General features: G+C 40.5%; 15 non-coding genes across 15 annotated transcripts; all 15 read left to right on the forward strand.

Moving 5' to 3' along the window:
- Window positions 1–38,135: 38,135 nt before the first annotated feature.
- On the forward strand, window positions 38,136–38,207 carry trnaa-cgc (transfer RNA alanine (anticodon CGC)). The gene has a single exon. It is a non-coding gene; the product is annotated as a tRNA-Ala (tRNA).
- Window positions 38,208–42,743: 4,536 nt separating this feature from the next.
- Window positions 42,744–42,815, forward strand: trnaa-cgc (transfer RNA alanine (anticodon CGC)). The gene has a single exon. It is a non-coding gene; the product is annotated as a tRNA-Ala (tRNA).
- A 1,001-nt stretch (window positions 42,816–43,816) lies between these two features.
- trnaa-cgc (transfer RNA alanine (anticodon CGC)) lies at window positions 43,817–43,888 on the forward strand. The gene has a single exon. It is a non-coding gene; the product is annotated as a tRNA-Ala (tRNA).
- Window positions 43,889–44,484: 596 nt separating this feature from the next.
- trnaa-cgc (transfer RNA alanine (anticodon CGC)) lies at window positions 44,485–44,556 on the forward strand. The gene has a single exon. It is a non-coding gene; the product is annotated as a tRNA-Ala (tRNA).
- A 954-nt stretch (window positions 44,557–45,510) lies between these two features.
- On the forward strand, window positions 45,511–45,582 carry trnaa-cgc (transfer RNA alanine (anticodon CGC)). Its single transcript has one exon. It is a non-coding gene; the product is annotated as a tRNA-Ala (tRNA).
- A 3,415-nt stretch (window positions 45,583–48,997) lies between these two features.
- On the forward strand, window positions 48,998–49,069 carry trnaa-cgc (transfer RNA alanine (anticodon CGC)). Its single transcript has one exon. It is a non-coding gene; the product is annotated as a tRNA-Ala (tRNA).
- Window positions 49,070–49,665: 596 nt separating this feature from the next.
- trnaa-cgc (transfer RNA alanine (anticodon CGC)) lies at window positions 49,666–49,737 on the forward strand. The gene has a single exon. It is a non-coding gene; the product is annotated as a tRNA-Ala (tRNA).
- A 954-nt stretch (window positions 49,738–50,691) lies between these two features.
- Window positions 50,692–50,763, forward strand: trnaa-cgc (transfer RNA alanine (anticodon CGC)). The gene has a single exon. It is a non-coding gene; the product is annotated as a tRNA-Ala (tRNA).
- A 4,843-nt stretch (window positions 50,764–55,606) lies between these two features.
- trnaa-cgc (transfer RNA alanine (anticodon CGC)) lies at window positions 55,607–55,678 on the forward strand. The gene has a single exon. It is a non-coding gene; the product is annotated as a tRNA-Ala (tRNA).
- A 1,443-nt stretch (window positions 55,679–57,121) lies between these two features.
- Window positions 57,122–57,193, forward strand: trnaa-cgc (transfer RNA alanine (anticodon CGC)). Its single transcript has one exon. It is a non-coding gene; the product is annotated as a tRNA-Ala (tRNA).
- Window positions 57,194–57,789: 596 nt separating this feature from the next.
- trnaa-cgc (transfer RNA alanine (anticodon CGC)) lies at window positions 57,790–57,861 on the forward strand. Its single transcript has one exon. It is a non-coding gene; the product is annotated as a tRNA-Ala (tRNA).
- Window positions 57,862–58,815: 954 nt separating this feature from the next.
- Window positions 58,816–58,887, forward strand: trnaa-cgc (transfer RNA alanine (anticodon CGC)). Its single transcript has one exon. It is a non-coding gene; the product is annotated as a tRNA-Ala (tRNA).
- A 1,309-nt stretch (window positions 58,888–60,196) lies between these two features.
- On the forward strand, window positions 60,197–60,268 carry trnaa-cgc (transfer RNA alanine (anticodon CGC)). Its single transcript has one exon. It is a non-coding gene; the product is annotated as a tRNA-Ala (tRNA).
- Window positions 60,269–65,211: 4,943 nt separating this feature from the next.
- Window positions 65,212–65,283, forward strand: trnaa-cgc (transfer RNA alanine (anticodon CGC)). The gene has a single exon. It is a non-coding gene; the product is annotated as a tRNA-Ala (tRNA).
- Window positions 65,284–67,158: 1,875 nt separating this feature from the next.
- Window positions 67,159–67,230, forward strand: trnaa-cgc (transfer RNA alanine (anticodon CGC)). Its single transcript has one exon. It is a non-coding gene; the product is annotated as a tRNA-Ala (tRNA).
- Window positions 67,231–71,245: the final 4,015 nt, after the last annotated feature.

Consider the following 71,245-nt stretch of genomic DNA (forward strand, 5'->3'; position numbering starts at 1 on the left):
CTTTCCCTTGAGTATTTTGCTGCAATTTGCAGAAACAAGCATATTTGCTCATTCGGCCTGAAAATGCTTTTAAGCGCATAAAAACTTACACTCTTGATTTCTGGCTAAATAAAAGCTGTTGCAATGATATTTCCATGCTGAACTGAATTTTTCTGGGTCCAATAAGTAGGCAAACCCACTTTCCCTTCAGTATTTTGCTGCAATTGGCAGAAATCAGCTCATTTGGCCTGAAAATGCTTTTAAACGCATAAAAACTTACACTCTTGATTTCTGGCTAAATAAAAGCTGTTGCAATGATATTTCCATGCTGAACTGAGTTGTTCTAGGTCAGATATGAAGGCAAACCCACTTTCCCTTCAGTATTTTGCTGCAATTGGCAGAAACAAGCATATTTGCTCATTTGGCCTGAAAATGCTTTTAAGTGCATAAAAACTTACACTCTTGATTTGTGGCTAAATAAAAGCTGTTGCAATGATATTTCCATGCTGAACTGAGTTGTTCTGGGTCAAATATGAAGGCAAACCCACTTTCCCTTCAGTATTTTGCTGCAATTGGCAGAAATCAGCTCATTTGGCCTTAAAATGCTTTTAAGCGCATAAAAACTTACACTCTTGATTTCTGGCTAAATAAAAGCTGTTGCAATGATATTTCCATGCTGAACTGAGTTGTTCTGGGTCAAATATGAAGGCAAACCCACTTTCCCTTCAGTATTTTGCTGCAATTGGCAGAAACAAGCATATTTGCTCATTCGGCGTGAAAATGCTTTTAAGCACATAGAAACTTACACTCTTGATTTGTGGCTAAATAAAAGCTGTTGCAATGATATTTCCATGCTGAACTGAGTTGTTCTGGGTCAAATATGAAGGCAAACCCACTTTCCCTTCAGTATTTTGCTGCAATTGGCAGAAATCAGCTCATTTGGCCTGAAAATGCTTTTAAGCGCATAAAAACTTACACTCTTGATTTCTGGCTAAATAAAAGCTGTTGCAATGATATTTCCATGCTGAACTGAGTTGTTCTGGGTCAAATATGAAGGCAAACCCACTTTCCCTTCAGTATTTTGCTGCAATTGGCAGAAACAAGCATATTTGCTCATTTGGCCTGAAAATGCTTTTAAGCGCATAAAAACTTACACTCTTGATTTCTGGCTAAATAAAAGCTGTTGCAATGACATTTCGATGTTGAACTGAGTTGGTCTGGGTCAAATATGAAGGCAAACCCACTTTCCCTTCAGTATTTTGCTGCAATTGGCAGAAATCAGCATATTTGCTCATTCGGCCTGAAAATGCTTTTAAGCGCATAAAAACTTACATTCTTGATTTCTGGCTAAATAAAAGCTGTTGCAATGATATTTCCATGCTGAACTGAGTTGTTCTGGGTCAAATATGAAGGCAAACCCACTTTCCCTTCAGTATTTTGCTGCAATTGGCAGAAACAAGCATATTTGCTCATTTGGCCTGAAAATGCTTTTAAGCGCATAAAAACTTACACTCTTGATTTCTGGCTAAATAAAAGCTGTTGCAATGATATTTCCATGCTGAACTGACTTGTTCTAGGTCAGATATGAAGGCAAACCCACTTTCCCTTCAGTATTTTGCTGCAATTGGCAGAAACAAGCATATTTGCTCATTTGGCCTGAAAATGCTTTTAAGTGCATAAAAACTTACACTCTTGATTTCTGGCTAAATAAAAGCTGTTGCAATGATATTTCCATGCTGAACTGAGTTGTTCTGGGTCAAATATGAAGGCAAACCCACTTTCCCTTCACTATTTTGCTGCAATTGGCAGAAACAAGCATATTTGCTCATTCGGCGTGAAAATGCTTTTAAGCACATAGAAACTTACACTCTTGATTTGTGGCTAAATAAAAGCTGTTGCAATGATATTTCCATGCTGAACTGAGTTGTTCTGGGTCAAATATGAAGGCAAACCCACTTTCCCTTCAGTATTTTGCTGCAATTGGCAGAAATCAGCTCATTCGGTCTGAAAATGCTTTTAAGCGCATAAAAACTTACACTCTTGATTTCTGGCTAAATAAAAGCTGTTGCAATGATATTTCCATGCTGAACTGAGTTGTTCTGGGTCAACTATGAAGGCAAACCCACTTTCCCTTCAGTATTTTGCTGCAATTGGCAGAAACAAGCATATTTCCTCATTCGGCCTGAAAATGCTTTTAAGCGCATAAAAACGTACACTCTTGATTTCTGGCTAAATAAAAGCTGTTGCAATGATATTTCCATGCTGAACTGAGTTGTTCTAGGTCAAATATGAAGGCAAACCCACTTTCCCTTCAGTATTTCGCTGCAATTGGCAGAAACAAGCATATTTGCTCATTTGATCTGAAAATGCTTTTAAGCGCATAAAAACTTACACTCTTGATTTCTGGCTAAATAAAAGCTGTTGCAATGATATTTCCATGCTGAACTGAGTTGTTCTGGGTCAAATATGAAGGCAAACTCACTTTCCCTTCAGTATTTTGCTGCAATTGGCAGAAACAAGCATATTTGCTCATTCGGCCTGAAAATGCTTTTAAGCGCATAAAAACTTACACTCTTGATTTCTGGGTAAATAAAAGCTGTTGCAATGATATTTCCATGCTGAACTGAGTTGTTCTGGGTCAAATATGAAGGCAAACCCACTTTCCCTTCAGTATTTTGCTGCAATTGGCAGAAACAAGCATTTTTGCTCATTCGGCCTGAAAATGCTTTTAAGCGCATAAAAACTTGCACTCTTGATTTCTGGCTAAATAAAAGCTGTTGCAATGATATTGCCATGCTGAACTGAGTTGTTCTGGGTCAAATAAGAAGGCAAACCCACTTTCCCTTGAGTATTTTGCTGCAATTTGCAGAAACAAGCATATTTGCTCATTCGGCCTGAAAATGCTTTTAAGCGCATAAAAACTTACACTCTTGATTTCTGGCTAAATAAAAGCTGTTGCAATGATATTTCCATGCTGAACTGAATTTTTCTGGGTCCAATAAGTAGGCAAACCCACTTTCCCTTCAGTATTTTGCTGCAATTGGCAGAAATCAGCTCATTTGGCCTGAAAATGCTTTTAAACGCATAAAAACTTACACTCTTGATTTCTGGCTAAATAAAAGCTGTTGCAATGATATTTCCATGCTGAACTGAGTTGTTCTAGGTCAGATATGAAGGCAAACCCACTTTCCCTTCAGTATTTTGCTGCAATTGGCAGAAACAAGCATATTTGCTCATTTGGCCTGAAAATGCTTTTAAGTGCATAAAAACTTACACTCTTGATTTCTGGCTAAATAAAAGCTGTTGCAATGATATTTCCATGCTGAACTGAGTTGTTCTGGGTCAAATATGAAGGCAAACCCACTTTCCCTTCACTATTTTGCTGCAATTGGCAGAAACAAGCATATTTGCTCATTCGGCGTGAAAATGCTTTTAAGCACATAGAAACTTACACTCTTGATTTGTGGCTAAATAAAAGCTGTTGCAATGATATTTCCATGCTGAACTGAGTTGTTCTGGGTCAAATATGAAGGCAAACCCACTTTCCCTTCAGTATTTTGCTGCAATTGGCAGAAATCAGCTCATTTGGCCTTAAAATGCTTTTAAGCGCATAAAAACTTACACTCTTGATTTCTGGCTAAATAAAAGCTGTTGCAATGATATTTCCATGCTGAACTGAGTTGTTCTGGGTCAAATATGAAGGCAAACCCACTTTCCCTTCAGTATTTTGCTGCAATTGGCAGAAACAAGCATATTTCCTCATTCGGCCTGAAAATGCTTTTAAGCGCATAAAAACGTACACTCTTGATTTCTGGCTAAATAAAAGCTGTTGCAATGATATTTCCATGCTGAACTGAGTTGTTCTAGGTCAAATATGAAGGCAAACCCACTTTCCCTTCAGTATTTTGCTGCAATTGGCAGAAACAAGCATATTTGCTCATTTGATCTGAAAATGCTTTTAAGCGCATAAAAACTTACACTCTTGATTTCTGGCTAAATAAAAGCTGTTGCAATGATATTTCCATGCTGAACTGAGTTGTTCTGGGTCAAATATGAAGGCAAACTCACTTTCCCTTCAGTATTTTGCTGCAATTGGCAGAAACAAGCATATTTGCTCATTCGGCATGAAAATGCTTTTAAGCACATAGAAACTTACACTCTTGATTTGTGGCTAAATAAAAGCTGTTGCAATGATATTTCCATGCTGAACTGAGTTGTTCTGGGTCAAATATGAAGGCAAACCCACTTTCCCTTCAGTATTTTGCTGCAATTGGCAGAAATCAGCTCATTCGGCCTGAAAATGCTTTTAAGCGCATAAAAACTTACACTCTTGATTTCTGGCTAAATAAAAGCTGTTGCAATGATATTTCCATGCTGAACTGAGTTGTTCTGGGTCAACTATGAAGGCAAACCCACTTTCCCTTCAGTATTTTGCTGCAATTGGCAGAAACAAGCATATTTCCTCATTCGGCCTGAAAATGCTTTTAAGCGCATAAAAACGTACACTCTTGATTTCTGGCTAAATAAAAGCTGTTGCAATGATATTTCCATGCTGAACTGAGTTGTTCTAGGTCAGATATGAAGGCAAACCCACTTTCCCTTCAGTATTTTGCTGCAATTGGCAGAAACAAGCATATTTGCTCATTTGGCCTGAAAATGCTTTTAAGTGCATAAAAACTTACACTCTTGATTTCTGGCTAAATAAAAGCTGTTGCAATGATATTTCCATGCTGAACTGAGTTGTTCTGGGTCAAATATGAAGGCAAACCCACTTTCCCTTCACTATTTTGCTGCAATTGGCAGAAACAAGCATATTTGCTCATTCGGCGTGAAAATGCTTTTAAGCACATAGAAACTTACACTCTTGATTTGTGGCTAAATAAAAGCTGTTGCAATGATATTTCCATGCTGAACTGAGTTGTTCTGGGTCAAATATGAAGGCAAACCCACTTTCCCTTCAGTATTTTGCTGCAATTGGCAGAAATCAGCTCATTTGGCCTTAAAATGCTTTTAAGCGCATAAAAACTTACACTCTTGATTTCTGGCTAAATAAAAGCTGTTGCAATGATATTTCCATGCTGAACTGAGTTGTTCTGGGTCAAATATGAAGGCAAACCCACTTTCCCTTCAGTATTTTGCTGCAATTGGCAGAAACAAGCATATTTCCTCATTCGGCCTGAAAATGCTTTTAAGCGCATAAAAACGTACACTCTTGATTTCTGGCTAAATAAAAGCTGTTGCAATGATATTTCCATGCTGAACTGAGTTGTTCTAGGTCAAATATGAAGGCAAACCCACTTTCCCTTCAGTATTTTGCTGCAATTGGCAGAAACAAGCATATTTGCTCATTTGATCTGAAAATGCTTTTAAGCGCATAAAAACTTACACTCTTGATTTCTGGCTAAATAAAAGCTGTTGCAATGATATTTCCATGCTGAACTGAGTTGTTCTGGGTCAAATATGAAGGCAAACTCACTTTCCCTTCAGTATTTTGCTGCAATTGGCAGAAACAAGCATATTTGCTCATTCGGCATGAAAATGCTTTTAAGCACATAGAAACTTACACTCTTGATTTGTGGCTAAATAAAAGCTGTTGCAATGATATTTCCATGCTGAACTGAGTTGTTCTGGGTCAAATATGAAGGCAAACCCACTTTCCCTTCAGTATTTTGCTGCAATTGGCAGAAATCAGCTCATTCGGCCTGAAAATGCTTTTAAGCGCATAAAAACTTACACTCTTGATTTCTGGCTAAATAAAAGCTGTTGCAATGATATTTCCATGCTGAACTGAGTTGTTCTGGGTCAACTATGAAGGCAAACCCACTTTCCCTTCAGTATTTTGCTGCAATTGGCAGAAACAAGCATATTTCCTCATTCGGCCTGAAAATGCTTTTAAGCGCATAAAAACGTACACTCTTGATTTCTGGCTAAATAAAAGCTGTTGCAATGATATTTCCATGCTGAACTGAGTTGTTCTAGGTCAAATATGAAGGCAAACCCACTTTCCCTTCAGTATTTCGCTGCAATTGGCAGAAACAAGCATATTTGCTCATTTGATCTGAAAATGCTTTTAAGCGCATAAAAACTTACACTCTTGATTTCTGGCTAAATAAAAGCTGTTGCAATGATATTTCCATGCTGAACTGAGTTGTTCTGGGTCAAATAAGAAGGCAAACTCACTTTCCCTTCAGTATTTTGCTGCAATTGGCAGAAACAAGCATATTTGCTCATTCGGCCTGAAAATGCTTTTAAGCGCATAAAAACTTACACTCTTGATTTCTGGGTAAATAAAAGCTGTTGCAATGATATTTCCATGCTGAACTGAGTTGTTCTGAGTCAAATATGAAGGCAAACCCACTTTCCCTTCAGTATTTTGCTGCAATTGGCAGAAACAAGCATTTTTGCTCATTCGGCCTGAAAATGCTTTTAAGCGCATAAAAACTTGCACTCTTGATTTCTGGCTAAATAAAAGCTGTTGCAATGATATTGCCATGCTGAACTGAGTTGTTCTGGGTCAAATAAGAAGGCAAACCCACTTTCCCTTGAGTATTTTGCTGCAATTTGCAGAAACAAGCATATTTGCTCATTCGGCCTGAAAATGCTTTTAAGCGCATAAAAACTTACACTCTTGATTTCTGGCTAAATAAAAGCTGTTGCAATGATATTTCCATGCTGAACTGAGTTGTTCTGGGTCAACTATGAAGGCAAACCCACTTTCCCTTCAGTATTTTGCTGCAATTGGCAGAAACAAGCATATTTGCTCATTCAGCCTGAAAATGCTTTTAAGCACATAAAAACTTACACTCTTGATTTCTGGCTAAATAAAAGCTGTTGCAATGATATTTCCATGCTGAACTGAGTTGTTCTGGGTCAAATATGAAGGCAAACCCACTTTTCCTTCAGTATTTTGCTGCAATTGGCAGAAATCAGCTCATTTGGCCTGAAAATGCTTTTAAGCGCATAAAGACTTACACTCTTGATTTCTGGCTAAATAAAAGCTGTTGCAATGATATTTCCATGCTAAACTGAGTTGTTCTGGGTCAAATATGAAGGCAAACCCACTTTCCCTTCAGTATTTTGATGCAATTGGCAGAAATCAGCTCATTTGGTCTGAAAATGCTTTTAAGCGCATAAAAACTTACACTCTTGATTTCTGGCTAAATAAAAGCTGTTGCAATGATATTTCCATGCTGAACTGAGTTGTTCTGGGTCAAATATGAAGGCAAACCCACTTTCCCTTCAGTATTTTGCTGCAATTGGCAGAAACAAGCATATTTGCTCATTCGGCCTGAAAATGCTTTTAAGCGCATAAAAACTTACACTCTTGATTTCTGGGTAAATAAAAGCTGTTGCAATGATATTTCCATGCTGAACTGAGTTGCTCTGGGTCAAATATGAAGGCAAACCCACTTTCTCTTCTGTATTTTGCTGCAATTGGTAGAAACAAGCATATTTGCTCATTTGGCCTGAAAATGCTTTTAAGCGCATAAAAACTTACACTCTTGATTTCTGGCTAAATAAAAGCTGTTGCAATGATATTTCCATGCTGAACTGAGTTGTTCTGGCTCAAATATGAAGGCAAACCCACTTCCCTTCAGTATTTTGCTGCAATTGGCAGAAACAAGCATATTTGCTCATTCGGCCTGAAAATGCTTTTAAGCGCATAAAAACTTACACTCTTGATTTCTGGCTAAATAAAAGCTGTTGCAATGATATTTCCATGCTGAACTGAGTTGTTCTGGGTCAAATATGAAGGCAAACCCACTTTCCCTTCAGTATTTTGCTGCAATTGGCAGAAACAAGCATATTTCCTCATTCGGCCTGAAAATGCTTTTAAGCGCATAAAAACTTACACTCTTGATTTCTGGCTAAATAAAAGCTGTTGCAATGATATTTCCATGCTGAACTGAGTTGTTCTCGGTCAAATATGAAGACAAACCCACTTTCCCTTCAGTATTTTGCTGCAATTGGCAGAAATCAGCATATTTGCTCATTTGGCCTGAAAATGCTTTTAAGCACATAAAAACTTACACTCTTGATTTCTGGCTAAATAAAAGCTGTTGCAATGATATTTCCATGCTGAACTGAATTTTTCTGGGTCCAATAAGAAGGCAAACCCACTTTCCCTTCAGTATTTTGCTGCAATTGGCAGAAACAAGCATATTTGCTCATTCGGCCTGAAAATGCTTTTAAGCGCATAAAAACTTACACTCTTGATTTCTGGCTAAATAAAAGCTGTTGCAATGATATTTCCATGCTGAACTGAGTTGTTCTGGCTCAAATATGAAGGCAAACCCACTTCCCTTCAGTATTTTGCTGCAATTGGCAGAAACAAGCATATTTGCTCATTCGGCCTGAAAATGCTTTTAAGCGCATAAAAACTTACACTCTTGATTTCTGGCTAAATAAAAGCTGTTGCAATGATATTTCCATGCTGAACTGAGTTGTTCTGGGTCAAATATGAAGGCAAACTCACTTTCCCTTCAGTATTTTGCTGCAATTGGCAGAAACAAGCATATTTGCTCATTCGGCGTGAAAATGCTTTTAAGCACATAGAAACTTACACTCTTGATTTGTGGCTAAATAAAAGCTGTTGCAATGATATTTCCATGCTGAACTGAGTTGTTCTGGGTCAAATATGAAGGCAAACCCACTTTCCCTTCAGTATTTTGCTGCAATTGGCAGAAATCAGCTCATTCGGCCTGAAAATGCTTTTAAGCGCATAAAAACTTACACTCTTGATTTCTGGCTAAATAAAAGCTGTTGCAATGATATTTCCATGCTGAACTGAGTTGTTCTGGGTCAACTATGAAGGCAAACCCACTTTCCCTTCAGTATTTTGCTGCAATTGGCAGAAACAAGCATATTTCCTCATTTGATCTGAAAATGCTTTTAAGCGCATAAAAACTTACACTCTTGATTTCTGGCTAAATAAAAGCTGTTGCAATGATATTTCCATGCTGAACTGAGTTGTTCTGGGTCAAATATGAAGGCAAACTCACTTTCCCTTCAGTATTTTTCTGCAATTGGCAGAAACAAGCATATTTGCTCATTCGGCCTGAAAATGCTTTTAAGCGCATAAAAACTTACACTCTTGATTTCTGGGTAAATAAAAGCTGTTGCAATGATATTTCCATGCTGAACTGAGTTGTTCTGAGTCAAATATGAAGGCAAACCCACTTTCCCTTCTGTATTTTGCTGCAATTGGCAGAAACAAGCATTTTTGCTCATTCGGCCTGAAAATGCTTTTAAGCGCATAAAAACTTGCACTCTTGATTTCTGGCTAAATAAAAGCTGTTGCAATGATATTGCCATGCTGAACTGAGTTGTTCTGGGTCCAATAAGAAGGCAAACCCACTTTCCCTTCAGTATTTTGCTGCAATTGGCAGAAACAAGCATATTTGCTCATTCGGCCTGAAAATGCTTTTAAGCGCATACAAACTTACACTCTTGATTTCTGGCTAAATAAAAGCTGTTGCAATGATATTTCCATGCTGAACTGAGTTGTTCTGGGTCAAATATGAAGGCAAACCCACTTTCCCTTCAGTATTTTGCTGCAATTGGCAGAAATCAGCTCATTTGGCCTGAAAATGCTTTTAAGCGCATAAAAACTTACACTCTTGATTTCTGGCTAAATAAAAGCTGTTGCAAAGATATTTCCATGCTGAACTGAGTTGTTCTGGGTCAACTATGAAGGCAAACCCACTTTCCCTTCAGTATTTTGCTGCAATTGGCAGAAACAAGCATATTTGCTCATTCAGCCTGAAAATGCTTTTAAGCACATAAAAACTTACACTCTTGATTTCTGGCTAAATAAAAGCTGTTGCAATGATATTTCCATGCTGAACTGAGTTGTTCTGGGTCAAATATGAAGGCAAACCCACTTTTCTTTCAGTATTTTGCTGCAATTGGCAGAAATCAGCTCATTTGGCCTGAAAATGCTTTTAAGCGCTTAAAAACTTACACTCTTGATTTCTGGCTAAATAAAAGCTGTTGCAATGATATTTCCATGCTGAACTGAGTTGTTCTGGGTCAAATATGAAGGCAAACCCACTTTCCCTTCAGTATTTTGATGCAATTGGCAGAAATCAGCTCATTTGGCCTGAAAATGCTTTTAAGCGCATAAAAACTTACACTCTTGATTTCTGGCTAAATAAAAGCTGTTGCAATGATATTTCCATGCTGAACTGAGTTGTTCTGGGTCAAATATGAAGGCAAACCCACTTTCCCTTCAGTATTTTGTTGCAATTGGCAGAAATCAGCTCATTTGGCCTGAAAATGCTTTTATGTGCATAAAAACTTACACTCTCGATTCCTGGCTAAATAAAAGCTGTTGCAATGATACTTCCATGCTGAACTGAGTTGTTCTGGGTCAAATATGAAGGCAAACCCACTTTCCCTTCAGTATTTTGCTGCAATTGGCAGAAACAAGCATATTTGCTCATTCGGCCTGAAAATGCTTTTAAGCGCATAAAAACTTACACTCTTGATTTCTGGCTAAATAAAAGCTGTTGCAATGATATTTCCATGCTGAACTGAGTTGTTCTGGGTCAAATATGAAGGCAAACCCACTTTCCCTTCAGTATTTTGCTGCAATTGGCAGAAACAAGCATATTTGCTCATTCGGCCTGAAAATGCTTTTAAGCGCATAAAAACTTACACTCTTGATTTCTGGCTAAATAAAAGCTGTTGCAATGATATTTCCATGCTGAACTGAGTTGTTCTGGGTCAAATATGAAGGCAAACCCACTTTCTCTTCTGTATTTTGCTGCAATTGGTAGAAACAAGCATATTTGCTCATTTGGCCTGAAAATGCTTTTAAGCGCATAAAAACTTACACTCTTGATTTCTGGCTAAATAAAAGCTGTTGCAATGATATTTCCATGCTGAACTGAGTTGTTCTGGCTCAAATATGAAGGCAAACCCACTTCCCTTCAGTATTTTGCTGCAATTGGCAGAAACAAGCATATTTGCTCATTCGGCCTGAAAATGCTTTTAAGCGCATAAAAACTTACACTCTTGATTTCTGGCTAAATAAAAGCTGTTGCAATGATATTTCCATGCTGAACTGAGTTGTTCTGGCTCAAATATGAAGGCAAACCCACTTCCCTTCAGTATTTTGCTGCAATTGGCAGAAACAAGCATATTTGCTCATTCGGCCTGAAAATGCTTTTAAGCGCATAAAAACTTACACTCTTGATTTCTGGCTAAATAAAAGCTGTTGCAATGATATTTCCATGCTGAACTGAGTTGTTCTGGGTCAAATATGAAGGCAAACCCACTTTCCCTTCAGTATTTTTCTGCAATTGGCAGAAACAAGCATATTTGCTCATTCGGCGTGAAAATGCTTTTAAGCACATAGAAACTTACACTCTTGATTTGTGGCTAAATAAAAGCTTTTGCAATGATATTTCCATGCTGAACTGAGTTGTTCTGGGTCAAATATGAAGGCAAACCCACTTTCCCTTCAGTATTTTGCTGCAATTGGCATAAATCAGCTCATTCGGCCTGAAAATGCTTTCAAGCGCATAAAAACTTACACTCTTGATTTCTGGCTAAATAAAAGCTGTTGCAATGATATTTCCATGCTGAACTGAGTTGTTCTGGGTCAACTATGAAGGCAAACCCACTTTCCCTTCAGTATTTTGCTGCAATTGGCAGAAACAAGCATATTTCCTCATTCGGCCTGAAAATGCTTTTAAGCGCATAAAAACGTACACTCTTGATTTCTGGCTAAATAAAAGCTGTTGCAATGATATTTCCATGCTGAACTGAGTTGTTCTAGGTCAAATATGAAGGCAAACCCACTTTCCCTTCAGTATTTCGCTGCAATTGGCAGAAACAAGCATATTTGCTCATTTGATCTGAAAATGCTTTTAAGCGCATAAAAACTTACACTCTTGATTTCTGGGTAAATAAAAGCTGTTGCAATGATATTTCCATGCTGAACTGAGTTGTTCTGAGTCAAATATGAAGGCAAATCCACTTTCCCTTCAGTATTTTGCTGCAATTGGCAGAAACAAGCATTTTTGCTCATTCGGCCTGAAAATGCTTTTAAGCGCATAAAAACTTGCACTCTTGATTTCTGGCTAAATAAAAGCTGTTGCAATGATATTTCCATGCTGAACTGAGTTGTTCTGGGTCAAATAAGAAGGCAAACCCACTTTCCCTTGAGTATTTTGCTGCAATTTGCAGAAACAAGCATATTTGCTCATTCGGCCTGAAAATGCTTTTAAGCGCATAAAAACTTACACTCTTGATTTCTGGCTAAATAAAAGCTGTTGCAATGATATTTCCATGCTGAACTGAATTTTTCTGGGTCCAATAAGAAGGCAAACCCACTTTCCCTTCAGTATTTTGCTGCAATTGGCAGAAACAAGCATATTTGCTCATTCGGCCTGAAAATGCTTTTAAGCGCATAAAAACTTACACTCTTGATTTCTGGCTAAATAAAAGCTGTTGCAATGATATTTCCATGCTGAACTGAGTTGTTCTGGGTCAACTATGAAGGCAAACCCACTTTCCCTTCAGTATTTTGCTGCAATTGGCAGAAACAAGCATATTTGCTCATTCAGCCTGAAAATGCTTTTAAGCACATAAAAACTTACACTCTTGATTTCTGGCTAAATAAAAGCTGCTGCAATGATATTTCCATGCTGAACTGAGTTGTTCTGGGTCAAATATGAAGGCAAACCCACTTTTCCTTCAGTATTTTGCTGCAATTGGCAGAAATCAGCTCATTTGGCCTGAAAATGCTTTTAAGCGCATAAAAACTTACACTCTTGATTTCTGGCTAAATAAAAGCTGTTGCAATGATATTTCCATGCTGAACTGAGTTGTTCTGGGTCAAATATGAAGGCAAACCCACTTTCCCTTCAGTATTTTGATGCAATTGGCAGAAATCAGCTCATTTGGCCTGAAAATGCTTTTAAGCGCATAAAAACTTACACTCTTGATTTCTGGCTAAATAAAAGCTGTTGCAATGATATTTCCATGCTGAACTGAGTTGTTCTGGGTCAAATATGAAGGCAAACCCACTTTCCCTTCAGTATTTTGCTGCAATTGGCAGAAATCAGCTCATTTGGCCTGAAAATGCTTTTATGTGCATAAAAACTTACACTCTTGATTCCTGGCTAAATAAAAGTTGTTGCAATGATACTTCCATGCTGAACTGAGTTGTTCTGGGTCAAATATGAAGGCAAACCCACTTTCCCTTCAGTATTTTGCTGCAATTGGCAGAAACAAGCATATTTGCTCATTTGGCCTGAAAATGCTTTTAAGCGCATAAAAACTTACACTCTTGATTTCTGGCTAAATAAAAGCTGTTGCAATGATATTTCCATGCTGAACTGAGTTGTTCTGGCTCAAATATGAAGACAAACCCACTTTCCCTTCAGTATTTTGCTGCAATTGGCAGAAACAAGCATATTTGCTCATTCGGCCTGAAAATGCTTTTAAGCGCATAAAAACTTACACTCTTGATTTCTGGCTAAATAAAAGCTGTTGCAATGATATTTCCATGCTGAACTGAGTTGTTCTGGGTCAAATATGAAGGCAAACCCACTTTCTCTTCTGTATTTTGCTGCAATTGGCAGAAACAAGCATATTTGCTCATTCGGCCTGAAAATGCTTTTAAGCGCATAAAAACTTACACTCTTGATTTGTGGCTAAATAAAAGCTGTTGCAATGATATTTCCATGCTGAACTGAGTTGTTCTGGGTCAAATATGAAGGCAAACCCACTTTCCCTTCAGTATTTTGCTGCAATTGGCAGAAACAAGCATTTTTGCTCATTCAGCCTGAAAATGCTTTTAAGCGCATAAAAACTTACATTCTTGATTTCTGGCTAAATAAAAGCTGTTGCAATGATATTTCCATGCTGAACTGAGTTGTTCTGGGTCAAATATGAAGGCAAACCCACTTTCCTTTCAGTATTTTGCTGCAATTGGCAGAAACAAGCATATTTGCTCATTTGGCCTGAAAATGCTTTTAAGCGCATAAAAACTTACATTCTTGATTTCTGGCTAAATAAAAGCTGTTGCAATGATATTTCCATGCTGAAATGAGTTGTTCTGGGTCAAATATGAAGGCAAACCCACTTTCCCTTCAGTATTTTGCTGCAATTGGCAGAAACAAGCATATTTGCTCATTCGGCCTGAAAATGCTTTTAAGCGCATAAAAACTTACACTCTTGATTTCTGGCTAAATAAAAGCTGTTGCAATGATATTTCCATGCTGAACTGAGTTGTTCTTGGTCAAATATGAAGGCAAACCCACTTTCCCTTCAGTATTTTGCTGCAATTGGCAGAAACAAGCATTTTTGCTCATTTGGCCTGAAAATGCTTTTAAGCGCATAAAAACTTACACTCTTGATTTCTGGCTAAATAAAAGCTGTTGCAATGATATTTCCATGCTGAACTGAGTTGTTCTGGGTCAAATATGAAGGCAAACCCACTTTCCCTTCAGTATTTTGCTGCAATTGGCAGAAATCAGCTCATTCGGCCTGAAAATGCTTTTAAGCGCATAAAAACTTACACTCTTGATTTCTGGCTAAATAAAAGCTGTTGTAATGATATTTCCATGCTGAACTGAGTTGTTCTGGGTCAAATATGAAGGCAAACCCTTTTTCCCTTCAGTATTTTGCTGCAATTGGCAGAAACAAGCATATTTGCTCATTTGGCCTGAAAATGCTTTTAAGCGCATAAAAACTTACACTCTTGATTTCTGGCTAAATAAAAGCTGTTGCAATGATATTTCCATGCTGAACTGAGTTGTTCTGGGTCAAATATGAAAGCAAACCCACGTTCCCTTCAGTATTTTGCTGCAATTGGCAGAAACAAGCATATTTGCTCATTTGGCCTGAAAATACTTTTAAGCGCATAAAAACTTACACTCTTGATTTCTGGCTAAATAAAAGCTGTTGCAATGATATTTCCATGCTGAACTGAGTTCTTCTGGGTCAAATATGAAGGCAAACCCACTTTCCCTTCAGTATTTTGCTGCAATTGGCAGAAACAAGCATATTTGCTCATTTGGCCTGAAAATGCTTTTAAGCGCATAAAAACTTACACTCTTGATTTCTGGCTAAATAAAAGCTGTTGCAATGATATTTCCATGCTGAACTGAGTTGTTCTAGGTCAAATATGAAGGCAAACCCACTTTCCCTTCAGTATTTTGCTGCAATTGGCAGAAACAATCATATTTGCTCATTCGGCCTGAAAATGCTTTTAAGCGCATAAAAACTTACACTCTTGATTTCTGGCTAAATAAAAGCTGTTGCAATGATATTTCCATGCTGAACTGAGTTGTTCTGGGTCAAATATGAAGGCAAACCCACTTTCCCTTCAGTATTTTGCTGCAATTGGCAGAAATCAGCTCGTTTGGCCTGAAAATGCTTTTAAGCGCATAAAAACTTACACTCTTGATTTCTGGCTAAATAAAAGCTGTTGTAATGATATTTCCATGCTGAACTGAGTTGTTCTGGGTCAAATATGAAACCAAACCCACTTTCCCTTCAGTATTTTGCTGCAATTGGCAGAAACAAGCATATTTGCTCATTTGGCCTGAAAATGCTTTTAAGCGCATAAAAACTTACACTCTTGATTTCTGGCTAAATAAAAGCTGTTGCAATGATATTTCCATGCTGAACTGAGTTGTTCTAGGTCAAATATGAAGGCAAACCCACTTTCCCTTCAGTATTTTGCTGCAATTAGCATAAACAAGCATATTTGCTCATTTGGCCTGAAAATGCTTTTAAGCGCATAAAAACTTACACTCTTGATTTCTGGCTAAATAAAAGCTGTTGCAATGATATTTCCATGCTGAACTGAGTTGTTCTGGGTCAAATATGAAGGCAAACCCACTTTCCCTTCAGTATTTTGATGCAATTGGCAGAAATAAGCTCATTTGGCCTGAAAATGCTTTTAAGCGCATAAAAACTTACACTCTTGATTTCTGGCTAAATAAAAGCTGTTGCAATGATATTTCCATGCTGAACTGAGTTGTTCTGGGTCAAATATGAAGGCAAACCCACTTTCCCTTCAGTATTTTGCTGCAATTGGCAGAAATCAGCTCATTCGGCCTGAAAATGCTTTTAAGCGCATAAAAACTTACACTCTTGATTTCTGGCTACATAAAAGCTGTTGCAATGATATTTCCATGCTGAACTGAGTTGTTCTGGGTCAAATATGAAGGCAAACCCACTTTCCCTTCAGTATTTTGCTGCAATTGGCAGAAACAAGCATATTTGCTCATTTGGCCTGAAAATGCTTTTAAGCGCATAACAACTTACACTCTTGATTTCTGGCTAAATAAAAGCTGTTGCAATGATATTTCCATGCTGAACTGAGTTGTTCTGGGTCAAATATGAAGGCAAACTCACTTTCCCTTCAGTATTTTGCTGCAATTGGCAGAAACAAGCATATTTGCTCATTCGGCCTGAAAATGCTTTTAAGCGCATAAAAACTTACACTCTTGATTTCTGGCTAAATAAAAGCTGTTGCAATGATATTTCCATGCTGAACTGAGTTGTTCTGGGTCAAATATGAAGGCAAACCCACTTTCCCTTCAGTATTTTGCTGCAATTGGCAGAAACAAGCATATTTGCTCATTCGGCCTGAAAATTCTTTTAAGCGCATAAAAACTTTTACTCTTGATTTCTAGCTAAATAAAACTGTTGCAATGATATTTCCATGCTGAACTGAGTTGTTCTGGGTCAAATATGAAGGCAAACCCACTTTCCCTTCAGTATTTTGCTGCAATTGGCAGAAACAAGCATATTTGCTCATTTGGCCTGAAAATGCTTTTAAGCGCATAAAAACTTACACTCTTGATTTCTGGCTAAATAAAAGCTGTTGCAATGATATTTCCATGCTGAACTGAGTTGTTCTGGGTCAAATATGAAGGCAAACCCTTTTTCCCTTCAGTATTTTGCTGCAATTGGCAGAAACAAGCATATTTGCTCATTTGGCCTGAAAATGCTTTTAAGCGCATAAAAACTTACACTCTTGATTTCTGGCTAAATAAAAGCTGTTGCAATGATATTTCCATGCTGAACTGAGTTGTTCTGGGTCAAATATGAAGGCAAACCCACTTTCCCTTCAGTATTTTGCTGCAATTGGCAGAAACAAGCATATTTGCTCATTTGGCCTGAAAATGCTTTTAAGCGCATAAAAACTTACACTTTTGATTTCTGGCTAAATAAAAGCTGTTGCAATGATATTTCCATGCTGAACTGAGTTGTTCTGGGTCAAATATGAAAGCAAACCCACTTTCCCTTCAGTATTTTGCTGCAATTGGCAGAAACAAGCATATTTGCTCATTTGGCCTGAAAATGCTTTTAAGCGCATAAAAACTTACACTCTTGATTTCTGGCTAAATAAAAGCTGTTGCAATGATATTTCCATGCTGAACAGAGTTCTTCTGGGTCAAATATGAAGGCAAACCCACTTTCCCTTCAGTATTTTGCTGCAATTGGCAGAAACAAGCATATTTGCTCATTTGGCCTGAAAATGCTTTTAAGCGCATAAAAACTTACACTCTTGATTTCTGGCTAAATAAAAGCTGTTGCAATGATATTTCCATGCTGAACTGAGTTGTTCTAGGTCAAATATGAAGGCAAACCCACTTTCCCTTCAGTATTTTGCTGCAATTAGCAGAAACAAGCATATTTGCTCATTTGGCCTGAAAATGCTTTTAAGCGCATAAAAACTTACACTCTTGATTTCTGGCTAAATAAAAGCTGTTGCAATGATATTTCCATGCTGAACTGAGTTGTTCTGTGTCAAATATGAAGGCAAACCCACTTTCCCTTCAGTATTTTGATGCAATTGGCAGAAATCAGCTCATTTGGCCTGAAAATGCTTTTAAGCGCATAAAAACTTACACTCTTGATTTCTGGCTAAATAAAAGCTGTTGCAATGATATTTCCATGCTGAACTGAGTTGTTCTGGGTCAAATATGAAGGCAAACCCACTTTCCCTTCAGTATTTTGCTGCAATTGGCAGAAACAAGCATATTTGCTCATTTGGCCTGAAAATGCTTTTAAGCGCATAAAAACATACACTCTTGATTTCTGGCTAAATAAAAGCTGTTGCAATGATATTTCCATGCTGAACTGAGTTGTTCTAGGTCAAATATGAAGGCAAACCCACTTTCCCTTCAGTATTTCGCTGCAATTGGCAGAAATCAGCTCATTCGGCCTGAAAATGCTTTTAAGCGCATAAAAACTTACACTCTTGATTTCTGGCTAAATAAAAGCTGTTGCAATGATATTTCCATGCTGAACTGAGTTGTTCTGGGTCAACTATGAAGGCAAACCCACTTTCCCTTCAGTATTTCGCTGCAATTGGCAGAAACAAGCATATTTGCTCATTTGATCTGATAATGCTTGTAAGCGCATAAAAACTTACACTCTTGATTTCTGGCTAAATAAAAGCTGTTGCAATGATATTTCCATGCTGAACTGAGTTGTTCTGGGTCAAATATGAAGGCAAACTCACTTTCCCTTCAGTATTTTGCTGCAATTGGCAGAAACAAGCATTTTTGCTCATTCGGCCTGAAAATGCTTTTAAGCGCATAAAAACTTACACTCTTGATTTCTGGGTAAATAAAAGCTGTTGCAATGATATTTCCATGCTGAACTGAGTTGTTCTGGGTCAAATATGAAGGCAAACCCACTTTCCCTTCAGTATTTTGCTGCAATTGGCAGAAACAAGCATTTTTGCTCATTCGGCCTGAAAATGCTTTTAAGCGCATAAAAACTTGCACTCTTGATTTCTGGCTAAATAAAAGCTGTTGCAATGATATTGCCATGCTGAACTGAGTTGTTCTGGGTCAAATAAGAAGGCAAACCCACTTTCCCTTGAGTATTTTGCTGCAATTGGCAGAAACAAGCATATTTGCTCATTCGGCCTGAAAATGCTTTTAAGCGCATAAAAACCTACACTCTTGATTTCTGGCTAAATAAAAGCTGTTGCAATGATATTTCCATGCTGAACTGAATTTTTCTGGGTCAAATAAGAAGGCAAACCCACTTTCCCTTCAGTATTTTGCTGCAATTGGCAGAAACAAGCATATTTGCTCATTCGGCCTGAAAATGCTTTTAAGCGCATAAAAACTTACACTCTTGATTTCTGGCTAAATAAAAGCTGTTGCAATGATATTTCCATGCTGAACTGAGTTGTTCTGGGTCAAAAATGAAGGCAAACCCACTTTCCCTTCAGTATTTTGCTGCAATTGGCAGAAATCAGCTCATTTGGCCTGAAAATGCTTTTAAGCGCATAAAAACTTACACTCTTGATTTCTGGCTAAATGAAATCTGTTGCAATGATATTTCCATGCTGAACTGAGTTGTTCTGGGTCAAATATGAAGACAAACCCACTTTTCCTTCAGTATTTTGCTGCAATTGGCAGAAATCAGCTCATTTGGCCTGAAAATGCTTTTAAGCGCATAAAAACTTACACTCTTGATTTCTGGCTAAATAAAAGCTGTTGCAATGATATTTCCATGCTGAACTGAGTTGTTCTAGGTCAAATATGAAGGCAAACCCACTTTCCCTTCAGTATTTTGCTGCAATTGGCAGAAACAAGCATATTTGCTCATTCGGCGTGAAAATGCTTTTAAGCACGTAGAAACTTACACTCTTGATTTGTGGCTAAAAAAAAGCTGTTGCAATGATATTTCCATGCTGAACTGAGTTGTTCTGGGTCAAATATGAAGGCAAACCCACTTTCCCTTCAGTATTTTGCTGCAATTGGCAGAAACAAGCATATTTGCTCATTCAGCCTGAAAATGCTTTTAAGCACATAAAAACTTACACTCTTGATTTCTGGCTAAATGAAATCTGTTGCAATGATATTTCCATGCTGAACTGAGTTGTTCTGGGTCAAATATGAAGGCAAACCCACTTTTCCTTCAGTATTTTGCTGGAATTGGCAGAAATCAGCTCATTTGGCCTGAAAATGCTTTTAAGCGCATAAAAACTTACACTCTTGATTTCTGGCTAAATAAAAGCTGTTGCAATGATATTTCCATGCTGAACTGAGTTGTTCTGGGTCAAATATGAAGGCAAACCCACTTTCCCTTCAGTATTTTGCTGCAATTGGCAGAAACAAGCATATTTGCTCATTTGGCCTGAAAATGCTTTTAAGCGCATAAAAACGTACACTCTTGATTTCTGGCTAAATAAAAGCTGTTGCAATGATATTTCCATGCTGAACTGAGTTGTTCTAGGTCAAATATGAAGGCAAACCCACTTTCCCTTCACTATTTTGCTGCAATTGGCAGAAACAAGCATATTTGCTCATTCGGCGTGAAAATGCTTTTAAGCACGTAGAAACTTACACTCTTGATTTGTGGCTAAATAAAAGCTGTTGCAATGATATTTCCATGCTGAACTGAGTTGTTCTGGGTCAAATATGAAGGCAAACCCACTTTCCCTTCAGTATTTTGCTGCAATTGGCAGAAATCAGCTCATTCGGCCTGAAAATGCTTTTAAGCGCATAAAAACTTACACTCTTGATTTCTGGCTAAATAAAAGCTGTTGCAATGATATTTCCATGCTGAACTGAGTTGTTCTGGGTCAACTATGAAGGCAAACCCACTTTCCCTTCAGTATTTCGCTGCAATTGGCAGAAACAAGCATATTTGCTCATTTGATCTGAAAATGCTTTTAAGCGCATAAAAACTTACACTCTTGATTTCTGGCTAAATAAAAGCTGTTGCAATGATATTTCCATGCTGAACTGAGTTGTTCTGGGTCAAATATGAAGGCAAACTCACTTTCCCTTCAGTATTTTGCTGCAATTGGCAGAAACAAGCATTTTTGCTCATTCGGCCTGAAAATGCTTTTAAGCGCATAAAAACTTGCACTCTTGATTTCTGGCTAAATAAAAGCTGTTGCAATGATATTGTCATGCTGAACTGAGTTGTTCTGGGTCAAATAAGAAGGCAAACCCACTTTCCCTTGAGTATTTTGCTGCAATTGGCAGAAACAAGCATATTTGCTCATTCGGCCTGAAAATGCTTTTAAGCGCATAAAAACCTACACTCTTCATTTCTGGCTAAATAAAAGCTGTTGCAATGATATTTCCATGCTGAACTGAATTTTTCTGGGTCAAATAAGAAGGCAAACCCACTTTCCCTTCAGTATTTTGCTGCAATTGGCAGAAACAAGCATATTTGCTCATTCGGCCTGAAAATGCTTTTAAGCGCATAAAAACTTACACTCTTGATTTCTGGCTAAATAAAAGCTGTTGCAATGATATTTCCATGCTGAACTGAGTTGTTCTGGGTCAAATATGAAGGCAAACCCACTTTCCCTTCAGTATTTTGCTGCAATTGGCAGAAATCAGCTCATTTGGCCTGAAAATGCTTTTAAGCGCATAAAAACTTACACTCTTGATTTCTGGCTAAATAAAAGCTGTTGCAATGATATTTCCATGCTGAACTGAGTTGTTCTGGGTCAAATATGAAGGCAAACCCACTTTCCCTTCAGTATTTTGCTGCAATTGGCAGAAAGAAGCATATTTGCTCATTCAGCCTGAAAATGCTTTTAAGCACATAAAAACTTACACTCTTGATTTCTGGCTAAATGAAATCTGTTGCAATGATATTTCCATGCTGAACTGAGTTGTTCTGGGTCAAATATGAAGGCAAACCCACTTTTCCTTCAGTATTTTGCTGCAATTGGCAGAAATCAGCTCATTTGGCCTGAAAATTCTTTTAAGCGCATAAAAACTTACACTCTTGATTTCTGGCTAAATAAAAGCTGTTGCAATGATATTTCCATGCTGAACTGAGTTGTTCTGGGTCAAATATGAAGGCAAACCCACTTTCCCTTCAGTATTTTGCTGCAATTGGCAGAAACAAGCATATTTGCTCATTCGGCCTGAAAATTCTTTTAAGCGCATAAAAACTTACACTCTTGATTTCTGGCTAAATAAAAGCTGTTGCAATGATATTTCCATGCTGAACTGAGTTGTTCTGGTCAAATATGAAGGCAAACCCACTTTCCCTTCAGTATTTTGCTGCAATTGGCAGAAACAAGCATATTTGCTCATTCGGCCTGAAAATTCTTTTAAGCGCATAAAAACTTACACTCTTGATTTGTGGCTAAATAAAAGCTGTTGCAATAATATTTCCATGCTGAACTGAGTTGTTCTTGGTCAAATATGAAGTCAAACCCACTTTCCCTTCAGTATTTTGCTGCAATTGGCAGAAACAAGCATATTTGCTCATTCGGCCTGAAAATGCTTTTAAGCGCATTAAAACTTACACTCTTGATTTCTGGCTAAATAAAAGCTGTTGCAATGATATTTCCATGCTGAACTGAGTTGTTCTGGGTCAAATATGAAGGCAAACCCACTTTCCCTTCAGTATTTTGCTGCAATTGTCAGAAACAAGCATATTTGCTCATTCGGCCTGAAAATGCTTTTAAGCGCATAAAAACTTACACTCTTGATTTCTGGCTAAATAAAAGCTGTTGCAATGATATTTCCATGCTGAACTGAGTTGTTCTCGGTCAAATATGAAGACAAACCCACTTTCCCTTCAGTATTTTGCTGCAATTGGCAGAAATCAGCTCATTCGGCCTGAAAATGCTTTTAAGCGCATAAAAACTTACACTCTTGATTTCTGGCTAAATAAAAGCTGTTGCAATGATATTTCCATGCTGAACTGAGTTGTTCTGGGTCAACTATGAAGGCAAACCCACTTTCCCTTCAGTATTTTGCTGCAATTGGCAGAAACAAGCATATTTGCTCATTCGGCCTGAAAATGCTTTTAAGCGCATAAAAACTTACACTCTTGATTTCTGGCTAAATAAAAGCTGTTGCAATGATATTTCCATGCTGAACTGAGTTGTTCTGGGTCAAATATGAAGGCAAACCCACTTTCCCTTCAGTATTGTGCTGCAATTGGCAGAAACAAGCATTTTTGCTCATTCAGCCTGAAAATGCTTTTAAGCGCATAAAAACTTACATTCTTGATTTCTGGCTAAATAAAAGCTGTTGCAATGATATTTCCATGCTGAACTGAGTTGTTCTGGGTCAAATATGAAGGCAAACCTGCTTTCCTTTCAGTATTTTGCTGCAATTGGTAGAAACAAGCATATTTGCTCATTTGGCCTGAAAATGCTTTTAAGCGCATAAAAACTTACATTCTTGATTTCTGGCTAAATAAAAGCTGTTGCAATGATATTTCCATGCTGAAATGAGTTGTTCTGGGTCAAATATGAAGGCAAACCCACTTTCCCTTCAGTATTTTGCTGCAATTGGCAGAAACAAGCATATTTGCTCAATCGGCCTGAAAATGCTTTTAAGCGCATAAAAACTTACACTCTTGATTTCTGGCTAAATAAAAGCTGTTGCAATGATATTTCCATGCTGAACTGAGTTGTTCTGGGTCAAATATGAAGGCAAACCCACTTTCCCTTCAGTATTTCGCTGCAATTGGCAGAAACAAGCATTTTTGCTCATTTGGCCTGAAATTGCTTTTAAGCGCATAAAAACTTACACTCTTGATTTCTGGCTAAATAAAAGCTGTTGCAATGATATTTCCATGCTGAACTGAGTTGTTCTGGGTCAAATATGAAGGCAAACCCACTTTCCCTTCAGTATTTTGCTGCAATTGGCAGAAATCAGCTCATTCGGCCTGAAAATGCTTTTAAGCGCATAAAAACTTACACTCTTGATTTCTGGCTAAATAAAAGCTGTTGCAATGATATTTCCATGCTGAACTGAGTTGTTCTGGGTCAACTATGAAGGCAAACCCACTTTCCCTTCAGTATTTTGCTGCAATTGGCAGAAACAAGCATATTTCCTCATTCGGCCTGAAAATGCTTTTAAGCGCATAAAAACGTACACTCTTGATTTCTGGCTAAATAAAAGCTGTTGCAATGATATTTCCATGCTGAACTGAGTTGTTCTAGGTCAAATATGAAGGCAAACCCACTTTCCCTTCAGTATTTCGCTGCAATTGGCAGAAACAAGCATATTTGCTCATTTGATCTGAAAATGCTTTTAAGCGCATAAAAACTTACACTCTTGATTTGTGGCTAAATAAAAGCTGTTGCAATGATATTTCCATGCTGAACTGAGTTGTTCTGGGTCAAATATGAAGGCAAACCCACTTTCCCTTCAGTATTTTGCTGCAATTGGCAGAAACAAGCATATTTGCTCATTCGGCCTGAAAATGCTTTTAAGCGCATAAAAACTTACACTCTTGATTTCTGGCTAAATAAAAGCTGTTGCAATGATATTTCCATGCTGAACTGAGTTGTTCTGGGTCAAATATGAAGGCAAACCCACTTTCCTTTCAGTATTTTGCTGCAATTGGCAGAAATCAGCTCATTTGGCCTGAAAATGCTTTTAAGCGCATAAAAACTTACACTCTTGATTTCTGGCTAAATAAAAGCTGTTGCAATGATCTTTCCATGCTGAACTGAGTTGTTCTGGGTCAAATATGAAGGCAAACCCACTTTCCCTTCAGTATTTTGCTGCAATTGGCAGAAACAAGCATATTTGCTCATTCGGCCTGAAAATGCTTTTAAGCGCATAAAAACTTACACTCTTGATTTCTGGCTAAATAAAAGCTGTTGCAAGGATATTTCCATGCTGAACTGAGTTGTTCTGGGTCAAATATGAAGGCAAACCCACTTTCCCTTCAGTATTTTGCTGCAATTGTCAGAAACAAGCATATTTGCTCATTCGGCCTGAAAATGCTTTTAAGCGCATAAAAACTTACACTCTTGATTTCTGGCTAAATAAAAGCTGTTGCAATGATATTTCCATGCTGAACTGAGTTGTTCTCGGTCAAATATGAAGACAAACCCACTTTCCCTTCAGTATTTTTCTGCAATTGGCAGAAATCAGCTCATTCGGCCTGAAAATGCTTTTAAGCGCATAAAAACTTACACTCTTGATTTCTGGCTAAATAAAAGCTGTTGCAATGATATTTCCATGCTGAACTGAGTTGTTCTGGGTCAACTATGAAGGCAAACCCACTTTCCCTTCAGTATTTTGCTGCAATTGGCAGAAACAAGCATATTTGCTCATTCGGCCTGAAAATGCTTTTAAGCGCATAAAAACGTACACTCTTGATTTCTGGCTAAATAAAAGCTGTTGCAATGATATTTCCATGCTGAACTGAGTTGTTCTAGGTCAAATATGAAGGCAAACCCACTTTCCCTTCAGTATTTCGCTGCAATTGGCAGAAACAAGCATATTTGCTCATTTGATCTGAAAATGCTTTTAAGCGCATAAAAACTTACACTCTTGATTTGTGGCTAAAAAAAAGCTGTTGCAATGATATTTCCATACTGAACTGAGTTTTTCTGGGTCAAACATGAAGGCAAACCCACTTTCCCTTCAGTATTTTGCTGCAATTGGCAGAAACAAGCATATTTGCTCATTCGGCCTGAAAATGCTTTTAAGCGCATAAAAACTTACACTCTTGATTTCTGGCTAAATAAAAGCTGTTGCAATGATATTTCCATGCTGAACTGAGTTGTTCTGGGTCAAATATGAAGGCAAACCCACTTTCCTTTCAGTATTTTGCTGCAATTGGCAGAAATCAGCTCATTTGGCCTGAAAATGCTTTTAAGCGCATAAAAACTTACACTCTTGATTTCTGGCTAAATAAAAGCTGTTGCAATGATCTTTCCATGCTGAACTGAGTTGTTCTGGGTCAAATATGAAGGCAAACCCACTTTCCCTTCAGTATTTTGCTGCAATTGGCAGAAACAAGCATATTTGCTCATTCGGCCTGAAAATGCTTTTAAGCGCATAAAAACTTACACTCTTGATTTGTGGCTAAATAAAAGCTGTTGCAATGATATTTCCATGCTGAACTGAGTTGTTCTGGGTCAAATATGAAGGCAAACCCACTTTCCCTTCAGTATTTTGCTGCAATTGGCAGAAACAAGCATATTTGCTCATTCGGCCTGAAAATGCTTTTAAGCGCATAAAAACTTACACTCTTGATTTCTGGCTAAATAAAAGCTGTTGCAAGGATATTTCCATGCTGAACTGAGTTGTTCTGGGTCAAATATGAAGGCAAACCCACTTTCCCTTCAGTATTTTGCTGCAATTGTCAGAAACAAGCATATTTGCTCATTCGGCCTGAAAATGCTTTTAAGCGCATAAAAACTTACACTCTTGATTTCTGGCTAAATAAAAGCTGTTGCAATCATATTTCCATGCTGAACTGAGTTGTTCTCGGTCAAATATGAAGACAAACCCACTTTCCCTTCAGTATTTTGCTGCAATTGGCAGAAATCAGCATATTTGCTCATTTGGCCTGAAAATGCTTTTAAGCACATAAAAACTTACACTCTTGATTTCTGGCTAAATAAAAGCTGTTGCAATAATATTTCCATGCTGAACTGAGTTGTTCTTGGTCAAATATGAAGTCAAACCCACTTTCCCTTCAGTATTTTGCTGCAATTGGCAGAAACAAGCATATTTGCTCATTCGGCCTGAAAATGCTTTTAAGCGCATAAAAACTTACACTCTTGATTTCTGGCTAAATAAAAGCTGTTGCAATGATATTTCCATGCTGAACTGAGTTGTTCTGGGTCAAATATGAAGGCAAACCCACTTTAACTTCAGTATTGTGCTGCAATTGGCCGAAACAAGCATTTTTGCTCATTCAGCCTGAAAATGCTTTTAAGCGCATAAAAACTTACATTCTTGATTTCTGGCTAAATAAAAGCTGTTGCAATGATATTTCCATGCTGAACTGAGTTGTTCTGGGTCAAATATGAAGGCAAACCCACTTTCCTTTCAGTATTTTGCTGCAATTGGTAGAAACAAGCATATTTGCTCATTTGGCCTGAAAATGCTTTTAAGCGCATAAAAACTTACATTCTTGATTTCTGGCTAAATAAAAGCTGTTGCAATGATATTTCCATGCTGAAATGAGTTGTTCTGGGTCAAATATGAAGGCAAACCCACTTTCCCTTCAGTATTTTGCTGCAATTGGCAGAAACAAGCATATTTGCTCAATCGGCCTGAAAATGCTTTTAAGCGCATAAAAACTTACACTCTTGATTTCTGGTTAAATAAAAGCTGTTGCAATGATATTTCCATGCTGAACTGAGTTGTTCTAGGTCAAATATGAAGGCAAACCCACTTTCCCTTCAGTATTTCGCTGCAATTGGCAGAAACAAGCATATTTGCTCATTTGATCTGAAAATACTTTTAAGCGCATAAAAACTTACACTCTTGATTTCTGGCTAAATAAAAGCTGTTGCAATGATATTTCCATGCTGAACTGAGTTGTTCTGGGTCAAATATGAAGGCAAACTCACTTTCCCTTCAGTATTTTGCTGCAATTGGCAGAAATCAGCTCATTCGGCCTGAAAATGCTTTTAAGCGCATAAAAACTTACACTCTTGATTTCTGGCTAAATAAAAGCTGTTGCAATGATATTTCCATGCTGAACTGAGTTGTTCTGGGTCAACTATGAAGGCAAACCCACTTTCCCTTCAGTATTTTGCTGCAATTGGCAGAAACAAGCATATTTCCTCATTCGGCCTGAAAATGCTTTTAAGCGCATAAAAACGTACACTCTTGATTTCTGGCTAAATAAAAGCTGTTGCAATGATATTTCCATGCTGAACTGAGTTGTTCTAGGTCAAATATGAAGGCAAACCCACTTTCCCTTCAGTATTTCGCTGCAATTGGCAGAAACAAGCATATTTGCTCATTTGATCTGAAAATGCTTTTAAGCGCATAAAAACTTACACTCTTGATTTGTGGCTAAATAAAAGCTGTTGCAATGATATTTCCATGCTGAACTGAGTTGTTCTGGGTCAAATATGAAGGCAAACTCACTTTCCCTTCAGTATTTTGCTGCAATTGGCAGAAACAAGCATAATTGCTCATTCGGCCTGAAAATGCTTTTAAGCGCATAAAAACTTACACTCTTGATTTCTGGGTAAATAAAAGCTGTTGCAATGATATTTCCATGCTGAACTGAGTTGTTCTGGGTCAAATATGAAGGCAAACCCACTTTCCCTTCAGTATTTTGCTGCAATTGGCAGAAACAAGCATTTTTGCTCATTCGGCCTGAAAATGCTTTTAAGCGCATAAAAACTTACACTCTTGATTTCTGGCTAAATAAAAGCTGTTGCAATGATATTTCCATGCTGAACTGAGTTGTTCTGGGTCAAATATGAAGGCAAACCCACTTTCCCTTCAGTATTTTGCTGCAATTGGCAGAAATCAGCTCATTTGGCCTGAAAATGCTTTTAAGCGCATAAAAACTTACACTCTTGATTTCTGGCTAAATAAAAGCTGTTGCAATGATATTTCCATGCTGAACTGAGTTGTTCTGGGTCAACTATGAAGGCAAACCCACTTTCCCTTCAGTATTTTCTTGCAATTGGCAGAAACAAGCATTTTTGCTCATTCGGCCTGAAAATGCTTTTAAGCGCATAAAAACTTACACTCTTGATTTCTGGCTAAATAAAAGCTGTTGCAATGATATTTCCATGCTGAACTGAGTTGTTCTGGGTCAAATATGAAGGCAAACCCACTTTTCCTTCAGTATTTTGCTGCAATTGGCAGAAATCAGCTCATTTGGCCTAAAAATGCTTTTAAGCGCATAAAACTTACACTCTTGATTTCTGGCTAAATAAAAGCTGTTGCAATGATATTTCCATGCTGAACTGAGTTGTTCTGGGTCAAATATGAAGGCAAACCCACTTTCCCTTCAGTATTTTGCTGCAATTGGCAGAAACAAGCATATTTGCTCATTCGGCCTGAAAATTCTTTTAAGCGCATAGACACTTACACTCTTGATTTGTGGCTAAATAAAAGCTGTTGCAATGATATTTCCATGCTGAACTGAGTTGTTCTGGGTCAAATATGAAGGCAAACCCACTTTCCCTTCAGTATTTTGCTGCAATTGGCAGAAATCAGCTCATTTGGCCTGAAAATGCTTTTATGTGCATAAAAACTTACACTCTTGATTCCTGGCTAAATAAAAGCTGTTGCAATGATACTTCCATGCTGAACTGAGTTGTTCTGGGTCAAATATGAAGGCAAACCCACTTTCCCTTCAGTATTTTGCTGCAATTGGCAGAAATCAGCTCATTTGGCCTGAAAATGCTTTTAAGCGCATAAAAACTTACACTCTTGATTTCTGGCTAAATAAAAGCTGTTGCAATGATATTTCCATGCTGAACTGAGTTGTTCTGGGTCAAATATGAAGTCAAACCCACTTTCCCTTCAGTATTTTGCTGCAATTGGCAGAAACAAGCATATTTGCTCATTCGGCCTGAAAATGCTTTTAAGCGCATAAAAACTTACACTCTTGATTTCTGGCTAAATAAAAGCTGTTGCAATGATATTTCCATGCTGAACTGAGTTGTTCTGGGTCAAATATGAAGGCAAACCCACTTTCCCTTCAGTATTTTGCTGCAATTGGCAGAAACAAGCATTTATGCTCATTCGGCCTGAAAATGCTTTTAAGCGCATAAAAACTTACACTCTTGATTTCTGGCTAAATAAAAGCTGTTGCAATGATATTTCCATGCTGAACTGAGTTGTTCTGGGTCAACTATGAAGGCAAACCCACTTTCCCTTCAGTATTTTGCTGCAATTGGCAGAAACAAGCATATTTGCTCATTTAGCCTGAAAATGCTTTTAAGCGCATAAAAACTTACACTCTTGATTTCTGGCTAAATAAAAGCTGTTGCAATGATATTTCCATGCTGAACTGAGTTGTTCTAGGTCAAATATGAAGGCAAACCCACTTTCCCTTCAGTATTTTGCTGCAATTGGCAGAAATCAGCTCATTTGGCCTGAAAATGCTTTTAAGCGCATAAAAACTTACACTCTTGATTTCTGGCTAAATAAAAGCTGTTGCAATGATATTTCCATGCTGAACTGAGTTGTTCTGGGTCAAATATGAAGGCAAACCCACTTTCCCTTCAGTATTTTGCTGCAATTGGCAGAAACAAGCATATTTGCTCATTCGGCCTGAAAATGCTTTTAAGCGCATAAAAACTTACACTCTTGATTTCTGGCTAAATAAAAGCTGTTGCAATGATACTTCCATGCTGAACTGAGTTGTTCTCGGTCAAATATGAAGACAAACCCACTTTCCCTTCAGTATTTTGCTGCAATTGGCAGAAATCAGCATATTTGCTCATTTGGCCTGAAAATGCTTTTAAGCACATAAAAACTTACACTCTTGATTTCTGGCTAAACAAAACCTGTTGCAATAATATTTTCGTGCTGAACTGAGTTGTTCTTGGTCAAATATGAAGTCAAACCCACTTTCCCTTCAGTATTTTGCTGCAATTGGCAGAAACAAGCATATTTGCTCATTCGGCCTGAAAATGCTTTTAAGCGCATAAAAACTTACACTCTTGATTTCTGGCTAAATAAAAGCTGTTGCAATGATATTTCCATGCTGAACTGAGTTGTTCTGGGTCAAATATGAAGGCAAACCCACTTTCCCTTCAGTAGTTTGCTGCAATTGGCAGAAACAAGCATTTTTGCTCATTCAGCCTGAAAATGCTTTTAAGCGCATAAAAACTTACATTCTTGATTTCTGGCTAAATAAAAGCTGTTGCAATGATATTTCCATGCTGAAATGAGTTGTTCTGGGTCAAATATGAAGGCAAACCCACTTTCCCTTCAGTATTTTGCTGAAATTGGCACAAACAAGCATATTTGCTCATTCGGCCTGAAAATGCTTGTAAGCGCATAAAAACTTACACTCTTGATTTCTGGCTAAATAAAAGCTGTTGCAATGATATTTCCATGCTGAACTGAGTTGTTCTGGGTCAAATATGAAGGCAAACCCATTTTCCCTTCAGTATTTTGCTGCAATTGGCAGAAACAAGCATATTTGCTCATTCGGCCTGAAAATGCTTTTAAGCGCATAAAAACTTACATTCTTGATTTCTGGCTAAATAAAATCTGTTGCAATGATATTTCCATGCTGAACTGAGTTGTTCTGGGTCAAATATGAAGACAAACCCACTTTCCCTTCAGTATTTTGCTGCAATTGGCAGAAATCAGCTCATTTGGCCTGAAAATGCTTTTAAGCGCATAAAAACTTACACTCTTGATTTCTGGCTAAATAAAAGCTGTTGCAATGATATTTCCATGCTGAACTGAGTTGTTCTGGGTCAAATATGAAGACAAACCCACTTTCCCTTCAGTATTTTGCTGCAATTGGCAAAAACAAGCATATTTCCTCATTCGGCCTAAAAAAGCTTTTATGCGCATAAAAACGTACACTCTTGATTTCTGGCTAAATAAAAGCTGTTGCAATGATATTTCCATGCTGAACTGAGTTGTTCTGGGTCAAATATGAAGGCAAACCCACTTTCCCTTCAGTATTTTGCTGCAATTGGCAGAAATCAGCTCATTTGGCCTGAAAATGCTTTTAAGCGCATAAAAACTTACACTCTTGATTTCTGGCTAAATAAAAGCTGTTGCAATGATATATCCATGCTGAACTGAGTTGTTCTGGGTCAAATATGAAGGCAAACCCACTTTCCCTTCAGTATTTTGCTGCAATTGGCAGAAACAAGCATATTTGCTCATTCGGCCTGAAAATGCTTTTAAGCACATAAAAACATACACTCTTGATTTATGGCTAAATAAAAGCTGTTGCAATGATATTTCCATGCTGAACTGAGTTGTTCTGGGTCAAATATGAAGGCAAACCCACTTTCCCTTCAGTATTTTGCTGCAATTGGCAGAAACAAGCATATTTGCTCATTCGGCCTGAAAATGCTTTTAAGCGCATAAAAACTTACACTCTTGATTTCTGGCTAAATAAAAGCTGTTGCAATGTTATTTCCATGCTGAACTGAGTTGTTCTGGGTCAAATATGAAGGCAAACCCACTTTCCCTTCAGTATTTTGCTGCAATTGGAAGAAACAAGCATATTTGCTCATTCGGCCTGAAAATGCTTTTAAGCGCATAGACACTTACACTCTTGATTTGTGGCTAAATAAAATCTGTTGCAATGATATTTCCATGCTGAACTGAGTTGTTCTGGGTCAAATATGAAGGCAAACCCACTTTCCCTTCAGTATTTTGCTGCAATTGGCAGAAATCAGCTCATTTGGCCTGAAAATGGTTTTTTGTGCATAAAAACTTACACTCTTGATTCCTGGCTAAATAAAAGCTGTTGCAATGATACTTCCATGCTGAACTGAGTTGTTCTGGGTCAAATATGAAGGCAAACCCACTTTCCCTTCAGTATTTTGCTGCAATTGGCAGAAACAAGCATATTTGCTCATTTGGCCTGAAAATGCTTTTAAAAGCATAAAAACTTACACTCTTGATTTCTGGCTAAATAAAAGCTGTTGCAATGATATTTCCATGCTGAACTGAGTTGTTCTGGGTCAAATATGAAGTCAAACCCACTTTCCCCTCAGTATTTCGCTGCAATTGGCAGAAACAAGCATATTTGCTCATTGGGCCTGAAAATGCTTTTAAGCGCATAAAAACTTGCACTCTTGATTTCTGGCTAAATAAAAGCTGTTGCAATAATATTTCCATGCTGAACTGAGTTGTTCAAGGTCAATTATGAAGGCAAACCCACTTTCCCTTCAGTATTTTGCTGCAATTGGCAGAAACAAGCATATTTGCTCATTCGGCCTGAAAATGCTTTTAAGCGCATAAAAACTTACACTCTTGATTTCTGGCTAAATAAAAGCTGTTGCAATGATATTTCCATGCTGAACTGAGTTGTTCTGGGTCAAATATGAAGGCAAACCCACTTTCTCTTCTGTATTTTGCTGCAATTGGTAGAAACAAGCATATTTGCTCATTTGGCCTGAAAATGCTTTTAAGCGCATAAAAACTTACGCTCTTGATTTCTGGCTAAATAAAAGCTGTTGCAATGATATTTCCATGCTGAACTGAGTTGTTCTGGGTCAAATATGAAGGCAAACCCACTTTCCCTTCAGTATTTTGCTGCAATTGGCAGAAACAAGCATATTTGCTCATTCTGCCTGAAAATGCTTTTAAGCGCATAAAAACTTACACTCTTGATTTCTGGCTAAATAAAAGCTGTTGCAATGATATTTCCATGCTGAACTGAGTTGTTCTCGGTCAAATATGAAGACAAACCCACTTTCCCTTCAGTATTTTGCTGCAATTGGCAGAAATCAGCATATTTGCTCATTTGGCCTGAAAATGCTTTTAAGCACAAAAAAACTTACACTCTTGATTTCTGGCTAAATAAAAGCTGTTGCAATAATATTTCCATGCTGAACTGAGTTGTTCTTGGTCAAATATGAAGTCAAACCCACTTTCCCTTCAGTATTTTGCTGCAAATAGCAGAAACAAACATATTTGCTCATTCGGCCTGAAAATGCTTTTAAGCGCATAAAAACTTACACTCTTGATTTCTGGCTAAATAAAAGCTGTTGCAATGATATTTCCATGCTGAACTGAGTTGTTCTGGGTCAAATATGAAGGCAAACCCACTTTCCTTTCAGTATTTCGCTGCAATTGGTAGAAACAAGCATATTTGCTCATTTGGCCTGAAAATGCTTTTAAGCGCATAAAAGCTTACATTCTTGATTTCTGGCTAAATAAAAGCTGTTGCAATGATATTTCCATGCTGAAATGAGTTGTTCTGGGTCAAATATGAAGGCAAACCCACTTTCCCTTCAGTATTTTGCTGAAATTGGCACAAACAAGCATATTTGCTCATTCGGCCTGAAAATGCTTTTAAGTGCATACAAACTTACACTCTTGATTTCTGGCTAAATAAAAGCTGTTGCAATGATATTTCCATGCTGAATTGAGTTGTTCTGGGTCAAATATGAAGGCAAACCCATTTTCCCTTCAGTATTTTGCTGCAATTGGCAGAAACAAGCATATTTGCTCATTCGGCCTGAAAATGCTTTTAAGCGCATAAAAACTTACATTCTTGATTTCTGGCTAAATAAAATCTGTTGCAATGATATTTCCATGCTGAACTGAGTTGTTCTGGGTCAAATATGAAGGCAAACCCACTTTCCCTTCAGTATTTTGCTGCAATTGGCAGAAATCAGCTCATTTGGCCTGAAAATGCTTTTAAGCGCATAAAAACTTACACTCTTGATTTCTGGCTAAATAAAAGCTGTTGCAATAATGTTTCCATGCTGAACTGAGTTATTCTGGGTCAAATATGAAGTCAAACCCACTTTCCCTTCAGTATTTTGCTGCATTTGGCAGAAACAAGCATATTTGCTCATTTGGCCTGAAAATGCTTTTAAGCGCATAAAAACTTACACTCTTGATTTCTGGCTAAATAAAAGCTTTTGCAATAATATTTCCATGCTGAACTGAGTTGTTCTCAGTCAAATATGAAGTCAAACCCACTTTCCCTTCAGTATTTTGCTGCAATTGGCAGAAACAAGCATATTTGCTCATTCGGCCTGAAAATGCTTTTAAGCGCATAAAAACTTACACTCTTGATTTCTGGCTAAATAAAAGCTGTTGCAATGATATTTCCATGCTGAACTGAGTTGTTCTGGGTCAAATATGAAGGCAAACCCACTTTCCCTTCAGTATTTTGCTGCAATTGGTAGAAACAAGCATATTTGCTCATTTGGCCTGAAAATGCTTTTAAGCGCATAAAAACTTACACTCTTGATTTCTGGCTAAATAAAAGCTGTTGCAATGATATTTCCATGCTGAACTGAGTTGTTCTGGGTCAAATATGAAGGCAAACCCACTTTCCCTTCAGTATTTTGCTGCAATTGGCAGAAATCAGCTCATTTGGCCTGAAAATACTTTTAAACGCTGAAAAACTTACACTCTTGATTTCTGGCTAAATAAAAGCTGTTGCAATGATATTTCCATGCTGAACTGAGTTGTTCTGGGTCAAATGTGAAGGCAAACCCACTTTCCCTTCAGTATTTTGCTGCACTTGGCAGAAATCAGCTCATTTGGCCTGAAAATGCTTTTAAGCGCATAAAAACTTACACTCTTGATTTCTGGCTAAATAAAAGCTGTTGCAATGTTATTTCCATGCTGAACTGAGTTGTTCTGGGTCAAATATGAAGGCAAACCCACTTTCCCTTCAGTATTTTGCTGCAATTGGCAGAAACAAGCATATTTGCTCATTCGGCCTGAAAATGCTTTTAAGCGCATAGAAACTTACACTCTTGATTTCTGGCTAAATAAAAGCTGTTGCCATGATATTTCCATGCTGAACTGAGTGTTTCTGGGTCAAATATGAAGGCAAACCCACTTTCCCTTCAGTATTTTGCTGCAATTGGCAGAAATCAGCATATTTGCTCATTTGGCCTGAAAATGCTTTTAAGCGCATAAAAACTTACACTCTTGATTTCTGGCTAAATAAAAGCTGTTGCAATAATATTTCCATGCTGAACTGAGTTGTTCTGGGTCAAATATGAAGTCAAACCCACTTTCCCCTCAGTATTTCGCTGCAATTGGCAGAAACAAGCATATTTGCTCATTGGGCCTGAAAATGCTTTTAAGCGCATAAAAACTTACACTCTTTATTTCTGGCTAAATAAAAGCTGTTGCAATGATATTTCCATGCTGAACTGAGTTGTTCTGGGTCAAATATGAAGGCAAACCCACTTTCCCTTCAGTATTTTGCTGCAATTGGCAGAAACAAGCATATTTGCTCATTCGGCCTGAAAATGCTTGTAAGCGCATAGAAACTTACACTCTTGATTTCTGGCTAAATAAAAGCTGTTGCCATGATATTTCATTGCTGAACTGAGTTGTTCTGGGTCAAATATGAAGGCAAACCCACTTTCTCTTCAGTATTTTGCTGCAATTGCCAGAAATCAGCATATTTGCTCATTTGGCCTGAAAATGCTTTTAAGCGCATAAAAACTTACACTCTTGATTTCTGGCTAAATAAAAGCTGTTGCAATGTTATTTCCATGCTGAACTGAGTTGTTCTGGGTCAAATATGAAGGCAAACCCACTTTCCCTTCAGTATTTTGCTGCAATTGGCAGAAATCAGCTCATTTGGCCTGAAAATGCTTTTAAGCGCATAAAAACTTACACTCTTGATTTCTGGCTAAATAAAAGCTGTTGCAATGATATATCCATGCTGAACTGAGTTGTTCTGGGTCAAATATGAAGGCAAACCCACTTTCCCTTCAGTATTTTGCTGCAATTGGCAGAAACAAGCATATTTGCTCATTCGGCCTGAAAATGCTTGTAAGCGCATAGAAACTTACACTCTTGATTTCTGGCTAAATAAAAGCTGTTGCCATGATATTTCATTGCTGAACTGAGTTGTTCTGGGTCAAATATGAAGGCAAACCCACTTTCCCTTCAGTATTTTGCTGCAATTGGCAGACACAAGCATATTTGCTCATTCGGCCTGAAAATGCTTTTAAGCGCATAAAAACTTACATTATTGATTTCTGGCTAAATAAAAGCTGTTGCAATGATATTTCCATGCTGAACTGAGTTGTTCCAGGTCAAATATGAAGGCAAACCCACTTTCCCTTCAGTATTTTGCTGCAATTGGCAGAAACAAGCATATTTGCTCATTCGGCCTGAAAATGCTTTTAAGCGCATAAAAACTTACACTCTTGATTTCTGGCTAAATAAAAGCTGTTGCAATGATATTTCCATGCTGAACTGAGTTGTTCTGGGTCAAATGTGAAGGCAAACCCACTTTCCCTTCAGTATTTTGCTGCACTTGGCAGAAATCAGCTCATTTGGCCTGAAAATGCTTTTAGGCACATAAAAACTTACACTCTTTATTTCTGGCTAAATAAAAGCTGTTGCAATGATATTTCCATGCTGAACTGAGTTGTTCTGGGTCAAATATGAAGGCAAACCCACTTTCCCTTCAGTATTTTGCTGCACTTGGCAGAAATCAGCTCATTTGGCCTGAAAATGCTTTTAAGCACATAAAAACTTACACTCTTTATTTCTGGCTAAATAAAAGCTGTTGCAATGATATTTCCATGCTGAACTGAGTTGTTCTGGGTCAAATATGAAGGCAAACCCACTTTCCCTTCAGTATTTTGCTGCAATTGGCAGAAATCAGTTCATTTGGCCTGAAAATGCTTTTAAGCGCATAAACACTTACACTCTTGATTTCTGGCAAAATAAAAGCTGTTGCAATTATATTTCCATGCTGAACTGAGTTGTTCTGGGTCAACTATGAAGGCAAATCCACTTTCCCTTCAGTATTTTGCTGCAATTGGCAGAAACAAGCATATTTGCTCATTCGGCCTGAAAATGCTTTTAAGCACATAAAAACATACACTCTTGATTTATGGCTAAATAAAAGCTGTTGCAATGATATTTCCATGCTGAACTGAGTTGTTCTGGGTCAACTATGAAGGCAAACCCACTTTCCCTTCAGTATTTTGGTGCAATTGGCAGAAACAAGCATATTTGCTCATTTGGCCTGAAATTGCTTTTAAGCGCATAAGAACTTACACTCTTGATTTCTGGCTAAATAAAAGCTGTTGCAATGATATTTCCATGCTGAACTGAGTTGTTCTGGGTCAAATATGAAGGCAAACCCACTTTCCCTTCAGTATTTTGCTGCAATTGGCAGAAACAAGCATATTTGCTCATTCGGCCTGAAAATGCTTTTAAGCGCATAAAAACTTACACTCTTCTTCTTCTTAAAAGGGAGTGAAGACGGCTTTATTTCCTATTCCCATGTGTATGGCTTGCATTGATGTGCAATCAGAGATGTAGCTCAGTGGTAGATGGCATGTGTTGCATGTATAAGCGATGGTGGTATAGTGGTGAGCAGAGCTACCTTCCAAGTAGTTGAACTTGTTTTGATTCCCGGCCATCGCAGTTGTCTTCTGTTTAGCGATTTGAAAATTGTGTTGTCTTTCGGTACTTTCGAAATCTCAAAGTAAGCATCTTCTCTAAATGCGCTAGGAAAAGAGTCAAGAGTTGTTGTTTTCAAACAATCACGGCTCTAAATGACCTTCATTCCATCGTTAGGTTTGGCCTCCTAATGATCATCATCTTCCTGGGGATGTATGAAAACCACTACAGCAATGGTGTCTGACACCGCTGACTCTGTTGGGGCGGGTCTTTATATGAACAAGTAGAGATCCGAAAGTTCTTGACAGCCAAATCTGCAAATGCTTCTTTAAAGGTATTGAAGACGGCTCTATTTCCTATTCCCATGTGTATGGCTTATATTGCTGTGCAACTGGGGATGTAGCTCAGTGGTAGAGCGCATGCTTCGCATGTATGAGGCCACGGGTTCAATCCCCGGCATCTCCAAGTGCTTTAACGAAATGATAGCGTCTTTGTTTCTCACCTGAGAGTTGAAAATAACTGTCTTGGGCTTGCTTCATGACCGTTGCAAGGCAATGTGACTGGATGCACTAGCCAACTATCTTCGAGACTACTTTAACTACAAAGAAGTCCATTTGACATGACTTACCTGCCAGACCCTGGGATCAATTCCTGGCATGTCCATGTACTTAAAAAATGACAGTCTGTTTATTTGACACCTGTGAGAGAGTGGATCTGATTCAGGTTGAGGTTCATCCGGGTTTTCAAGTTGCAAAAATTTTAATGACTGTCCCTGCTTGTCTTCCAACTATCCCCAGCTAACTATTGCTCTACACGGCTCTAAATGACCTTCATTCCATCGTTAGGTGTGGCCTCCTAATGATCATCATCTTCCTGGGGATGCATGAAAACCACTACAGCAATGGTGTCTGACACTGCTTACTTTGTTAGAGCGGGTCTTTACATGAACAAGTAGGGATCCAAGAGTCCTTGACAGCCAAATCTGCAAATTCTTCTTTAAAGGGATTGAAGACGGCTTTATTTCCTATTGCCATGTGTATGGCTTTCGTTGCTGTGCAATCAGAGATTTAGCTCAGTGGTAGATGGCATGTGTTGCAGGTATAAGGCCCTGGGATCAATTCCTGGCATCTCCACATACTTTTAAAAATGCCAGTCTGTTTATTTCTCACCTGTGAGAGAGCGGATCTGATTCAGGTTGAGATTCATCCGGGTTTTAAAATTGCAATAAGTTTCATGAAAGAAGCTAATGTACTAAATCTATACTGTCAACGGTGAATGAATCTCAGCAACATGCGCAGCATCTGTACCAATATTCAGTGCACTGCAGACAACAGCCAACTATCTTTGAAACTTAATGAAACTCTTTCAACTAAAAAGAAGTCCATTTCAAATGACTTACCTTCCAGACCCGGATGACTGAGACGCTTTACTGACTTGTACTGTATACTCTACCGATTAGATTTTTTAAGAGAATGAAAAAAAAGGGCTTTTGAAGCGATGGTGGTATAGTGGTGAGCATAGCTGCCTTCCAAGTAGTTGAACTTGTTTTGATTCCCGGCCATCGCAGTTGTCTTCTGTTTAGCGATTTGAAAATTGTGTCGTCTTTCGGTACTTTCGAAATCTCAAAGTAAGCATCTTCTCTAAATGCACTAGGAGTCAAGAGTTGTTGTTTTCAAACAATCACAGCTCTAAATGACCTTCATTCCATCGTTAGGTTTGGCCTCCTAATGATCATCATCTTCCTGGGGATGTATGAAAACCACTACAGCAATGGTGTCTGACACCGCTGACTCTGTTGGGGCGGGTCTTTATATGAACAAGTAGAGATCCGAGAGTCAATGCAACCGCAAGGGGGCACAAGCCAGTGTCTTCTTGTGCCAGTCCCAAGTCTGGATAAATGCAGAGGGTTGTGGCAGGAAGGGCATCCGACGTAAAACACATGCCAAATCAAACATGCGAATCGTGACAAAGACTTCCATACCGGATCGGTCGGGGCCCGGGTTAACAACGACCGCCACCGGTGCTGTTGACCTACAGGGTACCGGTGGAAATTGGACTACTGTTGGTCGAAGACGAAGAAGAAGAGGAGGAAGGTGTGTTCGTAGGCAGAGAGAGAAGAGGAAAGCTAAGAATGTAGGACTGACAGTAGGGACTTTGAATGTTGGTACTATGACAGGGAAGGCTAGGGAGTTGATCGACATGATGCAGAGAAGGAAGGTGGACATACTGTGTGTCCAGGAGACCAGGTGGAAAGGTAGCAAGGCTAAAAGCTTAGGAGCAGGGTTCAAGTTGTTTTACCATGGGTCAGATAGGATAAGAAATGGAGTAGGAGTTATATTGAAAGAGGATTTTGTGAGGAATGTTCTAGAGGTGAAAAGAGTGTCAGACAGGTTGATGAGTCTGAAGCTGGAAGTTGAAGGGGTGATGTTCAATGTTGTGAGTGGTTATGCCCCACAGGTAGGATGTGAGTTAGAAGAGAAGGAGAAATTCTGGACTGAGTTAGATGAAGTGATGCAGATCATCCCCAGAGGTGAGAGAGTTGTCATTGGTGCAGATTTCAATGGGCATGTAGGTGAAGGGAACAGAGGTGATGAGACTGTTATGGGCAGGTTTGGTGTTCAGGACAGGAACGCAGAAGGTCAGATGGTGGTTGACTTTGCAAAGAGGATGGAAATGGCTGTAGTAAACACTTTCTTTCAGAAGAGGCAGGAACATAGGGTGACGTACAAGAGCGGAGGGAGAAGCACTCAGGTAGACTACATCTTGTGTAGACGTTGTAATCTGAAAGAGATCAGTGACTGTAAAGCATTGGTAGGGGAGAGTGTAGCCAGACAACACAGGATGGTGGTGTGTAAAATGATGCTGGTGGTGAGGAAGATGAAGAGGACTAAGGCAGAGCAGAGGACGAAGTGGTGGAAGTTGAAAAAGGAAGAATGTCGTTTAGTTTTCAGGGAGGAGCTGAGACAGAATCTGGGTGGTTTGGAGGTGCTTCCAGATGACTGGACTACTACAGCTAATTTGATCAGGGAGAGAGGTAGGAGGGTACTCGGTGTGTCATCTGGAAAGAGGAAAGCGGACAAGGAGACTTGGTGGTGGAACGAGGAAGTTCAGGAGTGTATACAGAGAAAGAGGTTAGCTAAGAAGAAGTGGGACACTGAGAGGACTGAAGAGAGTAGACAGGAGTACAGGGAGATACAGCGTAAGGTGAAGATAGAGGTGGCAAAGGCCAAACAAAGAGCATATGAGGACTTGTATGCTAGGTTGGACACTAAAGAGGGAGAGGTGGATTTGTACAGGTTGGCCAGACAAAGAGATAGAGATGGAAAGGATGTGCAGCAGGTTAGGGTGATTAAAGATAAGGATGGAAATGTATTGACAGGTGCCAGGAGTGTGATAGGAAGATGGAAGGAGTACTTTGAAGAGTTGATGAACGAGGAAAATGAAAGGGAACGAAGAGTAGAAGAGGTGACTGGTGGGGAGCAGGTAGTAGCAAAGATTAGTAAGAGTGAAGTGAGGAGGACATTGAAGAGGATGAAGAGCGGAAAGGCAGTTGGTCCTGATGACATACCTGTGGAGGTATGGAAGTGTCTAGGAGAGGTGGCAGTAGAGTTTTTGACTAGTTTGTTTGTGCAGAGCTGTGGCAACTACAGAGGAATAAAGCTGATGAGTCACACAATGAAGTTGTGGGAAAGAGTAGTGGAAGCTCGGCTAAGGGCAGAGGTGAGTATTTGTGAACAGCAATATGGTTTCATGCCTAGAAAGAGTACAACAGATGCAGTATTTGCTTTGAGGACGCTGATGGAGAAGTACAGAGAAGGTCATAGGGAGTTGCATTGTGTCTTCGTAGATTTAGAAAAAGCGTATGACAGGGTGCCGAGAGAGGAGCTCTGGTATTGTATGAGGACGTCTGGAGTGGCAGAGAAGTATGTTAGAGTGGTGCAGGACATGTATGAGAGCTGTAAGACAGTGGTGAGGTGTGCTGTAGGTGTGACAGAGGAGTTCAAGGTGGAGGTGGGTCTGCATCAAGGATCGGCTTTGAGCCCCTTCTTGTTTGCTCTGGTGATGGACAGACTGACAGATGAGGTTAGACAAGAATCTCCCTGGACTATGATGTTTGCAGATGACATTGTTATTTGTAGTGAGAGCAGGGAGCAGGTGGAGGAAAATCTAGAGAGGTGGAGGTCTGCTCTGGAAAACAGAGGAATGAAGCTTAGCCGCAGCAAGACGGAATACATGTGTGTCAATGAGAGGGACCCAGGTGGAACGATGAGGTTAAAGGGAGCAGAGGTGAACAAGGTGCAGGACTTTAAGTACTTAGGGTCAACGGTTCAGAGCAACGGTGAGTGTGGAAAAGAGGTGAAGAGGCGAGTGCAGGCAGGTTGGAACGGGTGGAGAAAAGTGTCAGGTGTGTTGTGTGATAAAAGAGTATCAGCGAGAATGAAAGGAAAGGTGTTCAAGACGGTGGTGAGACCAGCAATGTTGTTCGGCTTAGAGACAGTGGCACTGAAGAAAAGACAGGAGGCAGAGCTGGAGGTAGCAGAGCTTAAGATGTTGAGGTTCTCTTTGGGAGTGACGAGGATGGACAGGATCAGGAATGAGTACATCAGAGGGACAGCTCATGTTAGATGTTTTGGAGATAAAGTCAGAGAGGCCAAATTGAGGTGGTTTGGACATGTTCAGAGGAGAAACTGTGAATATATCGGTAGAAGGATGCTGAGGTTGGAGCTGCCAGGCAGGAGGTCTAGAGGAAGACCAAAGAGGAGATTTATGGATGTAGTGAGGGAGGACATGAAGTTAGTTGGTGTGAGTGAAGAGGATGCAGAGGATAGAGTTAGATGGAGGCACATGATCCGCTGTGGCGACCCCTGAAAGGGAGCAGCCGAAAGGAAAAGAAGAGATCCGAAAGTTCTTGACAGCCAAATCTGCAAATGCTTCCTTAAAGGTATTGAAGACGGCTCTATTTCCTTTTCCCATGTGTATGGCTTATATTGCTGTGCAACTGGGGATGTAGCTCAGTGGTAGAGCGCATGCTTCGCATGTATGAGGCCCCGGGTTCAATCCCCGGCATCTCCAAGTGCTTTAACGAAATGATAGCGTCTTTGTTTCTCACCAGAGAGTGGAAAAAAACTTACTTGGGCTTGCTTCATGACCATTGCAAGGCAATGTGACTGGATGCACAAGCCAACTATCATTGAGACTACTTTAACTACAAAGAAGTCCATTTGACATGACTTACTTGCCAGACCCTGGGATCAATTCCTGGCATGTCCATGTACTTAAAAAATGCCAGTGTGTTTATTTCTCACCTGTGAGAGAGTGGATCTGATTCAGGTTGAGGTTCATCCGGGTTTTAAAGTTGCAATAAGTTTCATGAAAGAAGCTAATGTACTAAATCTATACTATCAACGCTGAATGAATCTCAGCAACAAGCGCAGCATCTGAACCAATATTCAGCGCACTGCAGACAACAGCCAACTATCTTTGAAACTTAATGAAACTCTTTCAACTCAAAAAAGAAGTCCATTTGACATGACTTACCTTCCAGACCCGGATGACTGAGACGCTTTACTGACTTGTTCTGTATACTCTACCGATTAGATTTTTTAAGAGAATGAAAAACAAGGGCTTTTGAAGCGATGGTGGTATAGTGGTGAGCATAGCTGCCTTCCAAATAGTTGAACTTGTTTTGATTCCCGGCCATCGCAGTTGTCTTCTGTTTAGCGATTTGAAAATTGTGTCGTCTTTCGGTACTTTCGAAATCTCAAAGTAACCATCTTCTCTAAATGCGCTAGGAAAAGAGTCAAGAGTTGTTGTTTTCAAACAATCACGGCTCTAAATGACCTTCATTCCATCGTTAGGTTTGGCCTCCTAATGATCATCATCTTCCTGGGGATGTATGAAAACCACTACAGCAATGGTGTCTGACACCGCTGACTCTGTTGGGGCGGGTCTTTATATGAACAAGTAGAGATCCGAAAGTTCTTGACAGCCAAATCTGCAAATGCTTCTTTAAAGGTATTGAAGACGGCTCTATTTCCTATTCCCATGTGTATGGCTTATATTGCTGTGCAACTGGGGATGTAGCTCAGTTGTAGAGCGCATGCTTCGCATGTATGAGGCCCAGGGTTCAATCCCCGGCATCTCCAAGTGCTTTAACGAAATGATAGCGTCTTTGTTTCTCACCTGAGAGTGGAAAAAAACTGACTTGGGCTTGCTTCATGACCATTGCAAGGTTATGTGACTGGATGCACAAGCAAACTATCTTTGAGACTACTTTAACTACAAAGAAGTCCATTTGACATGACTTACCTGCCAGACCCTGGGATCAATTCCTGGCATGTCCATGTACTTAAAAAATGACAGTCTGTTTATTTGACACCTGTGAGAGAGTGGATCTGATTCAGGTTGAGGTTCATCATGGGTTTTCAAGTTGCAAAGTTTTAATGACTGTCCCTGCTTGTCTTCCAACTATCCCCAGCTAACTATTGCTCTACACGGCTCTAAATGACCTTCATTCCATCGTTAGGTAAGGCCTGCTAATGATCATCATCTTCCTGGGGATGCATGAAAACCACTACAGCAATGATGTCTGACACCGCTGACTCTGTTGGGACGGGTCTTTATATGAAAAAGTTGAGATCCGAGAGTTCTTGAGAGCCAAATCTGCAAATGCTTCTTTAAAGGGATTAAAGACGGCTCTATTTCCTATTCCCATGTGTATGGCTTATATTGCTGTGCAACTGGGGATGTAGCTCAGTGGTAGAGCGCATGCTTCGCATGTATGAGGCCCCGGGTTCAATCCCCGGCATCTCCAAGTGCTTTAACGAAATGATAGTGTCTTTGTTTCTCACCTGAGAGTGGAAAAAAACTGACTTGGGCTTGCTTCATGACCATTGCAAGGCAATGTGACTGGATGCACAAGCCAACTATCTTTGAGACTACTTTAACTACAAAGAAGTCCATTTGACATGACTTACCTGCCAGACCCTGGGATCAATTCCTGGCATGTCCATGTACTTAAAAAATGACAGTCTGTTTATATCTTCCAACTATATGCAATAAGTTTCATGAAAGAAGCTAATCTACTAAATATATACTGTCAATGCTGAATGAATCTTAGCAACAAGCGCAGCATCTGAACCAATATTCAGCACACTGCAGACAACAGCCAACTATCTTTGAAACTTAATGAAACTCTTTCAACTAAAAAGAAGTCCAATTGACATGACTTACCTTCCAGACCCGGATGACTGAGACGCTTTACTGACTTGTACTGCATACTGAACCGATTAGATTTTTTAAGAGAATGAAAAAAAGGGCTTTTGAAGCGATGGTGGTATAGTGGTGAGCATAGCTGCCTTCCAAGTAGTTGAACTTGTTTTGATTCCCGGCCATCGCAGTTGTCTTCTGTTTAGCGATTTGAAAATTGTTTCATCTTTCGTTACTTTCGAAATCTCAAAGTAAGCATCTTCTCTAAATGCGCTAGGAAAAGAGTCAAGAGTTGCTGTTTTCAAACAATCACGGCTCTAAATGACCTTCATTCCATCGTTAGGTTTGGCCTGCTAATGATCATCATCTTCCTGGGGATGTATGAAAACCACTACAGCAATGGTGTCTGACACCGCTGACTCTGTTGGGGCGGGTCTTTATATGAACAAGTAGAGATCCGAAAGTTCTTGACAGCCAAATCTGCAAATGCTTCTTTAAAGGTATTGAAGATGGCTCTATTTCCTATTCCCATGAGTATGGCTTATATTGCTGTGCAACTGGGGATGTAGCTCAGTGGTAGAGCGCATGCTTCGCATGTATGAGGCCCCGGGTTCAATCCCCGGCATCTCCAAGTGCTTTAACGAAATGATAGTGTCTTTGTTTCTCACCTGAGAGTGGAAAAAAACTGACTTGGGCTTGCTTCATGACCATTGTAAGGCAATGTGACTGGATGCACAAGCCGACTACTTTAACTACAAAGAAGTCCATTTGACATGACTTACCTGCCAGACCCTGGGATCAATTCCTGGCATGTCCATGTACTTAAAAAATGACAGTCTGTTTATTTGACACCTGTGAGAGAGTGGATCTGATTCAGGTTGAGGTTCATCTGGGTTTTCAAGTTGCAAAAGTTTTAATGACTGTCCCTGCTTGTCTTCCAACTATCCCCAGCTAACTATTGCTCTACACGGCTCTAAATGACCTTCATTCCATCGTTAGGTGTGCCCTCCTAATGATCATCATCTTCCTGGGGATGCATGAAAACCACTACAGCAATGGTGTCTGACACTGCTTACTCTGTTGGAGCGGGTCTTTACATGAACAAGTAGGGATCCAAGAGTCCTTGACAGCCAAATCTGCAAATTCTTCTTTAAAGGGATTGAAGACGGCTTTATTTCCTATTCCCATGTGTATGGCTTGCATTCCTGTGGAATCAGAGATGTAGCTCAGTGGTAGAGGGCATGCGTTGCAGGTATAAGGCCCTGGGATCAATTCCTGGCATCTCCACATACTTTTAAAAATGCCAGTCTGTTTATTTCTCACCTGTGAGAGAGCAGATCTGATTCAGGTTGAGGTTCATCCGGGTTTTAAAGTTGCAAAAGTTTTAATGACTGTCCCTGCTTGTCTTCCAACTATCCCCAGCTAACTATTGCTCTACACGGCTCTAAATGACCTTCATTCCATCGTTAGGTGTGCCCTCCTCAAAGTAAGCATCTTCTCTAAATGCGCTAGGAAAAGAGTCAAGAGTGTTGTTTTCAAACAATCACGGCTTAAATGACCTTAATTCCATCGTTAGGTTTGGCCTCCTAATGATCATCATCTTCCTGGGGATGTATGAAAACCACTACAGCAATGGTGTCTGACACCGCTGACTCTGTTGGGGCGGGTCTTTATATGAACAAGTAGAGATCCGAAAGTTCTTGACAGCCAAATCTGCAAATGCTTCTTTAAAGGTATTGAAGACGGCTCTATTTCCTATTCCCATGTGTATGGCTTATGCTGTTGCTGTGCAACTGGGGATGAAGATCAGTGGTCAAGCGCATGCTTTGCATGTATGAGGCCCTGTGTTCAATCCCTGGCATCTCCAAGTGCTTTAATGAAATGATAGTCTTTGTTTCTCACCTGAGAGTAGAAAATAACTGACTTGGGCTTGCTTCATGACCATTGCAAGGCAATGTTACTGGATGCACAAGCCGACTACTTTAACTACAAAGAAGTCCATTTGCCATGTCTTACCTGCCAGACCCTGGGATCAATTCCTGGCATGTCCATGTACTTAAAAAATGACAGTCTTTTTATTTGACACCTGTGAGAGAGTGGATCTGATTCAGGTTGAGGTTCATCTGGGTTTTCAAGTTGCAAAAGTTTTAATGACTGTCCCTGCTTGTCTTCCAACTATCCCCAGCTAACTATTGCTCTACACGGCTCTAAATGACCTTCATTCCATCGTTAGGTGTGGCCTCCTAATGATCATCATCTTCTTGGGGATGCATGAAAACCACTACAGCAATGGTGTCTGACACTGCTTACTCTGTTGGAGCGGGTCTTTACATGAACAAGTAGGGATCCAAGAGTCCTTGACAGCCAAATCTGCAAATTCTTCTTTAAAGGGATTGAAGACGGCTCTATTTCCTATTCCCATGTGTATGGCTTGCATTCCTGTGGAATCAGAGATGTAGCTCAGTGGTAGAGGGCATGCGTTGCAGGTATAAGGCCCTGGGATCAATTCCTGGCATCTCCACATACTTTTAAAAATGCCAGTCTGTTTATTTCTCACCTGTGAGAGAGCAGATCTGATTCAGGTTGAGGTTCATCCGGGTTTTAAAGTTGCAAAAGTTTTAATGACTGTCCCTGCTTGTCTTCCAACTATCCCCAGCTAACTATTGCTCTACACGGCTCTAAATGACCTTCATTCCATCGTTAGGTGTGCCCTCCTAATGATCATCATCTTCCTGGGGATGCATGAAAACCACTACAGCAATGGTTTCTGACACTGCTTACTCTGTTGGAGCAACTATCCCCAGCTAACTATTGCTCTACACGGCTCTAAATGACCTTCATTCCATCGTTAGGTGTGCCCTCCTCAAAGTAAGCATCTTCTCTAAATGCGCTAGGAAAAGAGTCAAGAGTGTTGTTTTCAAACAATCACGGCTTAAATGACCTTAATTCCATCGTTAGGTTTGGCCTCCTAATGATCATCATCTTCCTGGGGATGTATGAAAACCACTACAGCAATGGTGTCTGACACCGCTGACTCTGTTGGGGCGGGTCTTTATATGAACAAGTAGAGATCCGAGAGTTCTTGACAGCCAAATCTGCAAATGCTTCTTTAAAGGGATTGAAGACGGCTCTATTTCCTATTCCCATGTGTATGGCTCGCGTTGCTGTGCAATCAGAGTTGTAGCTCAGTGGTAGATGGCATGTGTTGCATGTATAAGGCCTTGGTATCAATTCCTGGCATCTCCACATGCTTTTAAAAATGCCAGTCTGTTTATTTCTCACCTGTGAGAGAGCGGATCTGATTCAGGTTGAGGTTCATCCGGGTTTTTTAGTCGCAATAAGTTTCATGAAAGAAGCTAATGTACTAAATCTAAACTGTCAACGGTGAATGAATCTCAGCAACAAACGCAGCATCTGAACCAATAGTCAGCGCACTACAGAAAACAGCCAACTATCTTTGAAACTTAATGAAACTCTTTCACCTAAAAAGAAGTCCATTTGACATGACTTACCTTCCAGACCCGGATGACTGAGACGCTTTACTGACTTGTTCTGTATACTCTATCGATTAGATTTTTTAAAAGAATTAAAAACAAGGGCTTTTGAAGCGATGGTGGTATAGTGGTGAACATAGCTGCCTTCCAAATAGTTGAACTTGTTTTGATTCCCGGCCATCGCAGTTGTCTTCTGTTTAGCGATTTGAAAATTGTGTCGTCTTTCGGTACTTTCGAAATCTCAAAGTAAGCATCTTCTCTAAATGCGCTAGGAAAAGAGTCAAGAGTGTTGTTTTCAAACAATCACGGCTTAAATGACCTTCATTCCATCGTTAGGTTTGGCCTCCTAATGATCATCATCTTCCTGGGGATGTATGAAAACCACTACAGCAATGGTGTCTGACACCGCTGACTCTGTTGGGGCGGGTCTTTATATGAACAAGTAGAGATCCGAAAGTTCTTGACAGCCAAATCTGCAAATGCTTCTTTAAAGGTATTGAAGACGGCTCTATTTCCTATTCCCATGTGTATGGCTTATATTGCTGTGCAACTGGGGATGTAGCTCAGTTGTAGAGCGCATGCTTCGCATGTATGAGGCCCAGGGTTCAATCCCCGGCATCTCCAAGTGCTTTAACGAAATGATAGTGTCTTTGTTTCTCACCTGAGAGTGGAAAAAAACTGACTTGGGCTTGCTTCATGACCATTGCAAGGTTATGTGACTGGATGCACAAGCAAACTATCTTTGAGACTACTTTAACTACAAAGAAGTCCATTTGACATGACTTACCTGCCAGACCCTGGGATCAATTCCTGGCATGTCCATGTACTTAAAAAATGACAGTCTCTTTATTTGACACCTGTGAGAGAGTGGATCTGATTCAGGTTGAGGTTCATCATGGGTTTTCAAGTTGCAAAGTTTTAATGACTGTCCCTGCTTGTCTTCCAACTATCCCCAGCTAACTATTGCTCTACACGGCTCTAAATGACCTTCATTCCATCGTTAGGTAAGGCCTCCTAATGATCATCATCTTCCTGGGGATGCATGAAAACCACTACAGCAATGATGTCTGACACCGCTGACTCTGTTGGGACGGGTCTTTATATGAAAAAGTTGAGATCCGAGAGTTCTTGAGAGCCAAATCTGCAAATGCTTCTTTAAAGGGATTAAAGACGGCTCTATTTCCTATTCCCATGTGTATGGCTTATATTGCTGTGCAACTGGGGATGTAGCTCAGTGGTAGAGCGCATGCTTCGCATGTATGAGGCCCCGGGTTCAATCCCCGGCATCTCCAAGTGCTTTAACGAAATGATAGTGTCTTTGTTTCTCACCTGAGAGTGGAAAAAAACTGACTTGGGCTTGCTTCATGACCATTGCAAGGCAATGTGACTGGATGCACAAGCCAACTATCTTTGAGACTACTTTAACTACAAAGAAGTCCATTTGACATGACTTACCTGCCAGACCCTGGGATCAATTCCTGGCATGTCCATGTACTTAAAAAATGACAGTCTGTTTATATCTTCCAACTATATGCAATAAGTTTCATGAAAGAAGCTAATCTACTAAATATATACTGTCAACGCTGAATGAATCTTAGCAACAAGCGCAGCATCTGAACCAATATTCAGCACACTGCAGACAACAGCCAACTATCTTTGAAACTTAATGAAACTCTTTCAACTAAAAAGAAGTCCAATTGACATGACTTACCTTCCAGACCCGGATGACTGAGACGCTTTACTGACTTGTACTGCATACTGAACCGATTAGATTTTTTAAGAGAATGAAAAAAAGGGCTTTTGAAGCGATGGTGGTATAGTGGTGAGCATAGCTGCCTTCCAAGTAGTTGAACTTGTTTTGATTCCCGGCCATCGCAGTTGTCTTCTGTTTAGCGATTTGAAAATTGTTTCATCTTTCGTTACTTTCGAAATCTCAAAGTAAGCATCTTCTCTAAATGCGCTAGGAAAAGAGTCAAGAGTTGCTGTTTTCAAACAATCACGGCTCTAAATGACCTTCATTCCATCGTTAGGTTTGGCCTCCTAATGATCATCATCTTCCTGGGGATGTATGAAAACCACTACAGCAATGGTGTCTGACACCGCTGACTCTGTTGGGGCGGGTCTTTATATGAACAAGTAGAGATCCGAAAGTTCTTGACAGCCAAATCTGCAAATGCTTCTTTAAAGGTATTGAAGATGGCTCTATTTCCTATTCCCATGAGTATGGCTTATATTGCTGTGCAACTGGGGATGTAGCTCAGTGGTAGAGCGCATGCTTCGCATGTATGAGGCCCCGGGTTCAATCCCCGGCATCTCCAAGTGCTTTAACGAAATGATAGTGTCTTTGTTTCTCACCTGAGAGTGGAAAAAAACTGACTTGGGCTTGCTTCATGACCATTGTAAGGCAATGTGACTGGATGCACAAGCCGACTACTTTAACTACAAAGAAGTCCATTTGACATGACTTACCTGCCAGACCCTGGGATCAATTCCTGGCATGTCCATGTACTTAAAAAATGACAGTCTGTTTATTTGACACCTGTGAGAGAGTGGATCTGATTCAGGTTGAGGTTCATCTGGGTTTTCAAGTTGCAAAAGTTTTAATGACTGTCCCTGCTTGTCTTCCAACTATCCCCAGCTAACTATTGCTCTACACGGCTCTAAATGACCTTCATTCCATCGTTAGGTGTGCCCTCCTAATGATCATCATCTTCCTGGGGATGCATGAAAACCACTACAGCAATGGTGTCTGACACTGCTTACTCTGTTGGAGCGGGTCTTTACATGAACAAGTAGGGATCCAAGAGTCCTTGACAGCCAAATCTGCAAATTCTTCTTTAAAGGGATTGAAGACGGCTCTATTTCCTATTCCCATGTGTATGGCTTGCATTCCTGTGGAATCAGAGATGTAGCTCAGTGGTAGAGGGCATGCGTTGCAGGTATAAGGCCCTGGGATCAATTCCTGGCATCTCCACATACTTTTAAAAATGCCAGTCTGTTTATTTCTCACCTGTGAGAGAGCAGATCTGATTCAGGTTGAGGTTCATCCGGGTTTTAAAGTTGCAAAAGTTTTAATGACTGTCCCTGCTTGTCTTCCAACTATCCCCAGCTAACTATTGCTCTACACGGCTCTAAATGACCTTCATTCCATCGTTAGGTGTGCCCTCCTAATGATCATCATCTTCCTGGGGATGCATGAAAACCACTACAGCAATGGTTTCTGACACTGCTTACTCTGTTGGAGCAACTATCCCCAGCTAACTATTGCTCTACACGGCTCTAAATGACCTTCATTCCATCGTTAGGTGTGCCCTCCTCAAAGTAAGCATCTTCTCTAAATGCGCTAGGAAAAGAGTCAAGAGTGTTGTTTTCAAACAATCACGGCTTAAATGACCTTAATTCCATCGTTAGGTTTGGCCTCCTAATGATCATCATCTTCCTGGGGATGTATGAAAACCACTACAGCAATGGTGTCTGACACCGCTGACTCTGTTGGGGCGGGTCTTTATATGAACAAGTAGAGATCCGAGAGTTCTTGACAGCCAAATCTGCAAATGCTTCTTTAAAGGGATTGAAGACGGCTCTATTTCCTATTCCCATGTGTATGGCTCGCGTTGCTGTGCAATCAGAGTTGTAGCTCAGTGGTAGATGGCATGTGTTGCATGTATAAGGCCTTGGTATCAATTCCTGGCATCTCCACATGCTTTTAAAAATGCCAGTCTGTTTATTTCTCACCTGTGAGAGAGCGGATCTGATTCAGGTTGAGGTTCATCCGGGTTTTTTAGTCGCAATAAGTTTCATGAAAGAAGCTAATGTACTAAATCTAAACTGTCAACGGTGAATGAATCTCAGCAACAAACGCAGCATCTGAACCAATAGTCAGCGCACTACAGAAAACAGCCAACTATCTTTGAAACTTAATGAAACTCTTTCACCTAAAAAGAAGTCCATTTGACATGACTTACCTTCCAGACCCGGATGACTGAGACGCTTTACTGACTTGTTCTGTATACTCTATCGATTAGATTTTTTAAAAGAATTAAAAACAAGGGCTTTTGAAGCGATGGTGGTATAGTGGTGAACATAGCTGCCTTCCAAATAGTTGAACTTGTTTTGATTCCCGGCCATCGCAGTTGTCTTCTGTTTAGCGATTTGAAAATTGTGTCGTCTTTCGGTACTTTCGAAATCTCAAAGTAAGCATCTTCTCTAAATGCGCTAGGAAAAGAGTCAAGAGTGTTGTTTTCAAACAATCACGGCTTAAATGACCTTCATTCCATCGTTAGGTTTGGCCTCCTAATGATCATCATCTTCCTGGGGATGTATGAAAACCACTACAGCAATGGTGTCTGACACCGCTGACTCTGTTGGGGCGGGTCTTTATATGAACAAGTAGAGATCCGAAAGTTCTTGACAGCCAAATCTGCAAATGCTTCTTTAAAGGTATTGAAGACGGCTCTATTTCCTATTCCCATGTGTATGGCTTATGCTGTTGCTGTGCAACTGGGGATGAAGATCAGTGGTCAAGCGCATGCTTTGCATGTATGAGGCCCTGTGTTCAATCCCTGGCATCTCCAAGTGCTTTAATGAAATGATAGTCTTTGTTTCTCACCTGAGAGTAGAAAATAACTGACTTGGGCTTGCTTCATGACCATTGCAAGGCAATGTTACTGGATGCACAAGCCGACTACTTTAACTACAAAGAAGTCCATTTGCCATGACTTACCTGCCAGACCCTGGGATCAATTCCTGGCATGTCCATGTACTTAAAAAATGACAGTCTTTTTATTTGACACCTGTGAGAGAGTGGATCTGATTCAGGTTGAGGTTCATCTGGGTTTTCAAGTTGCAAAAGTTTTAATGACTGTCCCTGCTTGTCTTCCAACTATCCCCAGCTAACTATTGCTCTACACGGCTCTAAATGACCTTCATTCCATCGTTAGGTGTGCCCTCCTAATGATCATCATCTTCCTGGGGATGCATGAAAACCACTACAGCAATGGTTTCTGACACTGCTTACTCTGTTGGAGCAACTATCCCCAGCTAACTATTGCTCTACACGGCTCTAAATGACCTTCATTCCATCGTTAGGTGTGCCCTCCTCAAAGTAAGCATCTTCTCTAAATGCGCTAGGAAAAGAGTCAAGAGTGTTGTTTTCAAACAATCACGGCTTAAATGACCTTAATTCCATCGTTAGGTTTGGCCTCCTAATGATCATCATCTTCCTGGGGATGCATGAAAACCACTACAGCAATGGTGTCTGACACTGCTTACTCTGTTGGTGGAGCGGGTCTTTACATGAACAAGTAGGGATCCAAGAGTCCTTGACAGCCAAATCTGCAAATTCTTCTTTAAAGGGATTGAAGACGGCTCTATTTCCTATTCCCATGTGTATGGCTTGCATTCCTGTGGAATCAGAGCTGTAGCTCAGTGGTAGAGGGCATGCGTTGCAGGTATATGGCCCTGGGATCAATTCCTTGCATCTCCACATACTTTTAAAAATGCCAGTCTGTTTATTTCTCACCTGTGAGAGAGCAGATCTCATTCAGGTTGAGGTTCATCCGGGTTTTAAAGTTGCAATAAGTTTCATGAAAGAAGCTAATGTACTAAATCTATACTGTCAACGGTGAATGAATCTTAGCAACAAGCGCAGCATCTAAACCAATATTCAGCACACTGCAGACAACAGACAACTATCTTTGAAACTTAATGAAACTCTTTCAACTCAAAAAAGAAGTCCATTTGACATGACTTACCTTCCAGACCCGGATGACTGAGACGCTTTACTGACTTGTTCTGTATACTCTACCTATTAGATTTTTTAAGAGAATGAAAAAAAAGGGCTTTTGAAGCGATGGTGGTAAAGTGGTGAGCATAGCTGCCTTCCAAGTAGTTGAAGTTGTTTTGATTCCCGGCCATCGCAGTTGTCTTCTGTTTTGCGATTTGAAAATTGTGTCGTCTTTCGGTACTTTCGAAATCTCAAAGTAAGCATCTGCTCTAAATGCGCTAGAAAAAGAGTCAAGAGTTGCTGTTTTCAAACAATCACGGCTCTAAATGACCTTCATTCCATCGTTAGGTTTGGCCTCCTAATGATCATCATCTTCCTGGGGATGTATGAAAACCACTACAGCAATGGTGTCTGACACCGCTGACTCTGTTGGGGCGGGTCTTTATATGAACAAGTAGAGATCCGAGAGTTCTTGACAGCCAAATCTGCAAATGCTTCTTTAAAGGGATTGAAGACGGCTCTATTTCCTATTCCCATGTGTATGGCTCGCGTTGCTGTGCAATCAGAGATGTAGCTCAGTGGTAGATGGCATGTGTTGCATGTATAAGGCCCTGGGATCAATTCCTGGCATCTCCACATGCTTTTAAAAATGCCAGTCTGTTTATTTCTCACCTGTGAGAGAGCGGATCTGATTCAGGTTGAGGTTCATCCGGGTTTTTTAGTCGCAATAAGTTTCATGAAAGAAGCTAATGTACTAAATCTAAACTGTCAACGGTGAATGAATCTCAGCAACAAACGCAGCATCTGAACCAATAGTCAGCGCACTACAGAAAACAGCCAACTATCTTTGAAACTTAATGAAACTCTTTCACCTAAAAAGAAGTCCATTTGACATGACTTACCTTCCAGACCCGGATGACTGAGACGCTTTACTGACTTGTTCTTTATACTCTACCGATTACATTTTTTAAGAGAATGAAAAACAAGGGCTTTTGAAGCGATGGTGGTATAGTGGTGAGCATAGCTGCCTTCCAAATAGTTGAACTTGTTTTGATTCCCGGCCATCGCAGTTGTCTTCTGTTTAGCAATTTGAAAATTGTGTCGTCTTTAGGTACTTTCGAAATCTCAAAGTAAGCATCTTCTCTAAATGCGCTAGGAAAAGAGTCAAGAGTGTTGTTTTCAAACAATCACGGCTTAAATGACCTTCATTCCATCGTTAGGTTTGGCCTCCTAATGATCATCATCTTCCTGGGGATATATGAAAACCACTACAGCAATGGTGTCTGACACCGCTGACTCTGTTGGGGCGGGTCTTTATATGAACAAGTAGAGATCCGAAAGTTCTTGACAGCCAAATCTGCAAATGCTTCTTTAAAGGTATTGAAGACGGCTCTATTTCCTATTCCCATGTGTATGGCTTATATTGCTGTGCAACTGGGGATGTAGCTCAGTGGTAGAGTGCATGCTTCGCATGTATGAGGCCCCGGGTTCAATCCCCGGCATCTCCAAGTGTTTTAATGAAATGATAGTGTCTTTGTTTCTCACCTGAGAGTGGAAAAAAACTGACTTGGGCTTGCTTCATGACCATTGCAAGGCAATGTGACTGGATGCACAAGCCGACTACTTTAACTACAAAGAAGTCCATTTGACATGACCCTGGGATCAATTCCTGGCATGTCCATGTACTTAAAAAATGACAGTCTGTTTATTTGACACCTGTGAGACAGTTGATCTGATTCAGGTTGAGGTTCTTCCGGGTTTTCAAGTTGCAAAAGTTTTAATGACTGTCCCTGCTTGTCTTCCAACTATCCCCAGCTAACTATTGCTCTACACAGCTCTAAATGACCTTCATTACATCGTTAGGTGTGGCCTCCTAATGATCATCATCTTCCTGGGGATGCATGAAAACCACTACAGCAATGGTGTCTGACACTGCTTACTCTGTTGGAGCGGGTCTTTACATGAACAAGTAGGGATCCAAGAGTCCTTGACAGCCAAATCTGCAAATGCTTCTTTAAAGGGATTGAAGACGGCTCTATTTCCTATTCCCATGTGTATGGCTCGCGTTGCTGTGCAATCAGAGATGTAGCTCAGTGGTAGATGGCATGTGTTGCATGTATAAGGCCCTGGGATCAATTCCTGGCATCTCCACATGCTTTTAAAAATGCCAGTCTGTTTATTTATCACCTGTGAGAGAGCGGATCTGATTCAGGTTGAGGTTCATCCGGGTTTTTTAGTCGCAATAAGTTTCATGAAAGAAGCTAATGTACTAAATCTAAACTGTCAACGGTGAATGAATCTCAGCAACAAACGCAGCATCTGAACCAATAGTCAGCGCACTACAGAAAACAGCCAACTATCTTTGAAACTTAATGAAACTCTTTCACCTAAAAAGAAGTCCATTTGACATGACTTACCTTCCAGACCCGGATGACTGAGACGCTTTACTGACTTGTTCTGTATACTCTACCGATTACATTTTTTAAGAGAATGAAAAACAAGGGCTTTTGAAGCGATGGTGGTATAGTGGTGAGCATAGCTGCCTTCCAAATAGTTGAACTTGTTTTGATTCCCGGCCATCGCAGTTGTCTTCTGTTTAGCGATTTGAAAATTGTGTCGTCTTTAGGTACTTTCGAAATCTCAAAGTAAGCATCTTCTCTAAATGCGCTAGGAAAAGAGTCAAGAGTGTTGTTTTCAAACAATCACGGCTTAAATGAACTTCATTCCATCGTTAGGTTTGGCCTCCTAATGATCATCATCTTCCTGGGGATATATGAAAACCACTACAGCAATGGTGTCTGACACCGCTGACTCTGTTGGGGCGGGTCTTTATATGAACAAGTAGAGATCCGAAAGTTCTTGACAGCCAAATCTGCAAATGCTTCTTTAAAGGTATTGAAGACGGCTCTATTTCCTATTCCCATGTGTATGGCTTATATTGCTGTGCAACTGGGGATGTAGCTCAGTGGTAGAGCGCATGCTTCGCATGTATGAGGCCCCGGGTTCAATCCCCGGCATCTCCAAGTGCTTTAACGAAATGATAGTGTCTTTGTTTCTCACCTGAGAGTGGAAAAAAACTGACTTGGGCTTGCTTCATGACCATTGCAAGGTTATGTGACTGGATGCACAAGCAAACTATCTTTGAGACTACTTTAACTACAAAGAAGTCCATTTGACATGACTTACCTGCCAGACCCTGGGATCAATTCCTGGCATGTCCATGTACTTAAAAAATGACAGTCTCTTTATTTGACACCTGTGAGAGAGTGGATCTGATTCAGGTTGAGGTTCATCATGGGTTTTCAAGTTGCAAAGTTTTAATGACTGTCCCTGCTTGTCTTCCAACTATCCCCAGCTAACTATTGCTCTACACGGCTCTAAATGACCTTCATTCCATCGTTAGGTAAGGCCTCCTAATGATCATCATCTTCCTGGGGATGCATGAAAACCACTACAGCAATGATGTCTGACACCGCTGACTCTGTTGGGACGGGTCTTTATATGAAAAAGTTGAGATCCGAGAGTTCTTGAGAGCCAAATCTGCAAATGCTTCTTTAAAGGGATTAAAGACGGCTCTATTTCCTATTCCCATGTGTATGGCTTATATTGCTGTGCAACTGGGGATGTAGCTCAGTGGTAGATCGCATGCTTCGCATGTATGAGGCCCCGGGTTCAATCCCCAGCATCTCCAAGTGCTTTAACGAAATGATAGTGTCTTTGTTTCTCACCTGAGAGTGGAAAAAAACTGACTTGGGCTTGCTTCATGACCATTGCAAGGCAATGTGACTGGATGCACAAGCCAACTATCTTTGAGACTACTTTAACTACAAAGAAGTCCATTTGACATGACTTACCTGCCAGACCCTGGGATCAATTCCTGGCATGTCCATGTACTTAAAAAATGACAGTCTGTTTATATCTTCCAACTATATGCAATAAGTTTCATGAAAGAAGCTAATCTACTAAATATATACTGTCAACGCTGAATGAATCTTAGCAACAAGCGCAGCATCTGAACCAATATTCAGCACACTGCAGACAACAGCCAACTATCTTTGAAACTTAATGAAACTCTTTCAACTAAAAAGAAGTCCAATTGACATGACTTACCTTCCAGACCCGGATGACTGAGACGCTTTACTGACTTGTACTGCATACTGAACCGATTAGATTTTTTAAGAGAATGAAAAAAAGGGCTTTTGAAGCGATGGTGGTATAGTGGTGAGCATAGCTGCCTTCCAAGTAGTTGAACTTGTTTTGATTCCCGGCCATCGCAGTTGTCTTCTGTTTAGCGATTTGAAAATTGTTTCATCTTTCGTTACTTTCGAAATCTCAAAGTAAGCATCTTCTCTAAATGCGCTAGGAAAAGAGTCAAGAGTTGCTGTTTTCAAACAATCACGGCTCTAAATGACCTTCATTCCATCGTTAGGTTTGGCCTCCTAATGATCATCATCTTCCTGGGGATGTATGAAAACCACTACAGCAATGGTGTCTGACACCGCTGACTCTGTTGGGGCGGGTCTTTATATGAACAAGTAGAGATCCGAAAGTTCTTGACAGCCAAATCTGCAAATGCTTCTTTAAAGGTATTGAAGATGGCTCTATTTCCTATTCCCATGAGTATGGCTTATATTGCTGTGCAACTGGGGATGTAGCTCAGTGGTAGAGCGCATGCTTCGCATGTATGAGGCCCCGGGTTCAATCCCCGGCATCTCCAAGTGCTTTAACGAAATGATAGTGTCTTTGTTTCTCACCTGAGAGTGGAAAAAAACTGACTTGGGCTTGCTTCATGACCATTGTAAGGCAATGTGACTGGATGCACAAGCCGACTACTTTAACTACAAAGAAGTCCATTTGACATGACTTACCTGCCAGACCCTGGGATCAATTCCTGGCATGTCCATGTACTTAAAAAATGACAGTCTGTTTATTTGACACCTGTGAGAGAGTGGATCTGATTCAGGTTGAGGTTCATCTGGGTTTTCAAGTTGCAAAAGTTTTAATGACTGTCCCTGCTTGTCTTCCAACTATCCCCAGCTAACTATTGCTCTACACGGCTCTAAATGACCTTCATTCCATCGTTAGGTGTGCCCTCCTAATGATCATCATCTTCCTGGGGATGCATGAAAACCACTACAGCAATGGTGTCTGACACTGCTTACTCTGTTGGAGCGGGTCTTTACATGAACAAGTAGGGATCCAAGAGTCCTTGACAGCCAAATCTGCAAATTCTTCTTTAAAGGGATTGAAGACGGCTCTATTTCCTATTCCCATGTGTATGGCTTGCATTCCTGTGGAATCAGAGATGTAGCTCAGTGGTAGAGGGCATGCGTTGCAGGTATAAGGCCCTGGGATCAATTCCTGGCATCTCCACATACTTTTAAAAATGCCAGTCTGTTTATTTCTCACCTGTGAGAGAGCAGATCTGATTCAGGTTGAGGTTCATCCGGGTTTTAAAGTTGCAAAAGTTTTAATGACTGTCCCTGCTTGTCTTCCAACTATCCCCAGCTAACTATTGCTCTACACGGCTCTAAATGACCTTCATTCCATCGTTAGGTGTGCCCTCCTAATGATCATCATCTTCCTGGGGATGCATGAAAACCACTACAGCAATGGTTTCTGACACTGCTTACTCTGTTGGAGCAACTATCCCCAGCTAACTATTGCTCTACACGGCTCTAAATGACCTTCATTCCATCGTTAGGTGTGCCCTCCTCAAAGTAAGCATCTTCTCTAAATGCGCTAGGAAAAGAGTCAAGAGTGTTGTTTTCAAACAATCACGGCTTAAATGACCTTCATTCCATCGTTAGGTTTGGCCTCCTAATGATCATCATCTTCCTGGGGATATATGAAAACCACTACAGCAATGGTGTCTGACACCGCTGACTCTGTTGGGGCGGGTCTTTATATGAACAAGTAGAGATCCGAAAGTTCTTGACAGCCAAATCTGCAAATGCTTCTTTAAAGGTATTGAAGACGGCTCTATTTCCTATTCCCATGTGTATGGCTTATATTGCTGTGCAACTGGGGATGTAGCTCAGTGGTAGAGCGCATGCTTCGCATGTATGAGGCCCCGGGTTCAATCCCCGGCATCTCCAAGTGTTTTAATGAAATGATAGTGTCTTTGTTTCTCACCTGAGAGTGGAAAAAAACTGACTTGGGCTTGCTTCATGACCATTGCAAGGCAATGTGACTGGATGCACAAGCCGACTACTTTAACTACAAAGAAGTCCATTTGACATGACCCTGGGATCAATTCTGTTTATTTGACACCTGTGAGACAGTTGATCTGATTCAGGTTGAGGTTCTTCCGGGTTTTCAAGTTGCAAAAGTTTTAATGACTGTCCCTGCTTGTCTTCCAACTATCCCCAGCTAACTATTGCTCTACACAGCTCTAAATGACCTTCATTACATCGTTAGGTGTGGCCTCCTAATGATCATCATCTTCCTGGGGATGCATGAAAACCACTACAGCAATGGTGTCTGACACTGCTTACTCTGTTGGAGCGGGTCTTTACATGAACAAGTAGGGATCCAAGAGTCCTTGACAGCCAAATCTGCAAATTCTTCTTTAAAGGGATTGAAGACGGCTTGCAAGGCAATGTTACTGGATGCACAAGCCGACTACTTTAACTACAAAGAAGTCCATTTGCCATGACTTTACATGCCAGACCCTGGGATCAATTCCTGGCATGTCCATGTACTTAAAAAATGACAGTCTGTTTATTTGACACCTGTGAGAGAGTGGATCTGATTCAGGTTGAGGTTCATCTGGGTTTTCAAGTTGCAAAAGTTTTAATGACTGTCCCTGCTTGTCTTCCAACTATCCCCAGCTAACTATTGCTCTACAAGGCTCTAAATGACCTTCATTCCATCGTTAGGTGTGGCCTCCTAATGATCATCATCTTCTTGGGGATGCATGAAAACCACTACAGCAATGGTGTCTGACACTGCTTACTCTGTTGGAGCGGGTCTTTACATGAACAAGTAGGGATCCAAGAGTCCTTGACAGCCAAATCTGCAAATTCTTCTTTAAAGGGATTGAAGACGGCTCTATTTCCTATTCCCATGTGTATGGCTTGCATTCCTGTGCAATCAGAGATGTAGCTCAGTGGTAGAGGGCATGCGTTGCAGGTATAAGGCCCTGGGATCAATTCCTGGCATCTCCACATACTTTTAAAAATGCCAGTCTGTTTATTTCTCACCTGTGAGAGAGCGGATCTGATTCAGGTTGAGGTTCATCCGGGTTTTAAAGTTGCAATAAGTTTCATGAAAGAAGCTAATGTACTAAATCTATACTGTCAACGCTGAATGAATCTCAGCAACAAGCGCAGCATCTGAACCAATATTCAGCACACTGCAGACAACAGCCAACTATCTTTGAAACTTAATGAAACTCTTTCAACTAAAAAGAAGTCCATTTGACATGACTTAACTTCCAGACCCGGATGACTGAGACGCTTTACTGACTTGTACTGTATACTCTATCGATTAGATTTTTTAAGAGAATGAAAAAAAGGGCTTTTGAAGCGATGGTGGTATAGTGGTGAGCATAGCTGCCTTCCAAGTAGTTGAACTTGTTTTGATTCCCGGCCATCGCAGTTGTCTTCTGTTTAGCGATTTGAAAATTGTGTCGTCTTTCGATACTTTCGAAATCTCAAAGTAAGCATCTTCTCTAAATGCGCTAGGAAAAGAGTCAAGAGTTGTTGTTTTCAAACAATCACGGCTCTAAATGACCTTCATTCCATCGTTAGGTTTGGCCTCCTAATGATCATCATCTTCCTGGGGATGTATGAAAACCACTACAGCAATGGTGTCTGACACCGCTGACTCTGTTGGGGCGGGTCTTTATATGAACAAGTAGAGATCCGAGAGTCAATGCAACCGCAAGGGGGCACAAGCCAGTGTCTTCTTGTGCCAGTCCCAAGTCTGGATAAATGCAGAGGGTTGTGGCAGGAAGGGCATCCGACGTAAAACACATGCCAAATCAAACATGCGAATCGTGACAAAGACTTCCATACCGGATCGGTCGGGGCCCGGGTTAACAACGACCGCCACCGGTGCTGTTGACCTACAGGGTACCGGTGGAAATTGGACTACTGTTGGTCGAAGACGAAGAAGAAGAGGAGGAAGGTGTGTTCGTAGGCAGAGAGAGAAGAGGAAAGCTAAGAATGTAGGACTGACAGTAGGGACTTTGAATGTTGGTACTATGACAGGGAAGGCTAGGGAGTTGATCGACATGATGCAGAGAAGGAAGGTGGACATACTGTGTGTCCAGGAGACCAGGTGGAAAGGTAGCAAGGCTAAAAGCTTAGGAGCAGGGTTCAAGTTGTTTTACCATGGGTCAGATAGGATAAGAAATGGAGTAGGAGTTATATTGAAAGAGGATTTTGTGAGGAATGTTCTAGAGGTGAAAAGAGTGTCAGACAGGTTGATGAGTCTGAAGCTGGAAGTTGAAGGGGTGATGTTCAATGTTGTGAGTGGTTATGCCCCACAGGTAGGATGTGAGTTAGAAGAGAAGGAGAAATTCTGGACTGAGTTAGATGAAGTGATGCAGATCATCCCCAGAGGTGAGAGAGTTGTCATTGGTGCAGATTTCAATGGGCATGTAGGTGAAGGGAACAGAGGTGATGAGACTGTTATGGGCAGGTTTGGTGTTCAGGACAGGAACGCAGAAGGTCAGATGGTGGTTGACTTTGCAAAGAGGATGGAAATGGCTGTAGTAAACACTTTCTTTCAGAAGAGGCAGGAACATAGGGTGACGTACAAGAGCGGAGGGAGAAGCACTCAGGTAGACTACATCTTGTGTAGACGTTGTAATCTGAAAGAGATCAGTGACTGTAAAGCATTGGTAGGGGAGAGTGTAGCCAGACAACACAGGATGGTGGTGTGTAAAATGATGCTGGTGGTGAGGAAGATGAAGAGGACTAAGGCAGAGCAGAGGACGAAGTGGTGGAAGTTGAAAAAGGAAGAATGTCGTTTAGTTTTCAGGGAGGAGCTGAGACAGAATCTGGGTGGTTTGGAGGTGCTTCCAGATGACTGGACTACTACAGCTAATTTGATCAGGGAGAGAGGTAGGAGGGTACTCGGTGTGTCATCTGGAAAGAGGAAAGCGGACAAGGAGACTTGGTGGTGGAACGAGGAAGTTCAGGAGTGTATACAGAGAAAGAGGTTAGCTAAGAAGAAGTGGGACACTGAGAGGACTGAAGAGAGTAGACAGGAGTACAGGGAGATACAGCGTAAGGTGAAGATAGAGGTGGCAAAGGCCAAACAAAGAGCATATGAGGACTTGTATGCTAGGTTGGACACTAAAGAGGGAGAGGTGGATTTGTACAGGTTGGCCAGACAAAGAGATAGAGATGGAAAGGATGTGCAGCAGGTTAGGGTGATTAAAGATAAGGATGGAAATGTATTGACAGGTGCCAGGAGTGTGATAGGAAGATGGAAGGAGTACTTTGAAGAGTTGATGAACGAGGAAAATGAAAGGGAACGAAGAGTAGAAGAGGTGACTGGTGGGGAGCAGGTAGTAGCAAAGATTAGTAAGAGTGAAGTGAGGAGGACATTGAAGAGGATGAAGAGCGGAAAGGCAGTTGGTCCTGATGACATACCTGTGGAGGTATGGAAGTGTCTAGGAGAGGTGGCAGTAGAGTTTTTGACTAGTTTGTTTGTGCAGAGCTGTGGCAACTACAGAGGAATAAAGCTGATGAGTCACACAATGAAGTTGTGGGAAAGAGTAGTGGAAGCTCGGCTAAGGGCAGAGGTGAGTATTTGTGAACAGCAATATGGTTTCATGCCTAGAAAGAGTACAACAGATGCAGTATTTGCTTTGAGGACGCTGATGGAGAAGTACAGAGAAGGTCATAGGGAGTTGCATTGTGTCTTCGTAGATTTAGAAAAAGCGTATGACAGGGTGCCGAGAGAGGAGCTCTGGTATTGTATGAGGACGTCTGGAGTGGCAGAGAAGTATGTTAGAGTGGTGCAGGACATGTATGAGAGCTGTAAGACAGTGGTGAGGTGTGCTGTAGGTGTGACAGAGGAGTTCAAGGTGGAGGTGGGTCTGCATCAAGGATCGGCTTTGAGCCCCTTCTTGTTTGCTCTGGTGATGGACAGACTGACAGATGAGGTTAGACAAGAATCTCCCTGGACTATGATGTTTGCAGATGACATTGTTATTTGTAGTGAGAGCAGGGAGCAGGTGGAGGAAAATCTAGAGAGGTGGAGGTCTGCTCTGGAAAACAGAGGAATGAAGCTTAGCCGCAGCAAGACGGAATACATGTGTGTCAATGAGAGGGACCCAGGTGGAACGATGAGGTTAAAGGGAGCAGAGGTGAACAAGGTGCAGGACTTTAAGTACTTAGGGTCAACGGTTCAGAGCAACGGTGAGTGTGGAAAAGAGGTGAAGAGGCGAGTGCAGGCAGGTTGGAACGGGTGGAGAAAAGTGTCAGGTGTGTTGTGTGATAAAAGAGTATCAGCGAGAATGAAAGGAAAGGTGTTCAAGACGGTGGTGAGACCAGCAATGTTGTTCGGCTTAGAGACAGTGGCACTGAAGAAAAGACAGGAGGCAGAGCTGGAGGTAGCAGAGCTTAAGATGTTGAGGTTCTCTTTGGGAGTGACGAGGATGGACAGGATCAGGAATGAGTACATCAGAGGGACAGCTCATGTTAGATGTTTTGGAGATAAAGTCAGAGAGGCCAGATTGAGGTGGTTTGGACATGTTCAGAGGAGAAACTGTGAATATATCGGTAGAAGGATGCTGAGGTTGGAGCTGCCAGGCAGGAGGTCTAGAGGAAGACCAAAGAGGAGATTTATGGATGTAGTGAGGGAGGACATGAAGTTAGTTGGTGTGAGTGAAGAGGATGCAGAGGATAGAGTTAGATGGAGGCACATGATCCGCTGTGGCGACCCCTGAAAGGGAGCAGCCGAAAGGAAAAGAAGAGATCCGAAAGTTCTTGACAGCCAAATCTGCAAATGCTTCCTTAAAGGTATTGAAGACGGCTCTATTTCCTATTCCCATGTGTATGGCTTATATTGCTGTGCAACTGGGGATGCAGGTCAGTGGTAGAGCGCATGCTTCGCATGTATGAGGCCCCGGGTTCAATCCCCGGCATCTCCAAGTGCTTTAACGAAATGATAGTGTCTTTGTTTCTCACCAGAGAGTGGAAAAAAACTGACTTGGGCTTGCTTCATGACCATTGCAAGGCAATGTGACTGGATGCACAAGCCAACTATCATTGAGACTACTTTAACTACAAAGAAGTCCATTTGACATGACTTACCTGCCAGACCCTGGGATCAATTCCTGGCATGTCCATGTACTTAAAAAATGCCAGTGTGTTTATTTCTCACCTGTGAGAGAGTGGATCTGATTCAGGTTGAGGTTCATCCGGGTTTTAAAGTTGCAATAAGTTTCATGAAAGAAGCTAATGTACTAAATCTATACTATCAACGCTGAATGAATCTCAGCAACAAGCGCAGCATCTGAACCAATATTCAGTGCACTGCAGACAACAGCCAACTATCTTTGAAACTTAATGAAACTCTTTCAACTCAAAAAAGAAGTCCATTTGACATGACTTACCTTCCAGACCCGGATGACTGAGACGCTTTACTGACTTGTTCTGTATACTCTACCGATTAGATTTTTTAAGAGAATGAAAAACAAGGGCTTTTGAAGCGATGGTGGTATAGTGGTGAGCATAGCTGCCTTCCAAATAGTTGAACTTGTTTTGATTCCCGGCCATCGCAGTTGTCTTCTGTTTAGCGATTTGAAAATTGTGTCGTCTTTCGATACTTTCGAAATCTCAAAGTAAGCATCTTCTCTAAATGCGCTAGGAAAAGAGTCAAGAGTTGTTGTTTTCAAACAATCACGGCTCTAAATGACCTTCATTCCATCGTTAGGTGTGGCCTCCTAATGATCATCATCTTCCTGGGGATGCATGAAAACCACTACAGCAACGGTGTCTGACACTGCTTACTCTGTTGGAGCGGGTCTTTACATGAACAAGTAGGGATCCAAGAGTCCTTGACAGCCAAATCTGCAAATTCTTCTTTAAATGGATTGAAGACGGCTTTATTTCCTATTGCCATGTGTATGGCTTTCGTTGCTGTGCAATCAGAGATTTAGCTCAGTGGTAGATGGCATGTGTTGCAGGTATAAGGCCCTGGGATCAATTCCTGGCATCTCCACATACTTTTAAAAATGCCAGTCTGTTTATTTTTCACCTGTGAGAGAGCGGATCTGATTCAGGTTGAGGTTCATCCGAGTTTTAAAATTGCAATAAGTTTCATGAAAGAAGCTAATGTACTAAATCTATACTGTCAACGGTGAATGAATCTCAGCAACATGCGCAGCATCTGTACCAATATTCAGTGCACTGCAGACAACAGCCAACTATCTTTGAAACTTAATGAAACTCTTTCAACTAAAAAGAAGTCCATTTCAAATGACTTACCTTCCAGACCCGGATGACTGAGACGCTTTACTGACTTGTACTGTATACTCTACCGATTACATTTTTTAAGAGAATGAAAAAAAAGGGCTTTTGAAGCGATGGTGGTATAGTGGTGAGCATAGCTGCCTTCCAAGTAGTTGAACTTGTTTTGATTCCCAGCCATCGCAGTTGTCTTCTGTTTAGCGATTTGAAAATTGTGTCGTCTTTCGGTACTTTCGAAATCTCAAAGTAAGCATCTTCTCTAAATGCGCTAGGAAAAGAGTCAAGAGTTGCTGTTTTCAAACAATCACGGCTCTAAATGACCTTCATTCCATCGTTAGGTTTGGCCTCCTAATGATCATCATCTTCCTGGGGATGTATGAAAACCACTACAGCAATGGTGTCTGACACCGCTGACTCTGTTGGGGCGGGTCTTTATATGAACAAGTAGAGATCCGAAAGTTCTTGACAGCCAAATCTGCAAATGCTTCTTTAAAGGTATTGAAGATGGCTCTATTTCCTATTCCCATGAGTATGGCTTATATTGCTGTGCAACTGGGGATGTAGCTCAGTGGTAGAGCGCATGCTTCGCATGTATGAGGCCCCGGGTTCAATCCCCGGCATCTCCAAGTGCTTTAACGCAATGATAGTGTCTTTGTTTCTCACCTGAGAGTGGAAAAAAACTGACTTGGGCTTGCTTCATGACCATTGTAAGGCAATGTGACTGGATGCACAAGCTGACTACTTTAACTACAAAGAAGTCCATTTGACATGACTTACCTGCCAGACCCTGAGATCAATTCCTGGCATGTCCATGTACTTAAAAAATGACAGTCTGTTTATTTGACACCTGTGAGAGAGTGGATCTGATTCAGGTTGAGGTTCATCTGGGTTTTCAAGTTGCAAAAGTTTTAATGACTGTCCCTGCTTGTCTTCCAACTATCCCCAGCTAACTATTGCTCTACACGGCTCTAAATGACCTTCATTCCATCGTTAGGTTTGGCCTCCTAATGATCATCATCTTCCTGGGGATGTATGAAAACCACTACAGCAATGGTGTCTGACACCGCTGACTCTGTTGGGGCGGGTCTTTATATGAACAAGTAGAGATCCGAGAGTTCTTGACAGCCAAATCTGCAAATGCTTCTTTAAAGGGATTGAAGACGGCTCTATTTCCTATTCCCATGTGTATGGCTTGCATTCCTGTGGAATCAGAGATGTAGCTCAGTGGTAGAGGGCATGCGTTGCAGGTATAAGGCCCTGGGATCAATTCCTGGCATCTCCACATGCTTTTAAAAATGCCAGTCTGTTTATTTCTCACCTGTGAGAGAGCAGATCTGATTCAGGTTGAGGTTCATCCGGGTTTTAAAGTTGCAATAAGTTTCATGAAAGAAGCTAATGTACTAAATCTATACTGTCAACGGTAAATGAATCTCAGCAACAAGCGCAGCATCTGAACCAATATTCAGCACACTGCAGACAACAGCCAACTATCGTTGAAACTTAATGAAACTCTTTCAACTCAAAAAAGAAGTCCATTTGACATGACTTACCTTCCAGACCCGGATGACTGAGACGCTTTACTGACTTGTTCTGTATACTCTATCGATTAGATTTTTTAAGAGAATTAAAAACAAGGGCTTTTGAAGCGATGGTGGTATAGTGGTGAGCATAGCTGCCTTCCAAATAGTTGAACTTGTTTTGATTCCCGGCCATCGCAGTTGTCTTCTGTTTAGCGATTTGAAAATTGTGTCGTCTTTCGGTACTTTCGAAATCTCAAAGTAAGCATCTTCTCTAAATGCGCTAGGAAAAGAGTCAAGAGTGTTGTTTTCAAACAATCACGGCTTAAATGACCTTCATTCCATCGTTAGGTTTGGCCTCCTAATGATCATCATCTTCCTGGGGATGTATGAAAACCACTACAGCAATGGTGTCTGACACCGCTGACTCTGTTGGGGCGGGTCTTTATATGAACAAGTAGAGATCCGAAAGTTCTTGACAGCCAAATCTGCAAATGCTTCTTTAAAGGTATTGAAGACGGCTCTATTTCCTATTCCCATGTGTATGGCTTATGCTGTTGCTGTGCAACTGGGGATGAAGATCAGTGGTCAAGCGCATCCTTTGCATGTATGAGGCCCTGTGTTCAATCCCTGGCATCTCCAAGTGCTTTAATAAAATGATAGTCTTTGTTTCTCACCTGAGAGTAGAAAATAACTGACTTGGGCTTGCTTCATGACCATTGCAAGGCAATGTTACTGGATGCACAAGCCGACTACTTTAACTACAAAGAAGTCCATTTGCCATGACTTACCTGCCAGACCCTGGGATCAATTCCTGGCATGTCCATGTACTTAAAAAATGACAGTCTTTTTATTTGACACCTGTGAGAGAGTGGATCTGATTCAGGTTGAGGTTCATCTGGGTTTTCAAGTTGCAAAAGTTTTAATGACTGTCCCTGCTTGTCTTCCAACTATCCCCAGCTAACTATTGCTCTACACGGCTCTAAATGACCTTCATTCCATCGTTAGGTGTGCCCTCCTAATGATCATCATCTTCCTGGGGATGCATGAAAACCACTACAGCAATGGTTTCTGACACTGCTTACTCTGTTGGAGCAACTATCCCCAGCTAACTATTGCTCTACACGGCTCTAAATGACCTTCATTCCATCGTTAGGTGTGCCCTCCTCAAAGTAAGCATCTTCTCTAAATGCGCTAGGAAAAGAGTCAAGAGTGTTGTTTTCAAACAATCACGGCTTAAATGACCTTAATTCCATCGTTAGGTTTGGCCTCCTAATGATCATCATCTTCCTGGGGATGTATGAAAACCACTACAGCAATGGTGTCTGACACCGCTGACTCTGTTGGGGCGGGTCTTTATATGAACAAGTAGAGATCCGAGAGTTCTTGACAGCCAAATCTGCAAATGCTTCTTTAAAGGGATTGAAGACGGCTCTATTTCCTATTCCCATGTGTATGGCTCGCGTTGCTGTGCAATCAGAGTTGTAGCTCAGTGGTAGATGGCATGTGTTGCATGTATAAGGCCTTGGTATCAATTCCTGGCATCTCCACATGCTTTTAAAAATGCCAGTCTGTTTATTTCTCACCTGTGAGAGAGCGGATCTGATTCAGGTTGAGGTTCATCCGGGTTTTTTAGTCGCAATAAGTTTCATGAAAGAAGCTAATGTACTAAATCTAAACTGTCAACGGTGAATGAATCTCAGCAACAAACGCAGCATCTGAACCAATAGTCAGCGCACTACAGAAAACAGCCAACTATCTTTGAAACTTAATGAAACTCTTTCACCTAAAAAGAAGTCCATTTGACATGACTTACCTTCCAGACCCGGATGACTGAGACGCTTTACTGACTTGTTCTGTATACTCTATCGATTAGATTTTTTAAGAGAATTAAAAACAAGGGCTTTTGAAGCGATGGTGGTATAGTGGTGAGCATAGCTGCCTTCCAAATAGTTGAACTTGTTTTGATTCCCGGCCATCGCAGTTGTCTTCTGTTTAGCGATTTGAAAATTGTGTCGTCTTTCGGTACTTTCGAAATCTCAAAGTAAGCATCTTCTCTAAATGCGCTAGGAAAAGAGTCAAGAGTGTTGTTTTCAAACAATCACGGCTTAAATGACCTTCATTCCATCGTTAGGTTTGGCCTCCTAATGATCATCATCTTCCTGGGGATGTATGAAAACCACTACAGCAATGGTGTCTGACACCGCTGACTCTGTTGGGGCGGGTCTTTATATGAGCAAGTAGAGATCCGAAAGTTCTTGACAGCCAAATCTGCAAATGCTTCTTTAAAGGTATTGAAGACGGCTCTATTTCCTATTCCCATGTGTATGGCTTATGCTGTTGCTGTGCAACTGGGGATGAAGATCAGTGGTCAAGCGCATGCTTTGCATGTATGAGGCCCTGTGTTCAATCCCTGGCATCTCCAAGTGCTTTAATGAAATGATAGTCTTTGTTTCTCACCTGAGAGTAGAAAATAACTGACTTGGGCTTGCTTCATGACCATTGCAAGGCAATGTTACTGGATGCACAAGCCGACTACTTTAACTACAAAGAAGTCCATTTGCCATGACTTACCTGCCAGACCCTGGGATCAATTCCTGGCATGTCCATGTACTTAAAAAATGACAGTCTTTTTATTTGACACCTGTGAGAGAGTGGATCTGATTCAGGTTGAGGTTCATCTGGGTTTTCAAGTTGCAAAAGTTTTAATGACTGTCCCTGCTTGTCTTCCAACTATCCCCAGCTAACTATTGCTCTACACGGCTCTAAATGACCTTCATTCCATCGTTAGGTGTGCCCTCCTAATGATCATCATCTTCCTGGGGATGCATGAAAACCACTACAGCAATGGTTTCTGACACTGCTTACTCTGTTGGAGCAACTATCCCCAGCTAACTATTGCTCTACACGGCTCTAAATGACCTTCATTCCATCGTTAGGTGTGCCCTCCTCAAAGTAAGCATCTTCTCTAAATGCGCTAGGAAAAGAGTCAAGAGTGTTGTTTTCAAACAATCACGGCTTAAATGACCTTAATTCCATCGTTAGGTTTGGCCTCCTAATGATCATCATCTTCCTGGGGATGCATGAAAACCACTACAGCAATGGTGTCTGACACTGCTTACTC

Source organism: Channa argus, chromosome 19 (assembly GCF_033026475.1).
Source record: "Channa argus isolate prfri chromosome 19, Channa argus male v1.0, whole genome shotgun sequence".
Classification (NCBI taxonomy): domain Eukaryota; kingdom Metazoa; phylum Chordata; class Actinopteri; order Anabantiformes; family Channidae; genus Channa; species Channa argus.